This window comes from Platalea leucorodia (assembly GCF_965183815.1).
Source record: "Platalea leucorodia genome assembly, chromosome: 7".
In the NCBI taxonomy this organism is placed as follows: Eukaryota; Metazoa; Chordata; class Aves; order Pelecaniformes; family Threskiornithidae; genus Platalea; species Platalea leucorodia.
The window spans coordinates 16,713,484-16,785,572 of NC_138829.1; the positions used below are offsets into that span (position 1 = coordinate 16,713,484).

The 72,089-nt window shown below is 40.5% G+C and overlaps 1 protein-coding gene across 1 annotated transcript; it reads right to left on the bottom strand.

Moving 5' to 3' along the window:
* Positions 1-22,579: 22,579 nt before the first annotated feature.
* TUNAR (transmembrane neural differentiation associated intracellular calcium regulator) lies at positions 22,580-51,146 on the bottom strand (the record flags this gene model as incomplete). Its single annotated transcript, XM_082316648.1, has 2 exons — positions 22,580-22,765; positions 51,108-51,146. The coding sequence occupies 2 exons, from the start codon at positions 51,144-51,146 to the stop codon at positions 22,580-22,582; spliced, it is 225 nt and encodes a 74-aa protein (XP_082172774.1).
* Between the last annotated feature and the right edge of the window lie 20,943 nt (positions 51,147-72,089).

The following is a 72,089-nucleotide window of genomic DNA, read 5'->3' on the forward strand; positions in this document are numbered from 1 at the left end:
GAACAATACCAATACATCCATTGAGAATGCGAAGGACTCGCTACATGAAAGGGGCACAAGGGAATTTGAGGCACAAGGCACTCCACACTTGTTTCCTTTTATTTTTTATCTAGCAAAGAAGGACTAACTGTAGTTAATCAGGATTGTTCTGAGGTTTGCAAATGGCATTTTCCTATGTTAACACTATGTCATCCCCAAGAAATTTTTATCCACAGGTTTTTTTGAGAAATTTCTGCAGAGTGTAACTAAATTTCTCAAAGGTTTAGCATGTGGACAGCTCAGACATGCCAAAGGATAGAGGTGGATGGTTTATTTATAAATATGTAGGAGGATTCCCATCCTTTTTTTCTTCATATGTTCTTAATTTTTTCTTCCTGTGTTTGTAAATGATACGGGGAAATATCCACCACTGCTTGAATTAAATCCAACAAAAAAGTGCAATCACAACCATTCAGCATCCACTGATGCTGGACTGTTGTGTAAGACTACGTAGCTGACCTTAGTAGTGGGATCACCTGAGGATTAATGAAGGACTGCGTTGCCACACAGGAGGAGGGGAAGCTGGTTAGTATTTCGTGGAAATCAGTGCTTTCAGCCATTTTCTTACAACACAACAGCATAATCAATTTTATCTGTCATATATATATGCATAACCTGAGTCACCCGCAAGGTAGGTAGTTGGCGCAGGACTAACACAGGATATCATATCTGAGCTGGCCAGAGTCCTTTCCTAATAGTAGAAGTTTCTGTTGTAGATTTGATGAAGCATAGCGGTGACAACTGCAAGAACTGCAGCCATCCAAGGCTGACCGATGCCTCCTGGTAATTATTTGGTCATTGACTTCTGGACTTCATGGTGTTATCTAAGTCACAGAGGTTTTAGTGGATTAAGCAAGATAACAGCCAAAAGGGTAAGAGTCTCATACCTTCCCTTTTACTCACAATTCTGAAATCAGATCAGAAATCACAAAGGCAGAACTTTTCCATCATTACCTCTTTCCCAGAATTTAAATTTCTGTTTAAAGAACCTCACTGCATCATTTTCTTTATTCCATCTCAATAGAAAAGACAGCAGCTATGCATGACATGCTTACAAACTGGAACCATGCATTTGGTAGGGCACAGAGGTGAAACATATGCTAAGTTGAATTCATGCTGAAAGGCTATCTACCATGTTTACAGAACAGGCTGAACACTGCAAGCATCTCTATGACCTTCAAGGAAACAGTGAAATACATAGAAAGATGCCCAGTGATTTTCAGATGAAAGCCACTGAGAACAAATGGGTGCAGCAGAAGAGGTATCTGCATAGAGAGTTTGGTTTCTGGAAGCACCTAGCTTGGTGCGTTACTTGATATTCAGAAATGCAAACCATTGGAAAATTTGCTACAGTCTTTAAGTTTGTAACAGTCTGCTTAACATCCACAGAATAAAGATAGATCCTGAAGGTCTGCCTAAGCATTATGGCTCTTTAGTACCAACCATCTGTAAATTATCACCCACTATTTAGGTGAGGAAGATACTCATGTTCCTTTTAACCTCTGCCCCTAAAGCCCAGGTGTGCTCACTCCTTACTCCCCTCTTCCACATACTCTTTACACATCTGTATTTACTTCCCTCTGTATTAACCCATATTATTTAAGTACTATTTGTGGTACTCAGAGATTTGAAACACAATGATAGTAAATTATTTAGCAAACAATTAGAAGAAGGAGTGCAAACAAAACCACTAATTTCCAAAAGTATCTTTAATCACTTGGTGCAGGCTCAGAACCCCAAGCAAATATTAAGATAATTAATCACTGTCAACATGTCAGTCACATGAAAAGCACCTTCAGTCAATTATGCAAATGTGTCCCTCATACTTCAGAAGGTGTGAGCACAGCTACCTGCTGCTTCTGTCAAGGTCACACTTTGAATTCACAATGCTCTTCCCACAGTGTAGAAGTTCAAGTCTATTCTGATGGTTCCTTTAGGATTTTCAAGCCTTTGTTCAGCAACCATTATCAATGAATGAAATGCTCGCTTTATATCTCAAATGAGTACTTCAAATATAACCTTTGAATAACCTCCAGTAATTGGTTGACAGATGACGTACATGTGAGTTTGAATGTAAAAATTGTTCTAACTAAATCCAGACAAGCACAGAGATGTAGAAATTCATGATCAAAAAGGCAAACCAAGGCATCATTCCAGATGCCAGCTGTTCACATGCTTTGTTTTGCAGAAAAGATTTTAGCTTATAGAATTAAAGAGTACCTCATCATATGATGACAACATATTCATGCCTTCAAAAACTACTTAAAGTATTAAATATAACTGCAATATTCCTAGTGTTAGGGGTCTTTGGGATTCCTAACATCTATAGACAACCATAAGAGCTGTTGCTGGAGGTACGCCAACACTCCCACCAAGAGAGCACTCTCTGGGAGGAATGCAACTCCAAAGAGCCATCTTCATTTTGGTGCATCCTTATAAACCTCCCAGGAGGCAGCAAGTACTTAAACTTTCTTGTCCCTTTACTATCTGTCTTGCTAACTTAAAGCTATAACCTCACTTTCGTTCTTTTGCTGTTGAGCATTACCTATTTGTAGTTATCCATTGTTGCTTTTAAATACAGTACAATTGTGTTTTAATGCATAGTTATTCGTATGTGGAGTGCTGCATGTATTAGTCCTAAGTAAAAAGACAGGCAGAGAAAGCCTCACTAGCTTGTTAGAGGAAAGCACGTCCATGTGGCTGCTGCGTTACTCCTGTGACCCACAAAGGGAGTGTGCAAGGATTAGGTTTCCAAAGGAGTTAGGTACCCAAATGCTATTTAAGTGTTACTTCAGCTGTATTTATCACATGAAATCTTCAACACCTCCACTGCTCAGGCATTGCCTAGCATCCCAATGGCCAACTCTACGTTTTCAGACTCCTTGTCTTTGAGCAAGTCATTGCTACCTGTGACAGAAGGAATTTTAAAAAAAAAAAAAAAAAAGGCAAAAAGCTTAAAGCATCTAAGCTTACATAGCTCAGAGCTGCTTCACAGGGCTCTGAAATTACTCTTTTTGCTAACCCTGGAGGAGGAGGCACCGGGAAGCGCAGTATGGCCTCCCCTCACCGCCTGCCCATCAGGCTAGTGTGGAGCCAGCAGCACATCTGAGGGCTCCTGTGGCTCAGGCTCAGTTGCACAGTCCTCTGGCAATGCTTTGGCTTAAGTCTCTGTTTGCCCGGGGCTTCTGCACTGTGGTACATGGAAGCCTAGGCCTGGGAGTGCACTTTGGAGACTTGCTTGCAATGCATTTTCTTATTTTTATGAGTCTCACTAGAATGCTTTGCAGTTGCATCCTCAGAGTCTGGAGGCCACCCAAAGGAAACCAGCGTTTATCCTAAACACATTTTGGATTCTGGAGCTGATGCTGCGTTTCGGGACCTACCTCATGCCATATGCAATGAATGGCGATTTTATGCCCCAGAGCAGATTTACTGCAGGATCCCTTTCTCAGGGTGAAAAACAGCCATGGCTTTAAACAAGGCGACACAGCTTTTCAGCATCTGTATGCTTGTAACATCAAGAATGGTAAGGGCTCTCTAGAGACAAGTTTCACTGTACATTAACTTTTGTATTGTGTCAGCTTTCCAGTGTAGTTGGAGAAATCCCTATCAGTGCACAGGGTATAAGGACAAAGCACACCAATAAGACAATAAAATTCTCTGGACTAACTAATTTAAGCCAGAAATCTTTCTGGTTGGCTCTTCTCCGCTAAAGTCATCCTGTTTCTTTACAGATCACAACAACTTAAAAGGGGTTGGTGACCACTCACACAGGCATGAAAAGGCTCATTTGGCCCAGAGGCAAGTCCTGTAGAAGTTCACTGCTGGGCAGCAGCAGAGGCAGCAGCTGGTACAGATGGGAAGGCATGCTATGAGGTTAGCGCTGATCTGTGAGAAGTGGTTTTGTACACACTGCAGCATAATCAAATAGTTTTGAAACTTTGTAAAAGATTAGAGAAGAGTTCAAGACCGAAACTGAGTCTCCAATGCAGGGTATGCTGGCTTACGATGCTCAACAAAAAAGTTGTCTTCACACTCCTACGTGACCACCACATGCAGTTTCAGGCACAGTGCTTTTCCACACTGAAACTGCACATCTAGCCTACAAATTATTCAAAGAGAAGTAGGTAGCATTCTCGTCGCTGGCAGGGAAGGACTGACCAGGAACCTAGAGAGAGAAAGACACTGAGCAAAGTCCTGCTACTCAAAGAACAGATACCACGGGAAAGGATTTCAACTGCCTGAAAACCTGAAGTGGAAGCAGCATCTCTCCAATAATCACACAAAACAGGGGCAAAAAGGGTTTGAGGCTCCCTGTGACTGGTACAGTGAGAGGGTGATCTTTTTCTTTTAGTTCCTTAGAACTTTGAAGAAGAGAGAAGGCTGTTACCAGTGTAGGATTAGGCTACAGGCTTCAGGCTCTTAGATGCCTTCTCTATTCACTAAGAAAATTGCTGCAGTAGGGTGAGAACTCAAAAAAGTGGCTGTCTCTGTCTTTTTTCAGTGCCCATAGAAGTGGACATTTTTAAAACAAATGGAAGCCAAAAGGTATTTAATATAGACCATTAGTCTTCACTACTGCACATGCATCATTATGCAGTATTGAAGTGACTGCTTCCCACTCTTGTGTGCAGACTTCAACATTTATTTGTGTTTAGGTCTTGCACTTAAATTACATTTACACCATCCTTCTGAAGAGAAGGGATTTTGTAAGAAGACTAGACTCTGCTTGTACCTGCTCTTACTTCCTTAATGGAGCCAGAATGGTATAAGGAACATCAATGTACACTGTTTGATCTGTGTTAAGTTGTCCATCTCTCTCAGAGGGAAAGATAGATTACTCTAATATGCAAGGTTTTGTAATAACAAAATGTCTCACCTAAAATTGCAGCTTAGTTGGTAGATTGGGTAGAAAGAATTATTCCCATGTAGATTCTAACGTTGTATTTTAATAAATGTTTTAAATAAAGGGAAGGCTACTTCCCATGCAGTTTTGCTTTGTTCTAATGAAATATTTACCATGCTGTAATTGCAGTCCATCCCTCAGGCAGAAGGGTACTGCAAGCCATGTAATAAATATTCTACTATGCCTCGGATGGGCTTTTTGAAAAGGGAACTTCTCGTGGTAGGTAACAGTTGTTTGATAATGGCCTGTTCTGAGATGACCACTAAGGTTTTTGTTCACTAAATGGATTTTAGAAACAGCAGGGGGGTAAGATGCAGCACACATCATCACATTTTGCTAATCATTTATACATTCAAAAAACTTTACTAACTGTACCTCACAGAGGAGAAACAAGCCACATGAGTCAAATCACCGAGTTACTTCTCAACTGCAAAAGCACTTCATAAAACCACTTCCAAGAAAATACAAGAAACTCTCTTGAAAAAAAAACAGGAAAGCTAGAGAGGGCAGTGTGCAGAACTAGATCCTCCCCCCACTGCTGTAGCTCTGCTGCTCGACTTAAATCAACTGAGAGTGTAGATCTTCATTCAGTCGATGTCAGAGTACTTTTTTTTTCCTTTCAAAGGCACAAAATCTAATTTAATTATAACAAAGGACATCAAAGCAGGCCTGAATTTATTTCCACACTTGAAAGTCTGTAGTCAATGTCCAAAGACACCTATACCTACAGAAAGTAATCTTTCAATCACTTCCACAAGTTGTTCTCACCTCTTCTCCTACTGCTGCCCTTTTCCACTACTGCTGATATGGACCCAACATCTTCAGGTTCATGTCAGTTGTCAATCTCAGCTTCCATAAACCAGCTGTTAAGTATTCCTGTAAAACCAAATTACTTAGAATAGTGGAAGTTCATGTGATGCCACAGAGAAGGCAGAAAACCTCGCAGGAACTCCTGTACTGCTTCCTATCTCCATTACTTCTCTGTCATGGGAAAGAACATGGTGGGGATGGCAGGGAGAGAACAAGAAGCAGCAGCAAGACTGAAGCTATTCATTTTCTCAGTTCCCTCTCTCAGTCCCTGCCTTTCCTTACTGGACTTTGATCTAATACTTCCATTTGACAAATGAAAAAGAACAAAGGATAGCCAGGAGGTAGCAATAAATATGCAGCAGTACTTTTCTGCCTTTAGTTTCCACCTTCATTCATAGCAGCAAAATTGCCTCAACATATTCCTGCTTGCAGAATGGGGAGGAGGACACTTTATGGCAAACAGAGATGTATTTGTTTCCTCTTAAAAGAAAAGATCAGCCTCTCACTTCTGTATTCAGAACCGCATATTTACAGAGTTGTTACATTGCCTACAACCAGACTTTAAATATTTATTGCCTGTGTGGTTGAAAAATAATGCAATCAGATGACAAGCAATCCTCCACAGATTCTTCCCCTGACAATATTTCAAGCCATGGGGGAAAGCACGCTATGGCTGGCTGGCACCTTACTCTGCAAGCAGCTCTGCGGGGGCAGATCCTGCTTGGATGCTGGGTTCCTCCACGTTTGGGCAAGGGAACACAGGCCTAAGGAGTTCAGTGTTTCACATCTCACAGAAAGGACTGAAGGCTTCCAAACCAAAGCAGGGGGAGAGAAAGGAGCAACACGATAGTAATGTCCACTTTTGAATACTCTTGGTGGGCCCCCCAGAGGATTATGTTGTCTGGGTCTAAAAGGGCACTGACTGCAGAGCCTGTACCAGCCAGTCTGTCAGCCTAGGAGGAGGCCTCCCTCCTCCCCATGTCTCCATGAAGGAGACATCCTGACCAGCAACGAAGACAGAAGTCACAGAGAGGGAAACATTCAGCTGGCATGACTCATCCCACAACTTGACAAATATTTTTCTGTCCAGTAACAACCATCAGTGTCACTGGAATAGAAAGCAACATCACAGGAAACAGCAGAAGGTCTCAAAAGGGCCATACAACATTTTCAAATGGTTTGTGTGTCACCAGTGCTCACCACACCACCTCTGGGAAACCACTGATGTATTCATCTGAATTAGAAGAACCACTGCCAAAAAGAGGCTGAGCCTTAAGGAACACTCAAACCTTTCCTCATTAAACACACACTGGCTGTACAGTGTGGGCTACCTCCACGGTCAAGTACGTTCTGGGAACTGGAACAATTTCTGGTCATTTTCTTAAATATATGGAGGATGGAGTCAAATGCAAAATGCAATGCCCTAACTTTCCCCCCTGTTTGTGGTGATTCAGATACATGTCAAGCTCAGCTCTATAAGGGTATCCAGTCTCTATTGAATTGTCTACAGTGCATGACGCATTGTACAAGCATCTTTCAGAAACGGAAGCTCTGAAGCAGACTGTTAAACACGGGAAATTTATCTTTTTTCTAAAAAGATAAGAGGTACCTGCAGAAAAGTGCAGATGCATAAGTAACATCTTAATACATATGACAAGTCAGGAAGCTTTCCTGATACTAATTTGATCATTTGTCTTGTGGCTATAAGCAGGAAAAGATTTTTTTATTTTTTGTCTTATATCTTGGCAAGTTCAACACTGTATCCAGTTTTTCTTGTCTGGGTCCTGCAGTTATGAAACTCCTGATTTACTTTCATATAGAGTGAGAGTAAGGATCTTTTTGTGCAGAGGACGGGTTGCCAGAGGCTTGTTGGCTTCTTCCAGGAAAGATGAAGTCATTACCTGTGGTACTCTGTAAATACAAAGAGATGAGATCCAAGCACGCTATTCATCTCACAAATAGGTGGAGATGGGCCAGCTGAAGTCACTATGAAAAGAGTATAAATAGCTCTGTCAGCAGTGATGCAGCACCCAGGACTGAACTCCCTAGCCGTAAGTACAGGGATACTGAAATAAGTGACAGAACTGCTCCATGCTTCTCCTGCCCTATCACAGGACAGGAAAAATGAATTTTTCCAATGCATTTTCACTATTAGAAAATATGCAAGAATTCAGAAGTGTTATTTATGGCTTTTAAAAAGCTAGAACAAGCAAAATGTTAGCAAGGACTTTACACATAAAGGGTCAAACACATGTTATGAGATAGCCGTAGAGAATGGAAATAAAGGTGTCACGAGTAAAGGAAGGCACAATATCTAAACTCCTTAATTTCCCAAATATTGCAAAAGAAGAAACCATACAACAAAAAGTTGTATGCCCCAAAGCACATATGTTAAACACACACCAAAATCAAGAACACTCAACAGGACGGTAAATTTTCACATCTCTTGTAAATGAAAGGTTATACCAGCCAGCAAACAAAGGTTGAGAACAGCAAAGGAAACCTTAAAGTAATGCCAATGAGATGGCAGAGAGAGGACAAGGGGAGGTACCCAGCAATGAGTATCCTGTGCGGAGAAAATATGCTGGGGAAAATACCAGAAATGAGTGGCAGACAAGATTTTCCTTCTGCTTAAACTAGTTTCATTCCTTGAGACTCTACTGTGCTGAACTCGGTTATTTCAGTTTTACTCCTGAGAGTAGAGGCATTTTCAAAATCTTTTGTACATGTGACAGAAAGCTGTTATTACTTAATTAGCTCAGTTTTTTCAGATTAATGCCACTGGATTGAACTACATTATCCAGGTGAGATAAGGGGTTTCACAGGCTTGGCCAGAGGTGCCCTCATGCCCTTTGTTTCGGTGGTATCCCAACCTGGGCAGAGCAGACCCCCTCCCATTTGCCACCCACCATATGCTCACAGGCAGCAGTCACAGGAGACTCCAATGGCACAAGCTCATTTCAATGCGGAAAAGCCACAGATTTTCATGAGTTAAGCTGATATGCAACAGCAAATAAGTACATTGATACTGAAAGCAATGCTGTGGTTTACTGCAGGAAGATTTCCTCTCTCCCTCATGTCCCAGGCGCTACTACATAGGAGAGCCATGGGCTGCTCTCACCTTGCATGAGCAAACCATATCTTCAGGGAACAGCTTTAACAACTTACCTTTCCAGAAGAGTCAGAGCCCTCTTCTCAAAAAAATAAAAAAAAAAACTAAAAAATCCAATGCCCTAAGGTACAACTTTTCTCCTGGTGACAAAGGTAAATTCTATCATTTTTTTTCTTCTCTTTGGATAAAATACTTTGTTTTCTTCCTAACCCAAACAGCTCAATAGTCCTTTGTCTCAGATTTATCCCTGTGGAGATGAAGGAACAGGGAAGAAGAGGGAAATTGCCCTTGCCCCCTCCTCAGCTGCCTCCATAGACCTCCAGCTGCAAAGCCCACATCACACTCCCAACCCTCCTGCTCTGAGACCACTTCTCTGTGTTTGTGCATTGTAGAAGCTGGCTTTATAAATCTTTTTTTCCCCAGCACTCCTTGCTACCTCAGTGTACAGGTTTCAATAGCATCTCAGCTCTGCCCCAAATGTAACTGCCCTTCCCCAGGACGCCCTTTCCAGGCAGGGTGTTTATGGGGCAGGTTCCCATTTCAGCAGTTGTCTCTCTGCAGCCAGGAGACGGCCAGGGCCAGCACAAGCTGAAGCTCTGCCCTGACCAGGAGCTTTGGCCTCAGACACGGGTGCAGGAGGGCGTTGTGCTACGGGACATACAATTTTCATTGCAGAAAAGCTTCAGACTGCCATCTCCAACTCAGACCACTTTTCAGGGCAGCCTCATTCACTGCAGTGTTCTTCAAAGGCTTCCCACTGCCAAAACAGTCACTGACATTGTAACAGCGTGATGCAATACCCAGCAAGGAGAATGACAAACAAATGTAGTCTCAGATGAAATACAAAGAAAAATTAATTAAACGTGTGTATAAAAATAATTACATGCTGCATAAAGACACATACAAACTGACATTCTACTGATGACTCATACTTCCCTGCTTTTTTCCAGTGTTTCTTTGAAGCCTGCTCTTAGTCATGTGGAGGAGAGTGTATTTGCTCACAGAGCCACGCTGCCTTCATTAAGAGGGCTCACCCTGATCCCAAATCCCCTTCACCACCAGCGTGGCCACATCCGCTGTGGTGGAGCACATAACATCTCAGGACCATCTCACTAGACCTGCCTGTGTCTTCCAGAGCTTTTCCAATCCCCTGAAACAAAAAGCAGCTCAAAAAGCATACAGAATCACAAATAGGCAGATTTATTAGACAGCAGCTTCTTTACAGACCGCTGCAAATGTTCGATTAGATTAGCTGTGACCTTGTAAGCACGAAATCAGCTTGATCACCATCACTAGTTCTGTATGTAAAGACTAACACTGCAGGAAGAATGGGATTGTACCAGACAATAAACCAAAGTGATTTCTTTTTTCTAAGCATCTTTATCAAAAAAACCTCAAAGGCCTCATTATAAGAGATACTGACACTGCCAGCCCTCAGCTCTTTCTCTATTGACCAAAGCATGTAAGGAAAGAATTTCAGACAGTCCTTGCAATGCAGCACTCATTGCAGTCACAGATCAGCATGTGCTGCTCTTGCTTTGGGGCTCACAACATTTCACCCAGGGACTCTGATGGTTGTACTGCACTCCAAGAAGTCCTGGTAGCTTACACCACCCTGCAAAGAGCCCTCTCTATAGCTGTCCTGATACTAAGTGTCCCTCACTAGCCTTTTTGTTCCCAGCCAGAAAGGATCTGCTGATGGGTAACTATATTATCATTGCATGGCGTGGGTGTATTCCTGGTGAGCGTTAATAAAGGGAAGGAGCAGGGCTGCTAGAAAGGGCAAGGCACGCCAGGTGTGCAACAGAACCCCCCCCAGCTGCTTTGGCTGTGGGAAACGATGATGCTCAACAGCTGGTGCCATTGGGGATGGAAAAGGGACCAGAAGAGAAAATAGGGCCCTAGGCAAGGAAGAGGTTTTTAATTTAAATCTGAGACACATACAGCAGCGAGAGCTAACAATGTTAAGCAAGACTGTTTAGCTGTGATGTTTTGTAAGGAACTGACAGGGCTGATGTTATGAGCTAGGAAACCAGGAGAAGGGAGTTGCAGAAAGGAGGAAAGGGACTGAGAGGGAAATGAATGAGTGCTCTGGGACATTTGTTCCCTTCTTCTATTAGAGAGAAATACTTCTTTCAAGCAGTAATAACCTTCCTGCAAAGCAAATTGGACTGAATGCTTTAGTGCGTCTGCAGGATGCTGCCCTGCTCCAGTGAAGCACTTAAGCACATGCTTACTTTCAAGCTTATGAGGAGCCTAGAGAGCCAACAGGACCACACACTTTCTTGGAGAGAAACATGAATATAAATGCTCTGCTAGATTCAGACCTGAGAGCTAGAGTCTGCCTTCAGTTCCACTCATGCAACTTCAGCAGGGCTGGACTGACAGCTGGGAAATGCCACCCTGCATACATGTGAATATAATGAAAAAAATTCTTACCAAAGGAAAGCCACTGAGGTGAACTAATATATTTAACTTTTACATAATAAAGATATACTTTTCAAGGTAGTTTTCAAAGAGCCCCTGGATATATGTTGTACGTCCTTCTGTTTCTGCCACTCCTTAGGACATCATGGTTTCTAGAAAGTGCTTATTGCTTACAGGGATGTATACATTTTGTTCTGTGTAGCTTGAATTGATTGACACAAACTGACATATATTTTACTTTTGCATCTGGACTATTTCATTTCTTTTCTTAAAACTACTTCTCAGCAATGACATATCAACAACAATATTATCATTGATGAATAAAAAGACACACAGAAGGAAGAAACCATCTAGTTAAATGTAAGAATATCCATCTTCTGTACAGGGGACAAGGACTATAAATAAAAACTTACTGATCTGAAAGGGTATTGGAAAGTACCAGTCAGACTCTGTTTTACTGTTAGCCACACTTCAGTACATCCTCCTACAAACCCAGCATGGGCCAATGGAGAAACAGTCTGCATGCTTATTGATTTATTTATTTAGTTTCCAGGCAGTGGAATTACAGCACAAGGATCATTGTTTTCAGACCCTTTGCTATATTCTGGGAAGGGACCAAAAGGTATATGAAAATTTTGAGCTCATTTGGTAATTTCAGAGAAGTCTCAGGACCAGAACGATTAGCTGGATCCCCTCTTTTCAAAGCAAGCAAAATTATGGTATTTTAGTAATGTGGGATTTTGATCCTCTTCAGGTTTTGTGGCATCAAAGCAACACTACTTTTGCCATTGGTTATATTAGGACCCTTCGTTTTCAGTACAAGCAATGTTTGAATCAATTTAAATTACTAACCTCTTCTATTCTGATTATTCTTTTCATATTTCATTATGTGTCTGAGATGATGGGAGTATTCCAGCAATTACATGAAGAATTTGTGAGCACTCCAGGCACCGTGGATGAAACACGCTACTACAGTAATTTGTACAATACCATGTAATGAAAGTGCTCACAAGTCAAATAAAACTCATATAAGTGACTCTTAAAAGCTGAGCTGGACTTACAAATTATCCCCAAATGATGGTGAGAACTCAAAACCAAACAGAAACAAATTTTAGGGAAGCAAAGTCTCAGCTGGATTCCCAGGCCTTCATCCCATGCTCCTCGCACCCACACCGCCACATGGAGGTGGCAGGACTCCGGGGAACACAAGGATGCAGAAACCTGGTCCCTTTTTAAACTCTGCCAAGAAATGAGACAGCTCTTATGAGGAGCAACTAAAGACTTCGGATTTGTCTAGTTTGGAGAAAAGGAGGCTGAGGGGTGACCTCATTGCTCTCTACAGCTTCCTGAAGAGGGGAAGTGGAGAGGGAGGTGCTGAGCTCTTCTCCCTGGGATCCAGTGGTAGGACGTGTGTGCATCGTTCAAAACCGCACTAGGGGAGGTTCAGACTGGACATTAGGAAGCATTTCTTTACCAAGAGGGTTGTCAAACACTGGAACAGGCTTCCTAGAGAGGTGGTCAACGCTCCAAGCCTGTCAGTGTTTAAGAGGCATTTGGACAATGGCCTTAATAACATGCTCTAGCTTTCAGACCTCCCTGAAGTGGTCAGACTATTGGACTAGATGATTGTTGTAGGTCCCTTCAAACTGAAGTATTCTTTCTATTCTATTCTATTCTATTCTATTCTATTCTATTCTATTCTATTCTATTCTATTCTATTCTATTCTGTTCTGTTCTGTTCTGTTCTGTTCTATTCTGTTCTATTCTGTTCTGTTCTATGTATAGGAAAATACACATAAAGGAAAATATGGAGACTGGGGGATTGAGGCATCACACAACAACCTCAGAGGAGATGGCATGTTCCCGTTCAAGAAGATGCCATTTCAGCCCACTTGAGTGGGAGCAGTAGTGACTGCTGGGGATGAGGGTGACACCAGATGCTGCCAAGGGCCCTTCAACGCTACTGAGAGCCACTTCTCAAAAAAGATGTGTTTTGGGGAGGGACGTTCAGGGGCACCTTAAAAAAGTCTGACTGCTTTTCCATTTTATATTGGGCATTGGGGTTTTTTTGCTTCTTCAGTACAACATTTAAAAAACACTGACGAAAGATGTGACAAGTTTTCCCTCTGAAATTATAACCTGAGCAGCATGAAACAGGAAGCTCCGGTACCCATGGGTGATAGATAAGCTCCATGGAAGCATAAGGTGGCCACTGATCATGGCAGGACTTTGATGCTGAACAGAAGCCTTTCAAAGCCCAGAGACACCTCAGCCATGGTCCCCTGATGCCCTGGCCTTTGCCACAGTCACTCTTACCACAGCAAAGCCAGCCCAGCATGTAACTCAATTACGATGGGAAAAATGTGCATGCCTCCCTCACTCCCCCCCTGAGAGCACAAGGGACAACGTGGCCAACAGCCAGGCATAGGGAAGAGGCGGCTGTGTGCTCGCAGGCTGAATTTTGTACCTCTGAAGATTTGTTACAGGGTCATCAATGACAAGCAGACATCTCACGGCCTCTTCCTTTCCACCTCACTTTAGTGCTCCTGAACTCATGGGAGAAGCAGTCTGATGCACAAGAGTTATGTGGTGAGGGGTGGTCTCAGTTTATGAAATATTTATGAGTGGCAAAAAAAAAAAAAGTTGCATTCATTGCTGAATACACTGCTGATTCACATAGCAAGTTTTATAAGCCAAGTCTCAGCCTCCTGCAGCCGGTGCTCCCTGTTGCTGAGCAGTTCTGTTTGTCCGTGGGACGGCATCCCCAGGGTGGATCGGCGCTGCGGAGGGAGGCAGGGCTGAGGGCTCCGGCTGCCTGAACACAGGCTCTGGTTTGGACTCTGTATTTAGGGGACGGCCACCTCAGGGAGGAAACAGGTAAGCTGAGGTTAAAGCACAAGAGTTGTGGGGTTTGTGGCTGGCCCTGAGAGGTACCATCTATCTTTGTGAAAGTAAGTAAGTGGAGAAATGGGAAAACATAACTGAAGAAATCAAAGAGCATGATGAATCTATATTTGATAACTTCTACCACATACACAAGGACTACTGATGATTGAGAGAGTTGGTCTGAACATTGTAATCCAGGTAGTTTTCAGTGAGAAGGTGATAATTCAACAAAAAGTTTGAGTTTTTTTCTCCACAGAATTTCTTTGATGCCAATGAAAGTTCATTCAGGAAAAAGGTGGGCAGAGTATTATAGCTTTTTGGAATTGAGTTTTGATTTTAATCTGAAACAACTTTTCAGTTTGAAATTAATTTTCTATTAAGAAAAGGAAAATGGCCAAAACAAAACATGTTTAAAACATATAAAACCAAATTGCAACAAACACTTTTTTCTAAATGCCATTCTGTGACAATTTTCAGCTAAGGTCAAAAACCATTTCAAAAAATAACAAATACTCAGTAAGTAGAAAAAGCATTTTCTCAGCATCTCTGATGATGAGAGGTCAGAGCAGTGAGAGGAAAGCCCCAGGTTTGGGTGGTTTAACACTCAAACACAACAGCGAGGGTTCTGTATTGAGTCATGCTAGTGTTTGGCTACTGCTTTACTAACAAACAGCCCTGGCGTTATTTTCTGTCTTTGCACCAATGGAACCAGGCACATTAGTAATGGTGATGTTTCAGATTTTGGAAAGTTAACTGCCTGACTATTATTGTCTTTCCTTAAGTATAAAGGGCACCGGGCACTAGATCTGTCAGGGTGCACTGAGGGCTGCTGCGCCACAGGGGAAGGTCAGCCAGGAGCTGAGCACTGTCTATGGTCATCAGATTTTTTTTTTTGGCTTACTCTGTAAATTGCAAAGACGGTGCAATGCACTGCTTCAAGGAGTTTGACAGCTGAACTCTTTTTTCTAAAATCAAAAGAACCTAATCTTGTAGGACTGTCATACTCAGCACAGTATCAAGGTCACTTGGGGCTGGCCATATGAACAGGCTCGAGAAATAAGACCCCCTGTTTTGTGAAAAAGTCCATATACTTTCTACCTAAACTTGTAGTGAAGTTTGCGTAATTGTATGTTGCTCTAAGGATGTGGTTATATTTCTCTTCTTGACCTTTAAAACAGGAGATCAGTATGTACTAGAAAGAGGCTTATAAACCTTAAAAAGCAACAAAGAATGCAAAATGCATTTGCTAGTATTTGCACAGCTCAGTGAAACTGTACATAAATATTATTATACAATCAAACAGAAATATGATAAAGCCACTAATGAGTTAGTGTGTTGGCTGATATTGAATCATATAAAGGAAAATGTAAAACATTCAGCACTGAGATTTTTTTGAAACAGTTTAAGGAAATGCCTAGTTTCTGATGGAAGATGTAGATGATGATTGAATATTCCTCCCTTGTCTTGATTCTTTCATTGGTTATATTAGACAGGCTTTAGCGTCATTCTCATCAATCATACAGTCTCAAACAGATCGACAGAAAATAGGGTCAATGAGGCAAAGAGAAATAATTCATTGTACAGGGAATTTAGTATTTTGCATTGTTGCTATAGCTGAATTGTCAGCTAATTGTCAGCTAATGCCCCAAACCTGTAAATACATATTCATATGCATATTGACTGTAAAGGAACTTAGCCCCTTAGTCTCAGTTATGTACATGCATAGTCTTAGCAGAGTGAGCATCTAAATTATGGCCTGGTGTGTATTATGCAATGTCAGCAGGGGTGTCAGAATGATAGTCGTGTGGTCTCACTTTTGAGTTTGAATCTGCTAAAAATGTACATGTCTGACATTGTCTTCTTTTAGCTAATGCAAGCATTTCATATGTTTCTCTGTTTGCTGACATTTGTTTGAAAATGTACAGCTCTAAATGCTGAATCTTTGTCCCACAGAATTCCTTTAGGCTCCAGAAATAATGGTATCAAACCATTATAAAAATACTGCTAATAATGTGCACTGGATGCAAAGAGAACCACTATCTTTTCCCACCCACAATAACAAATTAATAAAACATTGACAATGTTGTCTTCATTCTTTCCTTATGGATCCAATACCAACACTTTTGCATTAGCCATCGTTATTAGAGAAAGAAGAATAGTATCTGCAAAACTAAAATTAAATTGATTGGTAAAGGAAAAAAGGCAGCACATTAAAATTTGAAAACATATGTAGTAAATTTTAATCCATATATTAAATTGACAAAGCCAGAATTATTTATAAAGCTTTTCCCATTAAGTTTGCAGGAACTAAAGGTGAGAAATCACTCCCCTGCTACACAAACATTTTATTACATTTACCCACCTCCAATATCAATCCACCATAATACTGTTGCTCCTCAACAATGTAAGTAAGTAAAAGCACTGTGGAAAGCAGCCAGCCTCCTCTGCACAAACTCTGGCTCAAGGTGGCTCCCATCTTGTGTCCCTTGCTAATGCTAGTCCATTAACACTTTGCTGCCAGAGACTGACAACGACTGAGGCTCTTGTTATGATGAGGTCTTCATGGTACCAAGGCCAGCTTAAGATATCAGGGCCTTTAATCTATTCCTGAAGACCTGGCTCCAGGAGGCATTTCAGTATAACAAAGTCTCAGCATCATAAAACAAGTCTGCCTGAGTCTAACTGGTGACTGAGCCTGCAGAGAACCCAGAGACCAGGTAATAAATTTGCATTTCGCAGGCTATGTAGGATGATGGGAGGGAAAAGTGTCTCCATCAGCACTCCATGCAAGTGACCTGGTTGTTGTCAGCAAGAAATGGATGCTCCTGCTGCTGTCTCTTGCAGAAGAGACTTTGCTCCCTATTCTAGGAGAAAGCTGTTTTCCTCACCCATGTGGAAGGAAACTCTGCCACTGCCAAGAAGCGGATCAGGAGCAGCACATGGATCATCTTAAGCTGAATTTGTACTGGTTGCAGAAAAGGGGATCCCAGTGCTGTGAACATAGCTAAGTACCTTCTACCTCAAGGCAGGATGTCCTTTCACTCTACAGAGCTCAACTTGGGATCCAGGCTTTGGTACAAAACCCTGCCATAGGGGCCAGTCACAGCCCAAACCCACCCCCCTTGCAATCATGGATAGATATTCTGTCAGTGAGAGACTACACATGGAGGATTGTGTGCCATGTGCATGGCACTGCACAGGCACATTTCAGGACGCACAGGCACCTTCCCAGGCAACGGCTACATTATGTAAAGTTGTGTCATTGGAAACAGTTGGGTGCTTTCAACCCTACAAATTGCCTTTCACCATCTGAGTCCCCAGGTGAAATGCAAATAAGCAAACTTAATGCTTAAGACAAGGAGAGGCTTATTGGATACCAGATGGTTCATATGTAGATAAATGCATATGGATGCATGTGGGATTTCAGCCTGGCGTGGAGATTTCCACGCTGAACAGGTTTTGTTTCTCTTGGATCAGTGGTGGGGAAGGAAAGCTACACTGAGTTCATAAGACCCTTTGGGAAGAGCCTCCAAAATACACAGCCAGGCACGGAAGCAGTGCAGGTTCTGCAGGGTGTCTGCAGGGTATCTGCTGCAAATAAAGGTGAACAGCATTCTTTTTTGTTGACTGCATAATTTACTATTCCTTATATTCATAAATCTTTGTAAATCTGTGCATTCTGCTCCAAAGAAGACAAAGCCTCTCAGTAAGCAAGAGTTGCTTACATATATGTGTAGTGTGTTCCTGGGTTGCCAAAAAGTCCTCTTGGGAAGCAAGCCAGAGTCACTCGAAGGCCTGGTCGGTGTTTTCTTTGGAAGGTTGCTGCTGGAAATTGCTGCTGAAACATTTTCAATGAGGTTCTTTCTTTCAATTAGACATATTTCTTCCAGAAACTTTCCAAGGAACAATAATATTTTTTCTCCAAAATACTGGCTAGCCAGAAACAAAGTACTCCAGCCAAACCTCAAACTATTTAATCAGCAAATTCTGCAGTGCTGCAGAAGTTTTAATTTAGTTACTTTTTATCCCTGTTCCCCTCTTTGGGCCATGTTCTCTGCTTATGCTACAATGCACTCTGGAATGTCAACTCTCACTCAGAAATGATGAGACCTCCTGACATGGATGAGACCTTGAGGCCTTTGGGGTGAGCTGCAGGGTATAGATTAAATGGAAATACAAAACACTTGGACTTAAGTAATGCTTCATACTAAAGCTTTATCATGATGTAACTGAATTTTTTTTTGTATTTGGATGTCTACTGAATCAAAATTTTACCTGTGGGCCAGGGGAGGGATGGGTCTGGGAATTCAACCAGCAAAGTATCACCTAGATTATCAGACAATAATGTGAAGATGATGACTGTCCTTAAAATAATAAAATCCTGCCCCACAGTAGACTTTTACACCACAATAAACCAAAACAGCAGCTTCCAGAGAATCCCAGGCTGGGTACATGTAAAAACTTTCCTGAGGTGTGATGAGCCACACACTGCCGCAGAGGTGCAAGCAAAAAGAGCAAAAGGTACATAATTGAAAAGACTGCCCTGTCAGCCAGCACGCAAGAAGATATATTCCCATATGAAGACACGATTCCTGAGAAGATGAATTTTCAGTGGCAGTTATAGGAACCAGAGATGAGAGCAGTAGCCTATCTTTCTTCTTTCTCCTCACTTTCTTGTGTGCATAATGTGATTTAAACAGTTTTATCTTCTTTCTTGAAAGTCTTCTGTACCCACCAGACAACACACCAGACACTAGCGGGGAGAATGTCACCTTCCTGTCACCTCAGGAAATGATTTTTCGTTCCCATAACACAAACCATCAAACTACACAGGATAATTTAAAAATACAATGGTATTCTTAGTTGACAGAAGCAAAACGTGATGTTTTCATATCTTATTAAGATATTGTATATTTATTTCCTTCTACTCAAATGCAAACATGAAAGTTCCTGTCACTAATGGAGTAATATTTTATTTTAAAAAATGTGCCTTGGAAACTATTTGCGTTACCTACAAGTCAAGGCAAAAATTAGACTATCATCAGCTTTTTCCTTGCCAAAGCAGATTTACCATTCAGCACCCGTAATGAGAAGTTTTATTCAACTATTTATACTGCAGTTACTGACTATAAGGTGTCCATGACATATGTTACCTAGTTGAATATTTCTTATAGGTGCATGCTGAAAACTGCTCACATAAAAAAGCGTGAGGGTAGTTTGGCTCCAGCTGGCATTCGGCCGAAAGCAGGCCTGCGTGCAGCTGCCTGGGCAGGCATACTTTCAGATCTTTGTACAAAACATTTCCCTTCCACAGTCATTCTTGAAAATATACTTTTCCCATATCAGTGTTCATGAATACCAAATAAAAGGTAAAGAAATTGCCCTCGAAGGAAACTCTTCATTTTTATTTAAATGAATACTTAATGAATCTACTTAAGAAGTACTTGCCCCAGGATATTTCTAGAACTATCTGTGAACAGGAACCTGTAAAATTAAAATATTAAGTGTTAAACTTTTTATGGAATGGGATAAACCTTTCTTCCTATTTCAGGGTGCAATAAAAGCCCCTTGGCAAAGCATACAGCACATGGCTGCTGATGGCGCAGGGTGGCAGGTACCTGGACACACTGCCTACGCTAACAGGCAAAGTACAGCACACCCACAGCTGGAAACTCTTCCCCGAACAGGGCTTCTGTTGGGAAAGGCAGAGTAAACACAGAGTCCTTAGGCTTTTTGATCCACCAGTTCAGCTTAAGCACGTTTGGGCTATTTGCAGAGCCTGTCCTGGCGAAGATGCTGGCCCATGTCTGAAGGAGTGCAACTGTGATGAGCAGCTAAAGTTGCTACTTTACTTTGGGGAGGAGGGGATTCTACGTTGTTTTACAATGCAGAGCTTTAATTTGTAATATTAATAGAAGTACTTAATGAAATTTCATTCATTAAGCATCGTCATGCCCCCAAGAAGATGACAGGTAGTATCATTCGAAGCAGAGAGAGGCAAAGAAATATCAGGCATCAGAGCTCATCTCTTGACTCGGACACTGCCTTTTCCCAGGCTCCCCTTCTAGAAGATGGGTACGAGCCTCAGGCAGATTGCTTTGGTGTTTGCTGGAGAAGGAGGAGGAGAGGTTCAAGAGAAACATCTGCAGAGACGGTCCTGCCAGCGCGAGGGGCAGGCAGGAGTCAGCCAGGTGCCTGGAGTATGTGCAGGTGTGCTCTGGGACAGGAGCGCCGATGCCGTTGCCACACGCTGCGATCAGCAGTAGTTTAACCCATAGAAAAAAGGCAGAGTGGAGGCAAATATATTTTAGCCATTTTTTTTTTCATTCAGAATGATCAAAAAGCAGAGTTTGCTAATTTCTTAGAATTACCAATAAATAGCTATAAATTAAAAACCAAGATCAGCCTCACTTGGCTCCACTGAACTGTGCCACTGACGTTTCTCACCCTCTCCAAGACCTGCAGCTCTACCAGCACCGTCCAAACACAAGTGTTTCCTCCACCACCCTGCTGTGCTTGGCACCCTCTTTCTGTGCCGTTCTTTGCTTGTTCAAATCTCCGCTCATTTTCTCACCTCTCTCAGCCTGTCATGTTTTTATTAACAGGAGATTATTTTTGCTCTTTCTTCCTTCAGTCTTCACATTGGATTTCATTTTAATTTATTTACTGACCTTTTCCCTTCTCCTGATGATTTTCTTATTGAATGTGCAATACCACAAGAGACTAAACACCTCTGTTTATGAGAGGTGCCACTCAGGGTTTTCCAGGCTTGCTTTTATATCCTGCAATGAAATTCTGTAATTTTTGAGACCAGTCCTAGCCCCTGGAAACCGGTGGAAAGCTCATTACTGATTCCAGAGGAACAGGACTGACCACTAAAATCAGTGAGACTCTAGGATCAAACTTTTTACAGCTCCAGCTGACTTCAGTAGCAATCCCTCTTGTGCATCTGAGGACACAATACAAACCACAAGTCAGTAAACAATTAATTGACCTATTTTTTAAGAGGATATGTCAGAGTTAATGGGCAATGTACTTAGGCAGCTTGAGGCAGAATTGAGGTCTCATATTTTTAATGCTTCATATATTTATAGGTACTGAACTCTGAAGAAAAATGGTGATCATCTTCATTGTACATTCCTGCCAAAAACACAAGTCAGAGAATTTCACTGCACCAACCTCAGTTAAAGCACATGTCAGAGAAGCGTAAAGGGTTAATCATCCTCACATTTGAAATATACTCTGTATTTACAGTCTGGATTTTGCTTAAGCCCCTCACTACAGGCTCTCTAAACTTCTCTTTTCAACTGCATAATCCTCTGCTTGCTTCTCTCAATATAAGTACTTAGAGAGCGTGACCAGATTCTGAAAGCCATAAATTCTGTGAATTTTGAAATATTGTGAGATGCCTCAATATTCCTTTCATTTGCTTTTTTTTTTTTTTTTTTAAACTATAAATAGAGTCTTCTTTCTCCAACCAGTCTCCAAAGGTCACCTTACAATGTTTTGCTATTTCCCGTATTAAGCAGCAATGCTTTTCAGCTGACATTCCAACTTCAAGTCATGCATATGAGCATGATGTGAGCTTGCTTCAGACTACAGTGAGAGGGCTGCAAACAAGACTGCTGTATAATTGCTGAGAAAAATAACATCCATTGTCAAAAAGGACACTTCATCAAACAAAATTTAGCTGCATGAATACAAGTGTCTCCAAATATTTGGTTCATGCTAAAAATATAGCACATTTATTAAAAATATATATTTATAAACATTGGTATGAACAGACACAGACGTTAAGCAAATGAGAAAGGAAAAATAACCATGTAATGTATTTCTCCCAACATTTTATCAGGTTTAGGCAGACCTTGCTCAATGGAATTGGTTTTTTCATGATTGCACCATATGTTCATTCTAAATAAAAAGCTTGTCAGATTCAATGTAAGTAAAAGCAAAAACCAAGAGGAAAAAATCATTTGACCTAACGGACATGTGATCTGTGCTATGATGCTATCTTTGAGTTCAATCTTTGCGAGTATACAGTATACATTTCTAATTGTATATAGTGTACAGTTGCTTTCTTTTTTTTTTTTTTTTTTTTTTAATTGTGTTAAAACAACATATCCCTGGTGGATTCCTTCAAAGCTACAGCTTACATAATTGCAGTCATTTTCCCCCAAACTGAAAGGAAGAGGGCAGGACAGAAGAGTTAAGCTTGTTACTGTGTGAAAAAGTCTTGTTAAATTAATTGTGCTTCAGCCTTCGCTGCCTGCAGGCAGTGCTTTTATGATGTGTTAATATAATACACAGTCAATTCTGATTAAACAACTTGTCAATAGTCAGCAATGTTTGTCGTCACTCTTAATGGCCGTTTTATCTGGTCTATTTGCATGCCTTCTAGTTTACAACGTTGTGTAAATATACACAAAAATGATCACAATGAGGTTCAGAATTGTCCCAATAATTCCAAGCATTGCCAAGATGGTTTCTTCTTTGCTTTCCTTTTCTTGACTGCCTTTATCTTCTTCATTTCCACTAGTGATTACCATCTTGGTGGCCAGTTTCTTTATCCTCCCCTTCAGGATAACCTAGATTTAGGAAGAAAAACATCAAAATGGATTGTTAGTTTGAGTTTCCAAGCCAATTGCAGAATTCTCGCCCCGTAACACTTCCTATTAAGAATTCACTTTAAAAGGATGAATGTTTTTACTAGCTATTTAGTAAATGCTTAATTAAAATGATAGTTCAGCTAGCCGGTAGATTAATTGTAACCCTCCATAACACTCTCTGCTTATGTGCCAGCAATCATTCGTAACACATATAACTCGTCGGCAATGTCGTTATAAAACTGATTAGAAATGTAGCAACGAGGTGTGACTCCACCAGCGTCAGTGGGGACTTTGCCCACATTAGGGCTGCAGGAGACCATCTGATCAACTTGCGGAGACCCTAGATTTACACTGCAGTACCAAGAAGGAAGAGGGTGAGGGAAATAAAACTGGTAAGACCTCGTTTGTTTTTAATAGGAAAAACCACCAAAGACAAAGGCATTTTGTCTCCTGATGAGAAGGAAGACAGCAGTGACTTCCCAATAAATAATTCAAAATAAAAGCAAAACCAAAATAACATCCATCTTGGCTTTTATTTTCCTCATTCTTAATGTACGCTGAAAAGTTACTTGCAGTGCAGTGAGCTGAAATGTATCGATCTGCCTCCAGGGAGGATACAGCCATTTCCCAAGCAGCAGCCCCAGCCCCTGAACTGCTTAAAAAAGAAGGTTCTTCAAGTGCAGGCCTAGCCCTGACTCCTGGCACTGCTGGAGCCACAAACAAAGAAGCTCCCTTGCTCTTCCACCAGGTGCTGAGACCTGGGTAAATATTTGATTGTTCAAATTAGAAATGGATAAATTCTATTTATCTGTGCTTATCTAACACTGCAAATTCTGATCTCACGGGCAAACCAAAGTGCCCTAGAAAACTGAAAAAGGCTGGCTGGTTTCCCAAAGAAAACTGATCTGCCAACAGCTGGGTTCAGGCAATGCCCTGCTGTTGTCTCCCAAGCTGCAAACCATATCCCGTGATGTTTCTGCTGCAGGAAGCAGTAGTAGGATGTAGTAAAAAATGCTCTCCAACATCTCCTGCCTATAGGAGGGGTTTGGTTGGAGGAGAAAGGGGACACAGGCACTTCCCTCATTCCTCCCTCCGCTAACCCACAGAGCAAAACCACTATACCCCACGCAGCATGGATGTTCAGGGTGGGAAGGGCTCCCCCAGAACTGGCCGCTGCCTGCAGAGGAACATGTCCCCCCCAGCAGGTATCACCAGAGGAGAGCCTTGACCTGCAGCTCCACTGAGCTCCTGGCCTGCACAGCAAAAGGATGGAGAGGAGTGGGAGAGGTGAGGAAATCCTGTGAGGGAGAGACTGAGAGGAAAAACAGAGGATCCAGACAAAACCACCTGTATGTTGTGGGATCTGCAAGTTGTTCATATATAGGACAAGCAACTGCTGGCAAGGCAGAGGCGGGGGTCTGCAGAGGTGCCACTGGCCTTTATACTTACACTTGCATTAGCATTTACGTGTTTTGCCTTAGTGTCACCAAGTGATTCAGCGGAAAACAAGAACAAGGCAGGCAGTAACCTGAGGGCACCCACAGCAGATGCAAGTCATCAGGAGCAGGGGGCACCAGGCAGAAGGATACTGCATCAGACATCAGAACGTGCTCATCCAGCAGGTTTTTGGGTAACCTCCCCCAGGAGAACAAAACTTCAGAGGCACCCAGGTACCTCCCAGGGCACGCTGGCTCCTGCTGCCCCCCTCCAGGTTCCCTTCCAGCCCTCAGAAACTCCCTGGTCCCCACTGTTCTTCCAGCCACAGTCACCTGCCGCTCCTCCCGCAGGACCCACCTCTTCTAGCAGGAGAAGGGCTTTGTCATTATTTGCCACTGGCTGATGTCCAAAGGAGGGCTTGGTTCAGCTTTGCATCTGGTGGGTGCCCTCCGTGCCTTATTAATTGCCGCCTTGCAATCAGTGATATCTTAACAAGGAAATTGGCTCTAGTAAGTCACAGGACAATTCCTACCAAAGCCATTTACATTAACATCACAACCCAAGCGCGTCCACTCCGTGTGCCATCAGACCACAAACCCACATCCCAAGCTATGACACGCAGTCATTACTTCACCCTCAAAGCCATGAGTCATTTAGATATTGTGTTCTTTTCCCCTTCAGTAACTGGGAGGTTTTGCCTCTGGCCAAGTGTTTTCTTCTTACTGTTTATTTGAAAAATCAAGAGGGATCACAAATACGACCTGATAAAGTCCCAGGCCTGGAAAACAAGGATTCAAGGGGAGGGTGAAGTCCCTGCTGGCTGGTTCCCACAAGAGCTGAGCGGTCTTGATTCAGCACCTCTGGCTCCCACAGAAACATGATCGTACCCAAACATCTTGTGGGCCAAGCCCTTCCGGCTCTGAAAAAAGCCAGAGAAGGTACAATGGGTCTGTCTGCATCCCATGGTTTAGGAAGAGTTTTCCATTCGCATCAACCTAAACCCCCACAGAGTAGTGCAGAGCCCCAGCTGGGATGGATTTGTACATGCACTACATCCACCGACACTCTTAACTTGAGCATGGTGACTCTGCACCACATGCACTAGACAATCCTGTTTCTAGGATGAATGTGAGCAGAGGCAGCATGGGGGCATCTGAACCCCTCTTATTAACATCCCCAGTCTTTTCTTAATAAATCCAGACTGTGCAGCATGAAGTTAAAGTGTCAAACTCCTTCCTGCAGGACCCTGTACATCCTAAAATTAACACAAATATAAAAAGTAGCTAAATAATTCACAAAAGAAAAAAACATATCAAAGGTCATTAGATATAAAGACAAAGCCTCTGGCTTAGGAAATCATTGGATTGTGAATTTTTTGGAAGCTAAGAAAGAATGCTGGGGAAGTACCACCACATCCTTGCCTTGTTATTAAGTCTTTCCCAGGCACCCATTACTAGGTACTGCATGAGAGGGGGTCCCTGAGCTGCACAATCTCTGACCTGATGTTGTACAATCACTTTTCTCCTCTTTGCGAGTTCTAATTATTAGCAAGGAGATACCAAGGGGTTTCAAGCCCAAACACTGCCAACGTGACTCAGACTGCCAGGTTATTTCTGTCTCACTAAGGGGCCTTAACTGAGGGAGAATGTCCTCAGTGTGATGCGGTGAAATATGCATGGAGAAGCTGGTGACCGGGGCCGTGATGAACATGAAGGAACAACAAGGAGGCAACAGCAGTTGCAAGTTTATACATGGGCTGATGCACAGTGTGATTTGTTGGAGGTCATCTCTGTTGCTCCAGTCATGCCTGTGTACTGGATTTGTCTCACGCTATGATGCAGCCTAGGACTGCATGAACTGCATCCTTTTTGGATGAAACTACACCCAAAGACGTGCTTCATGAGCTCTTCACGTGCTATAAAAACAATAAAGGAAATTTCAGTCAATGGGAGCAGGGGTCCAGACAAAAGCTGGTCTGAAGTAAAATCCCCAAAACACGTGTAGTGTGGACACTGGCACCATTAGTTTCCCTGGAGGGATTGTTCCAGCGGGTCCACACTGCTTGCTATTTTATACATCACCTAAACTATGAGAGAGAGAGAGCATAACGGACTTGGTATTAAGAGGCGTTTAACATTCAAACAGGACAAGACTGGGACCAAATACAATTATATTAGTACTTCGCCAAATATAGCACTGTTGAAATCAAGGTAAGCGTTGACTTTGAACTGAGGAGACCAGAACCAAAATTACTTCTCTACATTTAAGGACTGACCTTGGGAGAAGAGGAGCACTCTCCTAATGGCAGACTCAAGCCTTTAACCTTCACAGATCTCACGCTCAGAGCGATATTTTGGCTGGCTGGGGTTTGTGGGTGTTTTTTGCTACTGGGAAAATATTTGCTGTCAGTTTTAGTATAATTACCCCAATTAAGAAAATAGAAAAGTCTTCCGGCTTTCTGGGTACCTTTTTTCAGTCTTTATTATTCTCTTCTGGAAAGTGATTTCATTTATTTGACATTGTTTCATATTTTTAAGTTTCTTATGACACATAGCTCCTTTTATATTTTTCTGGTGGGACTTCACGCTTGTCAGAAACGCTCCTTTTCCTTACCCAGAACTGCTGCTAGAAGTGCTGAAATAGGAGGGATAGAGAACACTAGATTTACCAGTTCTTTAATAACTATCCTTCTTATTTAATTACTACTTCATCAGGAAAGCACTTTCCTGCCACATCAAAATTAATGTGCTTCCTATTTCATTTTGTAAGATTCATCATTAACCTAACATCAGCCTTTTGAAAAGAGATGTATTCCGAAAAGTTATCCATGAAAAGATAGGTATTCCATGTATTCTGCATTGCACAGGGGAGAAAAGGACAGTTCGGTGGTTAGGACACTCCTTGCACTATTCATCTCCTTGCACTACTGCTGATTTCTTACACATCTACGGGAAATCCACTTAGTCTCTCTCTCTCTGCCTCAGTGTCTTATCTGTGGGATTCTTTGAAGAACTGCCCAGCCTATGTCAGAAAATGATCCATAGCAAAAGTGAGGCCCCATAAATACTTCCAAAAGAGGGAGATGCCAACATGAAAAATTTCAAATGCACCAGTGCTATAAAATGCACCCACTACCACCTCCCCAAATCTGTGGGACCTGTTGCACACCACTGTCATTGCAAAGAGTCCAGTGAACTAGGCGAAGCATTTCTAGCAAAAGCAGATAATCCTTACTCTTCACCCTCAGCGTGAGCAGTGACTGAGCTAAAGGTGACGGCTTAGTGGCAGGGCTTTGGAAAAGGCAGCAGCAAGTGCGCGCTTGTAAATTTACTGCAGTATGTTTGTCACATCAAAGATACAAAGCACATCCCTCATGAAGTACCTGCCCCAACATATCTGTCAGCTTTTGAATATGCTGGCACCTTGACTTGCTCTTGAAAAAGTTTTGTAATCTTAAATCATTTTTCTTCTAAGTCATTATTTATGAGCTCCCCAAAGAGGCTGCGAGTGGAAGGCACAGCCAGCAGAAGCAGAGCTCCTGGGAAGTCAGAGGAGGGGAGGATGGCCTGGGCTCTGCCAGGGACCCTCAGTGCTCCTCCTGATCAGCCTGTGCTGTCACGTATTATCTGGCACTTTGAAAAACAAGAATGAAAACTTCTGAGAAGCTCCCAGGGTCAGATGCTTAGGCTGGCACAAAGCAGTCTCCCTCCCCTGCGTTCAGCTGAGCTACTTCTGTTTACACTGGCTGAGGATCTGGCTCCTTTTATTCAATCTAGTTTGAATATCAGCAAGCCTAAATTTTGTATTCTTAATCCATAATCACAGACAATCACCAGCCAAATTGTTTTGATATTTAAATTTGTTTACAGTCCCCAGGCTATTAGTTGTGATGACACATTAAGAGATAAGAGAGCTTTAATTTTCTGAGGACAGTTCCACCCTCTGGGGATAAGAAACACACGGCAGAAACTTGTTTTGATTAGCAAACTGAAGAGGGCACAGAAATCATACAAAGCGGAGTGTGAGTTCAGATGCTGTTGGAGCTGACACCTTCCCTTATCTCACAAAGAAGTGCTCGAATTACCAAGCAGGGAGGAGAGGCTTCTTCAGGACTTAACCCCACTTAAACATCATGGCCAAGCGGAGTTTTGTTCCTTTCCTCCTCACAAGTTCTTTTAACCTTGTTTTCCTCCAAGGGCAGGCTTGGGATAGCTGGGTGCTTGGCTCAAGTCCTGGACAGCCCCCAGGCAAGATGCTGAGCAGGGCAGTTAAGTGTATACCACACTCCTGCCAGTGGCCTGTGGGAGGAAGGCAAAGTTAGCACACACATTTGTGCTCATTAGCCGTCCTTTTTCTGAGGATTACATTGGCATATTCTCATTTCTGTGATCACTTTGTATCCACTCACGATCCTTGTGCCATTTGGGCTCGATAAGTCCTCTCCTAAACTCCGCTAACACAACATGCTGTCAGCTATCAGTCAAGATCCTGCTCAGAGAAGTACTGGTGGGTACAGGGACACATATTTGCATTTATTTTTCGAGTTGGATTTCACAGGATTGAAAAGCACCATATAAATGCGGGATAAAGCCAAGAGAAGCTCTGGGGCCATAAGAAACTTCACTAAAAGCTCATTCAGACACAGCAGTTTGCACAGGCAGTGCACAGTATGTATGAATAGCAGATGAATTGAAATGGAATGAGCAGAAACTAATACACGGTAGAAATCAGAATACCAGAGAAAAGCAAAGACCTGCCATAAAAGAAAAGAGAGGGGAGACAAGGAAAGGTGCCCAGGGAGAGGTCTTTCATTAGAGAAAAAAGATCAGAGAGAGCAGGAATGCGAGCCAGGTTCAATAACACTCCCCAGCAGTGAGCAGAGAGACCAGTGCCTAAAGCGAAGAGATGTCTCAGCGGAGAGAGGACACAAGCACTTATGTAGTCCTCAAGCAGGAAAATAAACCCACATCAGGCTGCTGCTATGCTGGCAAGTTTTAGTCAGTGGGAAATACATGCTATTTATAGCACTACAGCCAGGATATTTCCAAAGGTCTCAGCAATGTGAGACCTCATCTAGAATAAAACAGGCACTCAGCAGCAAAGAGATGGTTCTGAGAGGGCAGAATTCAAATAAGTAATGCATTACAGGGTTCATCCTGCTCCCCACCATGCGTCTGATCCAGTTTGTTCTGGCAGCCGTTTTTGTCCCCCAGGCAGCTCAGAACTCAGAGGAGGCAAAGGACTTGCAGCCAGTTTTACAGTTTTATCTTCCTTCTCTTCATTTATATCTCTGGGACCATGCACAACCCTGAAATGCTCAGGATGCCTAAGCTCTATTATAAAAAGATCAGATATTTTGAATACAAGTATCCCTATCTTAGAAACAAAGCTACGATCTGTAACAGAATAATGATCCTTAAATACCAGGCTATTACTGCAGACTCTCCTTTACCTGCCTCTGTGCAGACAGTGCTATCCATAGACTCACAAACAGCCTTTGGCTCCTCCACCTATAGCAAGGGCTCCCATACCAGGATTCATAAGGCTTCACGAGTCCTAGTTTGTGTAAGAAACCAACCTGACTGAAATGAGAGTAAGTCACCCTTTAACCCATAGCCCTCTCCTCTTTGATGCGAATTGCATGATGAAGAATGAATTGTTATTGATCAAAATTAACAATCTATTTAAAACACAACTGGAAGCATTTACAATTCAAACTCCAAATTTCATAAATCCAGAGATGATTAATTTTCTGGCTGGGCCCAAACAGTGGTGAAATTTCAGTATAATTCTTGTTGGTTTAGACTGGCCTATTTTCTGTTCACAATCTGTTTTCCTGATACGCAGCACTGTGCTTGGTTGCTTGGTGCTAATACTCAGAAGCAGAAACATTTGACTCTCGGTTGGTACTGCAGCACACACTTGCCATTTTGCTCCTTTTAAATACTCCATATTTCTTTTCAGACCCTTTGAGTCAAAAGAGTATTTCTTTCCTCCCACTCTTCCTGCGATTAACTCCTAATACCCTCTATCAGCAAGAAGAGAGGAAAAATTACATGGTCTGTGTTTATTTTGTTTGCATCTATCCCTCTGCAATGTGTGCAAACGCACTGGTTCTAAAAAAATAACTGATGATCTGTGTGCTCCATTTTCAGACAATTTACTGCTCTGCTGCAATGAACAGTTAGTGCTGAAAGATGAAAGTTGCATATTCTGGACACAATGACAAGGCACAGATCTCTTAGGCTCCCTCTTCATCTAGAGTCTGCTGAGCCCCATCCTGCAGAGCCCAAGGGGCTCCTGCCCCCGAAGCAGCAGCGGCAATGGGGAAGGAGAAGAAGAAGCAAACACCAGCCCTGAACGGGTATTTTGTGTCTCACCGCTGCTCCTTTCCCATCAGTGGCGAAAGGACAGACTGAGCTAGCCAAAGTCCAGATTTACCAGAATTGCCTTATAAGATGCCAGACACGCTGTGGCATTAATGGGCATAAAAGCAGCCAAATGGAGCCAGACCACAGTCCAGCTGATCAGGTGTCCCCTTGCCATTAGCTGATGCCAAAGATGCACAGTACAAGCCTATAGTAATGCTTACCCCACTGTACCTAACTGGAGTCCAGAAATCTGCAGGTCAAGGACTTGCTCCCCTAGAGGAAGCATCTTTAGGTTTAATGCCCCTTCATACATTTGTTTTCTCTAAATTTGTCTAATTGCTGCTTGAACTCATGTTATTATTTTTTTTTCTATACCGTGTCCTCTAGCAATGAGCTCACAAGATTATTAAGGGACATATGAAAAAGTATGTACTTGTTATTTGAACCTGTCACTTGATTCTTCACTATGTAATTTGAGAAACTGTGAGTAATTGGCTTTTATTCTGCAAGCCACCTAGAATGCTGTAGGTCTCTTACCATATCCCTGCAGTCATCTTTCTTCAAGACTGAAAAATTCTGGTCTGTCTAGTCATTCCTTGTACAGAAGCCATTCCATGCTTTTGGTTATCTTGCTTGCCTTTCTCTCTGCCTTTTCTAGTTATACTAGGGGGTTTTGGAGCAACAAAGTACAAAACCTTTCTGGACTTCTGGTATTAATGTGGAGCCTGTGTGCTACACCCTCTGAAGATGTATTGCCCTTACTCCAAAGATTTTATAATTTATACATACCAAGGTTGGTAGAAGGGACACTTTTCATGCAGAGAGAAAAAAAAAAAAGGCAAAAAAAAAGTTAACATCTATCTCTTCCACACCCCAGAAATTATGATTGAATAAAGATTTGAAGTTTGAAGGCAGAGTTAATCTCTCTTACTCCTTTGCCAGTCTTTCCTGAGCTTAAAAAAACAGAACAAAAAAACTCTACAGTAAGCACACCTGGATGCTGGCATATTCAAATTAAAAAAACCCCAACTGTTAAAAGCCTTATAATTTGCATTTTTGCCCAGATAAAAGTAGCATTAGCTGAAATAGCTATGTGGAGGAATGAGATGTTAAAGTATCTCTTTCCATCATTTCAGATCTCAGTACCTCGTTTTCTATTTCAAGGGCATCTTCAGGGTTCTCTTTTAGGAGTAAAAATACATTGAAGCCCTGTAAAGGAAAAAATACAGTACCCAAGTCTCAGTGAAAGGCAGGTCTCCATTATCTGCCAGAAGGCACATAACCTCTGTCATAAGCAATTTGAAGATCTGCCCTCACCACTGCATGTTGGAACAGAAACTGAGTTGCTTCACAAGACATTTAAGAAATATTAAGAGACAGAAAAGTGACACAAAATTGTATTAATTTTTTGCTATATAATATCTCAGCCAAGGCCAGAAGATAATTTTGCCTGTAATGGATCAAACTACCTTTACCTCAGAAATGACCTCTCCTTACAAAACAAATGTGCACCAGCAGAGCATCCAGAAGCTTGAGGAATATAATGCTTGAGCTTCCCTAGCAAAGGGCTGTTAGTTTGTGGGTACAACAACAATCTAGAAAGCCTAAAATCTCCTCTTTTACTTCCAGCTGTATCTTTATTCCAAAAATTAGTTACAGCTAGATTAAGGGACACTGCAAATAATTCTAGCCAACTGACACTTTCTGATTTAGGAAAGTTGTGTTCAGGATATTTTATAACTTTTAAAAATTGTAATCATTTGGTCTGAAATGATGCATGCCAGCTGTTTGTCTCAGGGAAAGTATTTTCTGGAAAAAATTCATCCAGTTTTGCTGTTTATAGGAATGATGCTTGGAAACCAATTGTTCTATCCATATAGAAACCTAGCAACTTTTTCTGTGAAATACTCAGGTATCTTCACTTTTGAAGCAAGGTCTGCATTCTCAATTTTATTGTACCTGAGATGGCCTGATATAAGTGCTGAAGAAGGTCTTGTGCATCTGAAAATGTGTTTATTTTCAAGTGATCAGTTTTATAAATTAAATTACCTCTATTGTAATTTTTTCCTGTTTAATTACTTTCTTAGGTCAAAGGATCTTTGCAGCACTTCAATAGGTTGAAATTATATTGACAGTTGTCAATACGAAAATTTGAATAGCAAAAAGTTTTCAGTTTGCTTTTAAAAAATAAATTCTTTGTTTGTTTGTTTGGGTTTTTTTGTAGTTAATTTGCAAAGACCAGCCAAAAAAGTCACAATTAAAGGTGATCCAGCATGAATTCAGCCTCCTTCCATTCATTTGTTATCAGGCAGGCTTTAGCTAAGCACTATTCTGTCCACCAAATTCCAGCTTCAGTCAGAGCACAGTGCATTTGCCATAGAAGAGGAGAGAAAAAAGCTTTTGCTTGTAGGATGCTTTTTTTTTTTTTTTGGCAGAATTTAAAAGGTGGCCGGAGAGCCTGAGAAGAGGAGCAGCAGTCTTTTTTCTGCAGGCACGAGATGTTGCCCTGAGGAATGGGACAACTCATTCCCATTCAACACGTTTTTCAAAGCTGCTCCCCTGTTCTGTGTACTTCATTTTCTGGGAGCCTGCCTTGGCCCTGGAGGCTTGAGTGTCTGAAAGTGGTGAGTACTGGCCACTGCAGTGGAAGCCAACGGGAGCTGCAGTATGTGCTGCCAGGTACAAAAAAAATTACATCGGGCACCCACAATTATGGATATTTGTAATCTTACTCTTTTTTTGTCTTAGGTTATCAGCTGTACTAAGGAGTAATGATACCCAGAATTGCTATTAAGATGCTGTAAATGGAAGTAAGTCAGTGTTTGCACGTGGCAAGGACCTGCACGGTGGAACACCCTGGAATGCCCCAGCGGGAAATAATTTTGCCTTCACAGCAGAGTCTGAGCTATGCATTGAACAGTGAAAGAAAATCAAGTATTGAACTCGCAAACTGTGTCATCTATTATGCGCACCAAGCGAGACTCAGATCCTGGGCAAAAATAGTCTGTGACTGATGCACCTGTGCAAGGTGGCAAATTAATGGAGTAGAGACAATTTTACTTGCAGCATTTCTTAGCTTCAAGTGCTGAGCTGTGCAACCTTGATAATGTTCTTTTCACATACTGTTTTGTGTGTAATTATTACCTATATCAGCCCAAATTTAAAAATAGAGCATTTGCCTATTGAATGCCTCTTTTAGGACACAGTTGCAGCTGACTCTTATAGGTGCCAATAACCTGCAACTCACACTGAAGGCTACTGGCACCATGACAGCAACACCATCCAAACTCTGAAAATTTCAAAGCCTCTTTCAAAGTCCTGGGATGAGATTTCAAAAACAGAGGCATTCCTTGCCGCTTTTAAAATATTAGACCTAATAAGATAAAATAACAGATAATTTGAGGGAAGAAGCTAGTTTCTAAAACAAAGTTATCAAAGTAGGATAACACCCCAGGCAACCAACTCCCACACCTTTTATCATCATCATTAGTCATTTATATTGCAGCAGCATGCAGCAACCCCTGCTGATGTCTGGGCTAGAAACCAGACACAGATAGCAAGAACGATACCTAGCCCAAGCAGCTTACAAAATTACAACAGTACGAAGTATGGGAAGGCGGGGGAAAGAACAGAAGGTTGAAGCAAGTTGCTGAAGGTCGATTTGCACAAACCCAGCACAGCCAGGAGAGCCAGGCCCTCCATCCACAGGAGCATCTGCCCCTCTGGCTTGTGCTCAGAGCAAGCACAGTGTGCGGGAGAGGCAGCAGCTCCATGTGCACAGGTCCCACGCTCCCGGGGAAAAAAGCTGGCTGTGCAGGGAGTAGCACATTTGGGAAAACACGAGTGAGGTGACGCCTCTCCTCTTTAGGGCTCAGGGTGGAGTTCTGTGACACAGCAGAAAAGTGGGACTCAGGAGTGAAAAGGTCACAATTAACTCATCAAATGCTCTGGCAAGGCCATAAGGATGGGCAGTGTAGAAAGGAGTATGGGAAGAGCTGGATTTCCTAACCCCTGGGCACAGCTGCATTGCTATAACAAGCGCTCGCTGTTGCGAGCTGTGGATGTCACAGAGTCACAGAAGGTTGAGGCTGGAAGGGACCTCTGGATGTTGCCTCATCTAAGCCCCTTGCTCTAGCAAGACCACTTACGGCCAGTTGCTGAGGACCATGCCCAGACAGCTTTTCAATATCTCCAAGGGTGGAGACTTCACAACATCTCTGGGCAACCTGTGCCAGTGCTCAGTCACCCTCACAGTATCATGCTTCCTGATGGTCAGAGGTTTCCATTGTGCAGCAAAGGATGTCACCCGGCATATGGAGCAAAGCCATTTGGATTAATTTTCTTCCTATAGCTTATTCCTATTCTCTTTAAAGACACAAATGATGTGGCTATAGATCTGGAGAGATTATTTGCATATGTCTTCCAACTCTATACGGTATGCTTAACAACCCACGTTCTTTCTCTGTCTACAGTGGGTACTGAACTATATAAGGAACATATTTTGATAGCTAATGTAATGCAACATACACATCACGTTGCCTCAAGGTCATGGTAAATTGTATATGTTTATATGATGCATCTTGACATACTCTAATGTAGTGCCAGCAATTTAAAACAATGCTCATATAAAATGTGAATAAGACCAAGAGCATAGCCACAAAATGGAAAATATTTCACTGCTTTCTTATATTAAGAGTATTCAGTAGCATATTGATAATTCTTCTTAAGAATTTAGGGAGAGGAATGTATATTTTGCTACATTTTTCTTCAATGGACACCAAGCCAAATTCCGTTCACAAAACCTTGAGTAAAATTACTGTTAAAAGGAAAGCTAATCTGGATTTATTCCCCCAGAACAGAGCACCAAATTTAACCTTGATTTTTTTTAACATAATGGATTCTTTAAAAATATTGCTTGCAATAAAGAGGCTGATAATAATAAATAAAATATTCATAGTATCTGAACTATGTAAAATTTGTCATAGGAAATGATTGCGTGTAAGTCCCAGAGTCCTTATAACACACTGAGTCCCACTGAACTGGTGTGACAGGTAAATGAATAGCAACATGCCTAGAAAGAGTAGGTTGGTAATGTTTCTTTCAACTTAATTTTCAAAACAAAAAGTGTTTATCTGTTATGAATTTTTACCCAAGATATTCTGCATGTTCACACAGACCTGTTTTCTATTCTAGCAGCTGTCGCACCATCCCTGTAGGACTGATGCTTTCCCAGCTGAGATACTTTGCTCACATTTGTAAAGTATCCATTTGGCTCTACTCGTATTTTTAAAGCCAAATGGTCCTCTAGGGAGATGTTTATCCATTTCTTCCCCTTTCATGCTGTAAGGCAGCATCAAGGAATGCTGGGATGAGGTGACTGGGAGAAATGAGCATACCTGTAAAAAAAAAGCTTGTGTTCACGGACCATCTAAAACCCACAGAAGATGGCAGCCCTGCAGTGCAACAATGTTCTTCAGGCTCTGGTGAGAGAAAAGACTTTCCTCACAAAGCAAAATTGGGAAATGAGCACTAATCATAGAAGAGATATTCAGGTATTGCCAGTTCATGACATTTAAGGAAATTCTAATAGGTAGATTAAAAAAAAAAATAAAAGACACTTGAGCCAAACTTCTCCAAAGGCCATTTGAGGGCTAATTTAAAAGACTGAACTAAATATTAGTTCAGGTTAACCCGGACACTCTGATAGGAATCATTCATACTCTGAGAAAATTTCTGGATTTGCTTTATTACATATGAAAGAAATGGAAGGCTGCTTGATGGGCAAAACTCAGTGCTGGTTCAATTCTGAACTGAGAAATGATACCTTCTAGTGAATACTCACAGACACTAGTAAACACAATTAACCTATTCAATGATACCTTAGCATTCCTAGGCATTATGATTTCAGAACCTGTCTGTAATGTAAATTAAGCACGTAGTTGTACTGATTAATGTTAGATGTGAAAGGAATAAGACTATGTGATTGAAAAATTGAGTGTGCAAAGTGCTTCAAAATACAGTGTCGCTCTACCACTCATCCAGAAAACCTGAGGCAGAGCAAGATGAAAAACTTTATCTAAATTCATGAAGCTGCCCATTGAAGCTCCAGAGAACTGAACTCTCTTTCTTGGTTTCCAGATCAGTACCCCGTTCTTCAGACCGCATTGTCTCCCTGGACCATCTGGTTTAAACTGATGCAGCTCAGCTTCAGTTTATACCGGTTGAAGTCTTGCAGCATAAGCTTTTTAACAAGTCACTTTGCAGCACCAACAATTTAATTCAGCTTAACAGAAACATAGAAATAGAAACAGTAAAATATCTTTTGACCTTTGCTGTTGGCTACAATCAAAACCATACAACAAAAAGGGCAGAGAGGAAATGTAGGACATACGCTCAAGATGAGGAAAAAAATGTTTGGGCATGTCACAGAGTACACTGAAGAAAACATTCAAGAACAATTCATCCTGCTGAAAATATTATTCCCATAAGGCTGCAAGGGTCAGTGTCATCTTAGATTATGCACTGTACAAGTGCCAGCCATAGAAGAAGACCCCCCCACAGGCCCTACACTCTTGGGCAGGAGGTCACTAAACACCAGCAATTGATCTATGGCTCTAGAGACTCCAAGGAGGGGCACAAAAAAACCCAAATAAAATGTGCAGGTTTCCTTTTTTTTTGTTTTGCTATTATACATACTATTTTGCTAAAGAAGAAGATGCATAAAGCACTAATAATGGCACTGTCCTGTCAACTCAGTATTAATTAATGCCAATGATGAATGAAAATAAATTAACACAACTCAGAAAGACATCCTTAAACTAAATTTCTCTCCATTTCCTCCTGATACAGAAGCAACCTTCCAAAGATTTCCCTTTCTTTGAAGTCCTTTTTTTCCAAAGACTTCCCAGCTGGTTAATTGCATTCACACAAGCCTGTCTAACTTAAGAACAGAACCTAAGTCCTATTTTGCTTATCCTATCCGTCCTTAGCTTCTCCCAAACATCACTGACACAGGTAACATATCCGACCCTTGATCTCCTCACAGGGTTGCAACTTTATGTCACCCTCTAAACCACTCTTTTTTTAGGCTGAAGCTGGAAGCCAGGTTGCTCATGCCAGGGGACATCCTTTTGTCATCCAGAGACTTTTTCTGTTGAGTTTGGCATAGGCATTGCCTCAGTCAGACCACAGACCTGGCTCTGCATCACTGGAAGCCTTTCAAGTGGCACTCTGACATTTGAACCATACTTTTCAATTTCTTAGATCTCCAGATGACAAGCACAATCCAATAATTCACATAGAAACTCTGCACAGTGATCGGTGACTGAAATGCAGCCAGCTCTCAAGGGAAGCACAGGCAGTTACAAACCAAAGAGCCATGCCAAACAGTCCGGAGGAGAGGAAGGGATGAAGATTTTTTCTGGAAGAGAAAGCGTATGGCAAATTTATATAGGGAAATGCCTTATTCCATGAATCAAAAGACATAACCTTTCTTTGCCAAAAACTGGAGAGCCTAAAAGCTCATAACTCTACATTAGTACAGCAATTATATTAGCTTTCCTGTGTTTTTAAAAGCCAAGACAAAAGTTTAATGCTTCTGACTTTGCTTTTTAAATAGAAAGTGAGAGTTACACTAGACAAACTCCAATTTAAAATCTCAGCGGGGCTGACAGCTGTGTTGAAGAAGAAAGCTTTTCCATGGTACAAGCTTGTGGGTTGATTTTAATAATGGACATTTTCTTTCTATAGATCCATTATTTATATTCTTTTTGTTATTTGAAAACCTGTCTGGGGACACATAAATCTGCCTGCATCATAATTACACTTGCCTGCATTTCATTCCTATAATCAGACTAGGACCTATGGCAGCAGCCATAGGAAAAGTGGACAATCTATTCCACATGGGTTAGTAAGAGAGACTCTAATTATTTTTCCAAAAGGTTAATCTATGTTATGAAGAAAAAATTAATTCTGTCAAATTTTCAGGAAGCTAAGGTTTGGCCAGGAGCATTTTTTGGCTTATTTCTGAAAGAAAACTTTCAGAGAACTCCTAAGTCTATCTTCCCAAGGTCATGACTCTCTCTCTTCCAGTTGTTCCCAATTCCTTCTTCCTTTCTCCAATCCTTTCTTCACTGGAGCTTGCTTGGAGGGTGCAAGCCAAAGCAGGAGCTGCTCACTGACAGGGGGTGGCTGCAGGTATCTTGCAGAACAAAGCAGTGTTGCTGCGGCGCGCTGTGCTCAGGGGGGAAAGGAAGATGGATGTAGGCTGGTGGAGACCTTCCAAGAGAAATCTTAGGGTTGTACAACTCATAGCTACATTCAAACCCCCACAAATAATCCAAGAATCAGGCTTTTTATGGAAACCCACTGGCAGTGTTTTACTTTGAATACCGCTGCTTCTTGGACTACAAATGTCAAAAGCATATCTGTAGTGATGCACTGCTGCAGGCTGGCTTTGAGAAACCCTTCATAAAAATCTGTCAGTGAGGCCGGGTAACTTCCCTCCTCTGACGAAATCATCCGCTCTGGTCACGGCTACGCTGTCTGCACTCTCCCTGGGGCTAAAGTAAACATTACTGAGAAGAAAATGTGCATGACTTACAAATGCACAGCACTTCACCACATGCAGGTATTTGCAAATAATTAAGGAGAGAATAGCTTTCACATAGATACCTGCATGTACACCACGCTCTACCAGCCTGATGACTGTGCCACCCTCCACACGATTCACAACCAGTTAAGAACAAACTCTTCCACACCACACTTGCAATAACATTTTTGCTGTATGCCGTTGCCTGTCACAGGAAGGATGGCTGAGTGGCCAAAGCACCAGGTGGGGACTGGGGAGTTAGGGCCTCTGGGGTCCTGCGGGCACCTCTGTGAGCACAGGGATACCCTTTGCAGTTGGGAAGTTGGTCAGCATGAACAACCCTGGCTCTGAGAAACTACACCTCTGTCCTCCCTGCTCATTAGCACTCTTTCCAGGTATGTGCTGCCAGGAGGGTGCTGCGCAGAGCTACCAAACATTTCATTAAAGCGGATGATTTCCACCTTGTCAAAGCACTGTATGGACTGCTTCTTCCTCACTGTTGCCAGGTAGTAATTGCTAACCAGGAAAACAAGGATTTGCAAAAATGTCTGCTCTTTATAGATGGCACATTGCCCTCTCTCAAGAGCCATAATCCCTCTGTTAGCACAAGTCTCTGTTGCCTTCCTTCTGTTTTCTCATTCCTGACTTCTAAATGTTAATTTTGTTTTTTTTTTTTTCTGTGTCATTTTGCTGTCAAAACTGTAGACATTAAGATATTACTAGACATCTCATCAAAGGAAGATTTACAGATGTTTGGTCCTCATTATTTTGTTATAATCTTACACATTTTTTTAACAGCACAGTAAACAATGTATTTAAAATCTCCCAAACATGGCTTATAAATTCCTCCTGTTCCAACTTGCAGTCATTTATAACTGACATCAGCTATATCTCTGCTGCAGTTACAGGACTGCTGCACACATAACTGTGCCCAAGGTAGCTCCAACGTAGCCCGGTGGGAGCAGGAGTCTCCTAGAAAGTACAAGGGCCCGCACCCTCCATGAGAAGCAGCTACCTGAAACCACAGTCACAGTCCTGCTACATCCATTAGATGCACCCCGAAGCCCACACCCTACCATCTTTCCTCTGGCTGTTACTTAATCCAGCTAGATCAATGCCAGCTGGGTACATCTATACAAGTTCTTTAGTACAAGTATAAATAAACACCCTAAATTGAAATATGCTGTCATTTTACAAGGAGGAAGAAGAAATCGGTTCCTTTCATTGTCAATCATTTTCACAGAGTTTTGTGGCTGATGAACAGGCTGTTTGAGTGAAACTAAACAAGACGTGTGCTAAATGTCAAGAGATACCCTGTTGCGGAGCAGCTCTGCTAATACCAGTGGAGATCTGCATGCAAAGGCATTGTGAACATTTGCTGAAGCCCTAAGTATGTCGCAGATAAATGTCTGAAGCAGGAAAAGAATGGAAAGAAAGTTTCAGGTAAAGAAACAAAGTGCAAAGCCACAGTCTGTTCATATTTTCTACCACAGCAACTTGTACCTGTGGTGATGACAAAACCAGCCTGTGGTGTGATCCAGCTGTGAAAGAAATCAGTGGTATGATTCTTGTTGACTCCACCAGGTACTGGATTAGGCTTTGAAAGCACAAGTTGCCCAGATAAGCAACAGTGGCAGAAACAAAAAATACTTTTTTCATAACTTATGCAAATTGCTAGTATATGTATTGGCCCCATAGCCCTGTATTAGTCCCTGAAAATGACCCACATAGTAAGTTATCAGCTCCAGTAGCCTCAAAAAAGAGGACCATGTGACAATGAAGATTCGCAGAAAATGCCTTTCTTTTGGCTGTCCTACTCTTATTTAGTAACAGCTTGTACTGAGAACAGTCCCTGCCTCATGCTGCAGCATTGCTTTCTAGCTTAGGTATTTAAGGAAAAGTATAGAGACAGCCACAGAGACATCAGCAAAGATCAGCGGCAAATGATTTTCACTGCAGAAAGCATTAAAGATAATGAAAGTATTAATCATTCATACCAAAAATCAACATAAAAATCCACATGTAGAGCTGATAACTGGGACCAGGTACAGGGTAAAGCAGCCAGTGAAACTAGTTACTCACCTTTTGGCCACCTTTTGTTGTTCTGTGTGCTTGCAGAGTTAGTTATGGAAGTTGCATTCACATAGAATTTAATTCTCTAAAGGTGCTGTTTCTCTTACTGTTTGTACAGTATCTACCACTGTCAGGCCCTGATCTCAATAACTGATAATAACTGCAATCTATGTGATAAGCACAGGACAAAAAGGCTCCCAAATTTCAAGCACATCTTCTTGGGTAGGGTTCACATTCTTAGAGTGGCTTGTGCTGAGCCTCACAGCCCTTCTGAGCACCTACAGCTCCTGTGGGTGCAGCAGGGCCAAATCCTGCCAGTAGCTGCAGAAGCAGCTTCTGCTGCTGCCTCTTGCCCACAGCCAAGCAGAGCACCGAGCTCTGCTCAGCCTCGTTGCTTTCCATGTGTCCTTCAGGACCTGAATTGCACATGTGCTGTAATAGATCCAAGAGGTTTCCTTTGAGTTCATAGTCCCGCACAAGCATAAATCCATGTATTTATTGTATTCTAGGTTATGTGAAAAAGCATCAGCCTTGCATATTTGTGCTGTATCACCCAATCAGTAAGTTAGAAGAAGTAGGGTCAAATCCTGAGAGGGTTAAGATAGTCAAGGTACATCACCGAACACCGTCTGAAAGCATAGACATTGTTTGGCATATATCTTAAACCGTCAGGAGGAGCAGCCAGTGAGGAATGCAGTACTTGACCTGTCGGCACGATACAGATCATTTACATAGCTTTTTACAAACATTAACAGATTAATCCTCACCTTGGGACACACAAGCAAGGTTCAGTAGCCCTGATGAACGGATCTGGAAGCTGACTTACACAGTGGTTGTAACCTGATTTCCAGGAGAACCCAACATCTTCACGTCTTATAAAAGCACAGGAGGGGATGGGCCTTCATACCTCCAGACCAGGAGAAAAAGAAATGTGAAGCAAATAGCAGCTTTGGCCCAGCCATTTGTGTCTGTGGGGAACTGAGGCTATGGGGACTTTAAGGGCAGATTTCCTGGCTCCTCTTCAATTCACACCAGCTGTGACAGTCTCAAGCAGGATGGTAGCTCTCACCCCAGCACAGAGGACACAGGCGCATTCATGTGCAAAGCACTGCATTTCACACCCAAAGTGTAAAGTAAATCCAGCAGCTGAAGTGGAACAGTCCTACCTGGTTTCCTTACCCAAACAGCTATCCAAAGCATTTCAACTCATTGCATTTCAGTGGGATCTATTTCTAAAAGCAGTAGCAGTCATCTAACACATGGGTGTTAGTTGAGTCCTGTGCACAAGGTTTTGCATTGAGGAGCGGTAAGGATCTGTGATGAATATGGCCCACAGGATCATACTGACAGAGCTCAGACCAAGAGAGAAAGCGGAACATGTATGCACCAAAGGAGTGAGAGGCTCCGTTCATACATGCATGCAATGGATGGATGTACCCAGCTACACTGTCATGGGGGTTAGCAACGTGTGTCCACATGGACTGGGATACACACAAAAAGCATCAAGGGAAGATGCATCTGTACAGGCATCTGCTAGAGATATGTGGGCAAGGAGGACATACCACTGGATTCTTAAGATATGTAGTAATTCATGTGTTGAAACTTGGTAAAAATGTTTGGGATTTATCCCTAAAGAACAGATGTCAGGAAGGTCTCCGTTTTATGAAGGAAATTGCTTATTGATCCTGTCTGTTTGCATCATATTCACACTGTACTACTCCTGTGCTTAACCTGCAGGGATCCAGAAAGGTTGTTTCTCTTTTCACGCACGACCTGACTTCTGCAGGGAGATGCTGCACCTCCATGTGAGGCTCCAGAGAAGGGCCGTGGATAGGAACAACTAGTGTTTCTGATGTTAAAATCCCTGTGATGCCCATTTGGTGTGCCTTCTTCACGTAGTCATAAATCTACTGAAAGCCAAATGAGAGATCACAAATGAATCTGGAGACAGATTCAGCAGAGCTATTGTAGGATTCTCTCTGTAACATTAGGCATGGTCTACTTACTTTTTTTTTTTTTTTCCAAAGGAATATAAGGCTTTAGTGATGTTTTTGATCTATCTCCTCTTCTGAAACATTGCAGATGTGACTTGTGGTCTTTTACTAGCTTACTCAAACTCAGTGAGGAGGACTGGAATTATTTTGTGGGGAGCATGAATGGATGGAGCAGGTGCTCTGTGGGCCCTTCCTCATTAAACATCCATTGCATGGTTTTCAGGGTGGGGACAACGACTAGACCCAAAAGTACCAGTGATACCTTACAATTCCATTAGAAAGCACATGAACAGATGCAGAACTTGAGGGGTAACAAGTAGGAGTAGAAGTAGCAGACCAACCCTTCCTCAGCCAGCTCTGATATGCGAGGGATATTAAAACCATATTACAAGGTACCTCACATTGCACACTCAGGATGCTCCCGGTGACATGACACACTGAAACACTCTGAGCATTACACAAAGTCATGTCAAAGATGCTGTTCCCTTTATACTGCACTAACAATATCTCAGAGTGGCTCCAAAGAAGCAGGTACAATGTAGATCGCCACACATTTCCATAGCAGTGTTTTGAGAATGCATCCAGCTGTTCCAAGCTCCAGAGTATTTTGATGGAACGTAAAGCATTTGCTATGGCACAAAAACACAGGAACCCAAAACAAATGGATATGACATCAGTGAAACAGATGACTCTTCCTAAAGAAAGCTTTGTTTTCTAGCTTTGATTAATACAGATAGAGAACAAGTACTATGTTCAGCAGCACAGAAACAATACTATCCTAAGGGTCATTGTGGTCATCCATCAGGAGCCACTTTCACGAATGCTTTAAAAGATTTTCCAAAATCCTGCCTTCTCCTGCTAAGTATTTTGTCCTGCTTCTATACTCAGTGAAAAGATACATAACCTGACCAAAAATCTTTCAACCAGTTTTTGGTTTAGGCACAAAGTAAAAAAGAAGTTCCAAGAACACACAGGTCAAAGGTCTTAATAAACAGTCTTGCGACCTGCTTTCTCATCCAAAAAATTAAACGGTTTTGTTTTCAAGCATCAGACTTGCCTTCCTTAAAGGAAAGTTTCTGGTACTCTTAACATAGTTCAGTAACATCTCACTTTACAGACAGTATTGCTAGGTTTTGGGATGTGTCAAAGTAAACTAGCTTTTCTTATCAAATATATCACAGTTTCACATGGAAGAGAAAATGATGCTTTTCAATATCTAAAGACATATGCATAAAATGGTGAGTCCCAAATTTTCAGAAGTTAAGAATATGCACTTCATTAATATCCTTATTAAACGGGTAAGAAACTATTAAGGCATGATTTATATTCACAAACATCACATTGTTTTCTACTCGCACCACTCTTTTCTGTCTATCTTGGTTGAAAACTGGAACAGGCATTCCTTCACTCTGTTTTCTCATAAAGACATGTACCTGACATCCTTTACCCTTTTTGCAATCTCTTATTTCATCAAAGCTTACTGATCTCTTTGGCTCACCAACTTTTCTTCAGGCCTTTTTTTTCTGAGGGTCTTACCATGAATGAAATTCTTCACTTGTGCTCATGGACTTCAGTGGTTCTCCAATGTTTCTTAGCCAACTAAAAGCCACCTTACCTGTCAAAGTTCAATAATTACCCTACTATAATCATTAGATTTACTTTCCTGATCTATTAATGTTGTAGAAAATATACAAATATTATAAACCCCATGCTCAGATCCTCAAAGGTATTTGGATCCCTTAGCCCCCCTGCTTTAAAAAAGAACTAGGGGCCATATCACATGTTAAGTTCTTAAACACCAGCATGCGTTTGAACCTAAACACTTTTATGTATTCTAATATCCAAGGTTCCATGGAAAAACTGCCAGCTTAACTGGAAAAGCCTTTCAAAAGCTCTTTTATGATATTTACAGATAACATTAGGTATAGTTTAGTATGGAGGGCTGAGGTAGGCTGGGGGTGACCCTGTGCACCATCACTGCTGATGAAAGTAGAGCGCAGGTGATTCTCCTGGCTACCCTGAGCTTGGTGTGTTGGAGAACAGTATTTTGAAGTAAGTTATGTAATTGCTCACTGTAATGGAGTATTGTCCTGATTTCAGCTGGGATAGAGTTAATTTTCTTTTTAGTAGCTGGTATAGTGCTATGTTTTGGATTTAGGATGAGAATAATGTTGATAACAGAGGGACGTTTTAGTTATTGCTGAGCAGTGCTTACACAGAGTCAAGGCCTTTTCTGCTTCTCACCCCACCCCACCACTGAGCAGGCTGGGGGTGCACAAGAAGCTGGGAGGGGACACAGCCGGGACAGCTGACCCCAGCTGACCAAAGGGATATTCCATACCATATGACGTCATGCTCAGTATATAAACTAGAGGAAAAGCTGGCCAGGGTTCTGCTGCTCAGGAACTGGCTGGGCATCGGTCAGCAGGTGGTGAGCAATTGCATTGGGCATCACTTGTTTTATATATTCCTTTATGATTATTATTATTTTCCCTTTCTTTTCTGACCCATTAAATTGTCTTTATCTCAACCCATGAGTTTTACCTTTTTTTTTTTTTTTTTTATTCTCTCACCCATCCCACCGGGGGGAGTGAGCAAATGGCTGTGTGATGTGTAGCTGCCTGCTGGGTTAAACCACAACAAGTATGTATTGACTAAGGCATTCCTTTCTAACTCTTTTCCATTGTAAGCCAGTAAAAAGTTCATGTCAGAAAAAAAAAAGAGTGCACTTGATGCAGTAGGGTGCATTTTGAGTTCCCTTCTTAACATTTCTCAGGAATAAAACACAACTGAGATGAGGTTTCCAGTGGAAGTATTGCTTTTAATCAGACTTCCATATTCTTCTATGTTAATACGTCATTGGGTAATTGGGTAAGTACAGTACCTGTCAGCATCCAGAGGTGTGTCACACTCAGAGCTGTATAAGTAGACCAGAGTGAGGCAGATAGCCCTTAAGCTTCTGGGATATTCTGCTGCAGAACTCATTCCAAAACTCTGGCACATTTGCAAAAAGCTTTTTTTCCTTCTCGACATGTACAAAATTTTCCTAGGTTTATATTAAGATGCTAAGGCAGATTTTTTTCTTCAACTTTAGATGTAATTTTAGCAGCTAAGTACTTTTTGTAGAAACCATCTTTTCCTTTTTCATAAAGAGGATAAAAAGCTGAAAGATTACCTTGGACAGAGGAGGCATACCAAGGTTAATAAGAACCACTCTTAAGTACCATATTCTCTGTGTCATGTTTTTACGCACAAGTGCTGGATTCATAATGACCTGTGTGAATTCTAGATAGCAAACCATGAGTCTTTTTATGTTTTAACTGGATTTTTTCTGTGTTGAAATTTGGTTCGTTTACCAAGAGCCCTCAAAACCGTTACATACCCCAACAGCTATCCCTAAACCCTGACGGCATAAACAGATACAAATGTACATCCCCCAGAACCTGCATGGCATGTTTAGGATATTTCTATTTAGTAATTTTTTGTTTAATCTAGGATATACTTCCCCTGTGTAGTAAAGCAATTACATAATTAATGGTTACATTCAAACAGAGTGGCTTGGGAGAGGAAAAAAGAATTTTCAGTACAACTGTGTCAGACTGGGAAGGAAGTACGCATCAATAATTCCTTTTCACATTTGATCCTTCAACTAGTATTAACTTAAAAGTCCAAATGCAAGTCATTAAACAAAAAAATGAACAAAATGAAGAGCAACCTTGCAGGGACAGTGATGAACTGAGAATAAGGACATTTGGGTTCAATTCCGAACTCTTCCCTTGCCAGTATAGCTTTGAGCAGTTTCTTTGTTCCTCAGTTCCTTATCTATTTAATAAGGATATTAATACTAGATTAATTCTACTCCTTGCCTGCATGACTTTTGAAGGCCTCTTGAAGGTTTTTGTAGTAGAAACTACTTCTTCCGTTATCTGTAAAACTCTCAGCAAAATGGAGGCCTGCTTTTTGTTGAATACACAAGAATTAAAGGAGGGAATCACAATCAGAGCTTACGTCTACCACAGACCTGGTAAAAACTGCTGTTCAGTATCAGTAATATGGGGCTATACAATATGTAGTGCTAAAGATGGCCCTTCAGAAAGCTTCTAATGAAAAAGCTGACCTGTGAGAGCCAATAAATATTGGGACAGCTATAACAGATCTAGTCAAAAATATGTAAAAAAACATTTCCCTGTCAAAAAAAAAAAAAAAAATTAAGTGTTGCAGATTTTCACTGAGAAAAACAGATACACAGGTGTCAGTACAATTTCTTGTAACAAATGAAAGTCTGATTAAAAATGTTAAGATGAAATGTTGTGTCGTTTTGAAATCAGTATTTCCATACATATGGATTTTTAGACTTTTTCATTTTTTAAAAATATTATGCCTTTTCAGTTTTTATCCTGGTTTATGAAAAACACAGATGCTGATCTACTGAAATTTCTTGTCGGATAAATATTCTTTCTGTGGCTATTTATGTTTAAACAACAAAAATTTAAGACTCATTTGGTTTTGTTTTTGCGGGCCTTTCAAAAATCAGGTCTTTGCTGGATCCTGAATCAAGATAGCTCAAGGCATTTCAAGTACAGGAACTGCTTGTGCGTTGTATTATTAAAGTACATTTTTCTTTACTAGAAATAGTGCTGCAAGTGTGGAAAGTGTTTCCACTGTTCAGTATAACTTCCCTGATAATACACATGGTTCAAGCTAATTCACATAGTTTGTCTAAAGAAACAGTTCAATGGACTGAAATGAAATACATGTGTTTTCAGCATCAGATCTTTATTGAATAGTATCTTAAAAGAAAAGGAAATTACTAATTTTACTTGCTTTAGAATTGACAGAGAAAGCCAAATACAGCTGTTGTGCAAATGTTTAAAGTAAATGATTAAAAATGTGACTAAAGAAAGAGTTCTAAGTCACAGTAAATCATTGACAGAAATGTCTGCTAAAGACAACGAACATCCTGTATTGTGCAAAACCTTCTCAAAGTCACACTCTCTTTAGAAAATAATCCACTATTCTTGCTATGTATATGTTCCTATTATAAGGATAAAAGAAACAAATGAACCTATTGCTGCATTAGTGTACTGGATACATTTTAAAGCTTGCTATGTTTGCTTTTTCTAATACTTTTCTTTCTTCCATAATGCACAATCTAGCACAAAAAAATTCCTAAGCATTGTATTCTGAAAAGAAACTGTTCTATACAAATTACAATGAAGGAAATATTACTTGTTATGTAATATATATCCTAATAATATAGAGATTTATAATACGCAACATTGCACAAAGAAAGAAAATCCAGATGATTTTATGCTTCCTATTTCAATATATATCTATATTCTGTAGGAAGTTTACTATAACTATGATTTTATAATTGTGTTTCTATACCCTAAAGATAAATATGTTCCTGGATCAACTAAAGAGCTAAACATCACATATTAGCTAAAAAATGAATATATTTAATGTAGTAGAAAGCTTGGTAAGTATCCTTGAACCTAATAATAATGAGTACTTTTATAAGATCAGTGATATTTTAAAGGAATTTTTTTTTTTTTTTGACGAGTTGCCGGAAGAATTGACAATACCTAGTAGCAATGTTAGTACTGTCACAAAAATAAATAAGGCAATGAATTATTCCAATAAGAATACACTTCTCTCGGATTTGGAGACTACTAATAAAAGTAAACTTTTGTATACTCTGATAATTCTTCGCTAACAATGTATCTGTACAGTTGCATGATCTTTAAGAATGTAATTAACCTATTTTTCTTGTCCTAATTACAAGGCAAAAGGATGCACATGGGTAAAAGGAAAAATGATTTTATTTAGAAGGGAGATACAAATTATGCCCGAAGCCTAATAAATCTGTTGCCATGACAATCAAAGAGCCTGGTCTTATAAAACCTTTCATAATTAATTCACATGAGTAGTTCTTACTCATACGAGTTGTCCCATTGATTGAAATAGAACTGCTGATGTGAGGAGAGATTTGCAATGAGAAACATGAATTTAGGATGCAGTCTTTGTTCACATAAAGAGCTGAGAGGACTACTTCCACAAGTAAGAGGTTGTTTTAACAGTGAAGACTGGAAGATGACATTTATGGGTTGTGTTGTCTTTCCTCAGTTTTTCTTACTGGTTCTTACACTAGTCACAGTTTTAGATGGTAAAATACACAAAAAATCTAATTCTATGCACATGTACACATATTTTGAACCTTTACTCCTAAAATCAAGGCTGGTTCCTCGGAACCCTAGTGAAAAATTGTCACACTACAGGAATGTGTTTGTATTGTCTCTGTTTCCTCCTACTGCAGTGATTTGAAAAAGCTGCATTACCATTCTCTCTCTAGAAACTGTCTTACGGAGTCCTTTATCATACAAGGAGGAGATGTATTGGGAACTAGCACAAAATTCCATCTTTTGAGTAGGATTTAAGCTCTGATTCTTGTTCATGAGTCCTGGTGTGGCCTGGCCTGGCCTGGCCTTTTTGCTTTGGCTCTTTGCATCCATCCCGCTCACCCTCAAAACCTGCTGCTAGAAACCTGTCACCTCCATACCCAGCTGGACAGCCTGTGACAACCACCACACAAACCCGCTCCTGGTCTCTTTCTAACCCCATCAAAAACAGTGGGATTTGTGAGGGATTACCCTCAGAGCAGGGGCAGGCCCTTACCACAGTTTGCTCCTCAAGAGGCACTCAACTGTCCCTCTTCCAAACTCAGTGATCAACCAGAATGCATAAGAAAATATATATATTTCACACCACCACTCTTTCATCTTTTAGTTCCACCCTGATTTCTGAAACAGAGATCCAAGTAAACCAGGCTTTCTGGAAAACTCTCTTGTTCTTCCGTCTCAGTACACTCACTATATGATTTCTGACGTGCTTAGCAATTTCCTGATAATGACCCTAAATTTTGGTAAGTCGGGTAGTTAGTTAATAACATCACCTTGCACTCCCCTAGCACTTTTCATCCAGGAAGATGAAAGCACGTTACAGCTGATAATGAAGAATAACTTGCAACATCCACTGAAGTAATTTATAATAATTCGTAATACCCCGCTAATACATGACAAAAATTACTTGATATGAGACCATCTTGTACTGTGTTTGCTTATTTTATGACTTGGGTCATCAAGAGTAACATTATCATAATTCACAGTGGTCATTTTTTGGCTTTCTGACATGTGTAAAAGGATCTGCCTCCCACTGTATCCAGCATCCAAGTCTGCATTTGATATTTGTTTCCAATGAGAAACAAAATAAAGTAAATCTTTTTGTACCTGCAGATCTTGCAGACATTCAAAACCCTTCTGTAGCTTTTATTTACTCCTATAATACTTATTCAGAACTATTCTTACATTGATACAGGATTTTTTTTACCTTCTATTTTTGCCTTCTAGTGGTCAGTGTATGACTGAGGTGCAGGGAAGGTATAGCACCATGACCCCAGAGAGACAGACAGAGCGAGAGAAAGAGGAGGCAGGAGGAGGGGAATGGAGGGAGGGAAAAAGAGAGAGAAATGTCAAAGCAAATTCTTAAACATCTTCTTTAGCATGGAAATATGTACAATACAGCTACTGATGTTCCAAGTCCAAGTGCAAGTGCCAGCAGAGGTGTGCACAAACACACACACGCACATACACACTGTCACAAAGAAAGGGAGAAAGACAGAAATGATCTTACAAAGCTGCTGCAGTAATCAGGACACTTGCTCCTGGAAACAACCATACAAACAAACAGTCTTTTGTTAGCTTTCTACATTTTTTCAATTTTCATTTGATTATTGCTATTATTTTTACCTCTCACCGTAACAGAAATATGGTTATTAAAAGGAAGGAAAAAGGCCTTACCATGCAGTGCATCAGGAAGAGATGAGAAGCACAGAGCATGCTGCAGAGATTAAGCTCAGCATGGCATTCAGATATCCTTTGGAATTGAAGAAAATTGTCCAACCCATTCTTCCTAACAAAGCGGACAAGTTTTCTCTAGGCTTGAATTTTTCACCAGAAGTCAGATCCTTACAGTGCATTATATTTTCTTCGTCAGGAGATATATTTCCTCCAGTTAAGTTTCAGCTCCGCAATGCCATTTCCAATCAGCTCTAAGAAGTTCTTCATTCCCAGATTCGTGGTGTCATCAGAGGGACTCCAAAGAAAATCAAAGAAAGAAAGAAAAAAAAGAAAATAATACCTTACCGAAGCCCTGAAATTACTATGCAGAAACAGAGAAGGGAAAAAAAAAAAACAACCACCCCTCATTTATTCTGTTATCTATGTGTTTCACAACAACCAGTACTACCTCTTTGGTCTCATATATGCAGTGCTGATTACCTGTAATAAAGGAAGAGGCAAAAACTTTCCCAGTTCACACATGATGCATTTTCATTACTGCTGCTCAACTGTGCGCTACCAAACAACCCTTCTCATCCTGAGGAATCTTTAAACCACCTGACAAAAACATCAGCTCTCCCTTTCCCTTCCCAAAGAACATGAATATTAGAATTTCTAGAAAAGTGCTGAAGAAAGCTTGACAAATAACCCAAAAATACGAACTAGATCTTAAAGCAAAACCCTCAAAGCAGGAGAGTTCTTGAGCAAGGAGATACCTTGCCTGAAGGATTTGGGGACACACACACTAAGTATCATAGGGAAGAAGAAAGGGATAACGAACAGTGGCTAATGGGGGGTCTGGAGAGGATGGGGTGGGACCGACTGGGTGTCAGGAGGGAGTGGGATCCTGAGTCACCCTCAGCCTCCTGCCTTCTTGCTGACAGCAGCGCGGGCTTCCCCTGCACTTTCTGCAAAGCATATTAATTGATTCTGGTTGCTGAGCAACTAACTCTGGGGAGCCACATCGACGGCTCCGGCACAGCTTCAGCAACAGCAGCAGAGAGAGGGGATGGTCTCCCCCGACTCCCTCCAACTCCCGGGGCTCGCTCACCCTCCCCAGGATGCCCTCAGCTGCCCTGCAGGGCAAGGGAAAGGGAAAAGCCCCCATTAGCGCAGCAGGGAGAGGAGGTGGGTTCCTCCCCCCAGCCTGTGCGGCACTGGCAGGACTCAGGCAAGCAGCCCTGCTTCGCACTGACAGCACTGCTGCAGCCCCAAAGGGCATCCTCCGCCCGCCGCCACCCCGAGTGGGGTGCCCGGGCCAGGGGGGCTGGCGCAGCTGTGGGAAACCCACCCAGGCATGGCCGAGAGGTGGGCAAACCAGGGTGGTGCAGTTCCCTTCTGAAAAGCGAAGCTGTGTTAACCCTCTGGTTCTCCAGGCGTGCTGCAAAGACATCATTAAAATGACAAGGAACTCCCATGGTTATGCCAACTCATGGGTTCAAAATGAGTTTCTAGTTGAAGCTCTGTCCCTGTAATAACGGGGTAAATGTATTACTTACTTCTGACCTCTTTATCATGTTGCACTTTAGACAGAGCAGACACTTCTCTGGCTGAAGGGGCACACAGTAAGCCAAAACCACCAGAGGAATTGCCTGGATGTCTTTGTCAGAGACTGCAAAATGGAGCTCTCTGACATAACCTTGTCATTGTTTAACCAATGTTGTGTTTAAATTCCTCACAGGAGATGAGGCAATTTAGTTTTGGCCCATAAAAGGAGTGGGATAACTGGATAACTGGAGCTGGCTCTGAGGGGCTCCTCCTAGAGCGCCTCAACCGATGGCCCCATAGGAATGACATGGAGGATTTTTGCAAGGTTGATGCCAAGAGGATAGACCCTGAATAGGGCCTGACCACTGCAGTTTGTGGCAGGGCTTCCACTGACTTCTGTGACTCTAGAGCCTGAAAAACCTCTCCAAACCAACACAGTGTCAGAAACAAGACATTTCTCTTATGCTCTCGTTTTGGATAAATCTTTAGTCAGATCGTGGCGTTTGTTCAGCACTGACTAAGCTGTCTTTCTGTTGCACAGGTAAGACATAAGAAACTAAAAGACCTCAAGATTTTTCTCCCTGTGACCTGGCATTAAGTGCAATATTAGATCCTGGCCAAACTGCTCACGCGCGATTACTGTCAAAGACCTGAGCTAGATCAGCTCTTTATTTCTGTTATAGTGATAGGACAAGTTAAAAGGCAAGGCCTTGAGAACTGCCTTAGCTTGCAGTCACATAAATAAACAGAATTATCTAATCCTCCCCTTGAAAAACTCCAGCCAATTAGATAGTTTGTATGTGCTATCTAATGGCAAACACAGGGTCTTTGTGAAAAGGGGACAGGTTATCTTAAGCAAAAGAGTAACTTTTCTGACAATAGCTTAGACCCATCACACTCTGCTTTCATGCCTTATAAACAAAGTTCTACAGTTTAGCCTCATTTTCTTGGCAAAGCCAGATGCTTCACATATATTCAAAGCTCAGGAAGGACCATTAGATCAGGTTAGCACAGCTGCTGTATGAAAAGATAGCAGAACATATTCAGTTCATCCAACATGTCTATTGATATGAGCATATAGCGGGTATTCCTAATCCCCCAAGTACAGCATACAGAGAAATATGGGAACTTCAGTATTGATTTAGTACATGAAAGTCATTTAGCCTCCTACCAACAACAGAATACAGCAGGATATTTCTAAGGAAGAGATCCTGTAGTTCACCTGCTCCATGAAAATGTGTATCCTGAGGTCTTCTAACATACTAAACATAGGTTAAGCACACTAAAACCACACAAAATGGACAGATTGTTCTTGATTTATATGGTCACTGATTTATGTAAATAATTTGGTATCACTGATTCTCCCTTTATCTCTTCTTCTGACTCTTTGGACATTTCTTTCGACTCTCTCTCATAGTAGCTCATCTTTGTTCTTGTATAGGAATAAATTCAACAAGGTTTCCTCCAGCAGTGGTTGATGCAAATAGTCTATTTTGTTGTGTATCACTGCTCATATATGACATTGCTTCCTTTAGCCCACAAGTTTATTTTCTTGCAACAAAGTGCGGAAGAATGGCAAAAAACAGGGTTGAAAGGGAGCTAACCCACCTCTGTCTCACAACAGGATCAATCACACACATGCTAGTCCTGGGAAATGGCTTTCTAACCAGTGCTTACAAGTCTCCTTTCTGGAGACTCCATGCTTTTAAAAGGCAATTTATTCCAGTGCCTCACTACTGTAACTACAAAACGGGTTTTTCTAAGCTCCATTGCTGCAAAGTTAAACATACTATTTCTTGTCCTATTCACAACAATCAAGGAAAAGATCTCCTCCATTCCTTGTTGCAACTACCTTTTACGTATATAAAATTCATTATATCTCTTCTCAGTATCTTCCCTTTCTAGATTAAAAACTTGTCTGAGCCTTTACTCCTCTGTCACTTTTCAGGGAATGGTTTGTCACACACTGACCTCTGGATCATAAGAGTACAGAAAACTGAGTGTGAAATTACATGTGTATGGGGATGCACATTAATGCATGCAAAAGTAAAAGGTACCAAAGAGACAGTGTCTGGCTTAGGAAGTGAGTCACGTAAGATAGGAACAGGGAAGCAGGGGGCACTGCTTCATCTAGCTGTGATAACAAGGTTAAATAGTGTTTCAATATTCCTTTTTTCTTTTCTGAATGAAATGGGGTGACAGAAAGGAGATTAAATACAGCTAGGTTGTGTGTGCCTGTCAATGAGTCCTTCCAACCTGTGGAAGAAGATGGTTCAATTTAAGGGCATAAAGGAAAAAAGACTACTTTTTCCTTTGAATTTGTAAAATTATTTATGAAATACTAAATAGAAGAGGGAAGCTAGCACAAGATGTCAGGTAGATAGTACAAGAAAAATATAGAAACAGATAGAGAAAAGATTAGGGGGGAGTAAGTGCTTGAGAGTGATGAAAGGCTGGAAAACCTATGAATGTTTAGACTAAGGAAACAAAGAGATGTGGAGAGATTTCTAAAATTCTTACAAAGAAATTATTAAGTCTCTATGAGCATATTTCACCATACACATAGAAAAGAAAGATTTGTTTCAACGTGATAGGCTGTAGTTGTTTTATCTTTTCCACTTTTACCCCTTTACATTCATGTCGGTGCCTGTTTTTATCCTCAACAGTACAATCCTTAAAAAGTGTGACAACAAATTCTTAATATTTTAATGTGCCTTGTTTTGTACTTTATTTTTACAAGGAAGAATACCAACAGTGTTGAAGCTCTCTGTATTGAAGCAAATATCATAAAAAGTGCTAGGGAAGGGCAGTTGAAAGGCAAAGCAATAAAACAAAACAACCATAGAAAGGAAGCAAGTCAACGACTGGTGATTTCAAAATGAAAGCAAACTGTTTGGTGTGTAAGAAGGAGCCATCAGATTATTAAAAGAAATTGTAGGAGAGGTAGGTTTGGAGATGTCAACATTTGTGCATTTTTTTTTTTTTTTTTTAGAAAATGCAAAGCTGCTTAGATAAAATTCAGAAAGCAAGCACAGTGTCTCTCTTTCACTTACACAAGGCTTGAATTTAATCTCGTATAAATGCTTTTTATTATGCATTGAAAAGGCTGACTAATGCATGTGTTCTGTTTCTATTCCATTTTCTATTTATCTTTTCTCTTCCCACCTTTCTATCTTTTCAATAGTAGCATTATCCTCTTTCAGAAACTGAGTGTCCTGTGAGCCTAAGGACCAGAGAAAGCTAGGACCCCGTCAGCTCATCCCCCAGGGCAATGGTACAACTGGCGTCCCACCAAAACCAGGTTGATTACTGCAGCCGAATCAGACTGGCAGCACCCCTCCCTGTTCAAGCCCTGTAGCCAGACAGGACCCATAATGAAAGACCTTGGGCATCAAAACAATAAGGAGATGCAACAAGCCATGGCAACAGGTTGGGCAGAAGCCCATTTCAGATCTCAGACTGGTCCCTCTGTGTTGCTGAGACCTGATAACAAGAGAAAGTCCCCAGGAAAACAAATGGGAAGAAAAAAGACCCTTCTGTCAATATGTTCTACTCCAGGGTGTAGGAAAGGACCAAGTTGAAGGATGACATTTGAAGAAATTGAGTGAGGGCTGCAGCAAGTGCAAAGTGGTGGCCCAGGCTAGGGAAAGGGTGCCTTTCTCTGGCTGGGTGTGGATGCCTGTGCTGCAGGGAGGGAGGGCAGTGAGGGCGGATGGGCTCCTTACTGTGCTGGGCAATTACTGTCCCCTACCTAGCCTGAAGCAAAGCAGAGGCCCCTGGGGACTTGGAAGATGTGGGCACAGGCCACCAGGTTTTAAGAAGTTGAAGCAGAAAAATCTCCCAGGAATCTCCCTGCAAGTGTCAGGAGCAGGGAAGATAAGGGAGCTGGAAGCAGAGGTGTGTCGGCATTGCTCCTTGGGTGCTCAGAGTGCCTCAGCAGCCGCTGTCACCAGGAGATGCCTTCCCACCGGGCAGTGCAGAGGGCCACCCGTGTGGGCTCTGAACTGAGTGGCAGGGGAAACCTTCTCCCCAGTTCACCCAGCTGCCTGCCACAGTATCGCCTGGCCACTGGAAGCAAATGAAATAGCTTGTTTACCAAAACATTGGTCTTCATCCCAGTTGTAGTTTAATACTTGATAGAGACCATCACTTTATTCCTTGCAAGCTGCACCTTTTCCGATAGCTGCCGTTTGAGAACTAAATTAGATATTTAAAAGCAGTATTGTATGTAAAGGATACAGTAATTTTAACATAAATGCAAAGATATGCACAGATCATGGAAATTATTTAAAGCATGAAATAAAAGATATAATTCAACTATGAACCAAATTTTAATTAAAAACCTGTGAAAATAATTTGCAAAGAAGTTTTCTGGATATGTTTCTCATTTTGACCTTTCAATATCCTATGTCTCAATTACTATTCAGTCAATTGCAGCACAAACAACTGAATTGATTTCTTGCCTTTTTAGTTTAAATACCATAATACATGCATGAGAGTCTGAGCTTCAGTGAGTGCATTTCCAGATCATTATCATCAATTAATTGGAAAATCTAACCATAAGAAATAGACCTTCATTCAAAAAAAAAAAAAAATCTAAAGGCATGACAGAGGATGTACACAGTTCCATTTATCTGCAGTATACTTATCATGCCTAAAAACTATTTCTAACATACTTTAATATTACTGTAATAATTATTTTCAATATTCTATATGGCAACTGGTCTCATTCTTTTCTAGTTTCCAACAGTGCAAATCAGACTAGGATATAGACTAGGATCACAGCTGTCAAAAACTTGAAAGAGTAAGACAATAATACAACCACTGGTAAGTAAAGCCAGTAAAATGCAAAACATTTTAAATTTGTTGCCCTCTTTCTTTTTAAATAAATGCTGCCTTACTACAACTTAACCACTAACTGACTAAGGAATGATAAAAGGTTACAGCTTGCCGTTACTAATTGTTGGGCTTGCTCATATTTTTACAAGTTAGTCTGAAATAAATTTTAATGGATCTGATTCAAATTTCATTTATAGAAAAGTAAACCTCCTACATTCACTCATTTCAATGAAATCGTCCTTAATTTACATCAGTGTAGCTAGTAACAATAGTTACACAGTAATAACTGTCCATTGCAGAGTTAGCTTTAGTTTAAATTCACTCTGTACCGGTAACATAGCACTGATTCCCTTACATCACCCTAACACTAAAAATAGCATTTCAATATAGCTGTATCAAAAATGTATGCATAAAAATGTGACTACCTGGCTAGCAGCACAGCCATATTCACTGCAGAAAATACACACACTAAGTAATTTTTTTCTTTAGAAAAAGAAGACTTGGTTTGAAATGAACTTCTTAGCACACAGATGGAACATAAAGAAATAACCTCAGCTTATTTTAAAAAGGGATATCTTGGCCTAAAATGTCACTTTGTATAAGCAAGATGCAGTGGCAGCTGCATTTTTTGGGGGGTCATCAGTACTGAACACAAGTTACATGCCAAAACAAGTGGTCTGATCCTACTCTTCTGACCTAGGTAGCAAAACACTCCCTGATTTCCATGGGAAGAAGACTGGGCTCTGTTCTTCGGAGACTAGCACAGTCTCAGGTAGAAACTGCTTAGCCTATTGCACCAAATCGAGAGAGACTTGCATCTCTAATGCTGCTTAAATAAACTAGTTCCATGTGTACATTAAACCACTCGGGAAGACAGGTACTGTTTTCTGAGAGGCTGTGATGTGTTTGCAGTTAAAACTGGAATCTCATTAGAAAAACAGTAATCTTGCTGTACAGCCATGTAGTAAGATAGGACATGCAACGCATGAATTCATTGAATCCCAAGGGTGATCATCTGCCTGAAATCCTTTTCTAGAATAGCATGTTCACACACGGTAAAAAAAGCTCTCAAGCAGCAACAGTTATTACTGCTGAATAAATATTCACATTATTTCTCAACAGGCAATATACCCACCGGGAAAAAAAATAATAGTATGCTAATGAAGGATTAGACAGGCACTGGCTAAATTAGTGCTACTACAGTCTTGTTAAGCTCTTGGGTGTGTATTACATGACATTACTATTTAATACCATAGAACAAAAATCTTTCTCTCTCCCTTCCTTTTCTTCTTTCTTTCTTCTTGTTTTTTCTTTAATAGAAGAGGAGGAGATTTCCTTTCCTGGGTTAACTTCCAAGCATTAAGAAAAGTAACAACCTGAATAGTTGTATGATTCACACCTAGAGCTCTTAATTACTGCACTACACACAGGACACTGCTAGAACGAATACTGCACAGCGGCCAAAGTAGTCCTAAACATTATTAAATGCTCTGAAATGCAGACTATGAGTGTTGGCATGCTACGGCACAGTATTTGAATAAATGCACTTTGAGGAATTTGACGGAAGCCAGATTTAAGTAACTGCTGGCATTTCTATTCTGAATGCCATCGTTCTCCAGAATCCCAGTACTTTGACTAGCAAAGCCTTTCAAAACATGCATGCTTATTCTTTGCTTCACGAAAGACTTATCAGCCCGTTTGGTTTGGTTTTCTGTTTGCCACTAGCAGAGGTATCTTTGTAAGCAGCTTTCTGGTGAAAGTCACTAGGAACAGCTCAGCAAGTCCCTGAAGTTCAACAGAGAATGCCCCTTAGCTGGGGGGAAAGCAACCTCCATCAGCCATCCTCTGTCAGGGTCTTTTAAATCCTTCCTAAGTAATTACTCACTCCATTGATTAATAGTTTGAAAACTTTACAGATGAATAATGCACAGGTATTCAGAAGGATTCCTCAGAGACAAAAGATAAAAGCAATATATATGAATATAGATCCACAAGGTATTCTGAGATATCCCTTTTTTAAACAAAAAACAACAACAAAAAATTGGCCCAAACATGTTAACCTTTTACGATATATCTATTTCTTAAATATTTCATTTGTTTTTAGGCTTTTCCTTGGTGCTAGTCTCTGTTTAATTAATTAATCACAGTGTTTGCACATCTTGAATGCTTTGTTTTAATGTCTCACTCCCTTTTGTGGATTGATCTGCTGTGAGATTTTAATGAGAGCCATTTCTCATGTTTTTATGCAGAATTATTATATGGAGGAGAAAGTGATAATAACTCAGTCTTCTGTTAATTACACATCTAATTATTCTTAGAAATTTATATATAATTATGTCTGCCAGCAGGCTTTGTTTCAATTATCATAGCCAGATTAGAAATGGAGCTTAAATTAAATGCTTTCTGTAAACAGCCATATTTTAAAACAAAAAATAAATAAGAATATTTATATTTTAGTCCAAAATACTCTCTTCTCTGATAGTCATTCTTGTAAAAAAAAATCTTAGAGAACCATGTAAAATCTTTGCCCTTCAATAACAATAATAATAATAATAATAATAATACTCAAAGCTAGCAAATGTTCTCAGAGGACAACAAAAAAACTTCATTAAGACAAAAATTATTTATGGTCAAAGGGTCTTTTTTTTTCCTAAATGGTAATCAGGGCTTTTATGTTAGAAGTCTTCAAATAGGAAGCCTCACCTCTAGAGGCACAGCAGTGCCATTACTCAAAGAGAATAAGTGTTCTTTCAAGGGTGAAAAGGAAAGAAATATCTATTTTTGATGCTGTTAGATTCCCACTTGCAAGCTAGGAAACCCCTTGTTTACCACAGGATTTCTACAATGATGCAGAACTCATCCGAAACATAAGCTGCCTAAGGATCTCAGTTCAGGAAATCATGTTTTCAGGAAAAATCTGTTTGACAAAAATCATCTTTAGAAAGTACAATCCTATACATATTATTGTATTTATCATATAGAATAACATTGTTTTAACCAGATTAATGAATCCAGAAGTAATAATAGGATGACAGAAAGAGACTTAGACACAGATATTTGTACAGATGACTGATGTACAGATTCTCTTCCAATAGTATATAAATGTGTACAATAGTTGGATATGTTAGGGATTAATTTGGAATGAGATTCAGGTCTTGGCTATGGAAAGCAATAATATTTCACAGAAATATTTCAGCTTATAGGCAGTAGATTTGTAACCTGACAGACAACGTGCAATACTGCACGTTTAAATATTAAGAAATACAGTTTGCCTTCATATTGAACACATTTCCCTTCAACACCAGTCTCCTGCAAGCCCTTCTCCCTTACTAAAATGAACACTGGAAGAGAAGCCCGTGAGACTTACCTGTTTGCCTTACAGGAGATGAAGAAGTTTAAAGCATCGAAGTTCTCATGACAATCAGCCACTAGCATTTAGCTTACGTGGAAATAATTACATTCTTCCATCTTTTAGCTTTCTCAGTAAGTGAAAGCTGGTGATGGATGCCAGCAGCCTTGTTAAAATATCACTGTAATCCGTTCAAGCTCTGGAGATCGCTTAGAAAACCAAGTCATAAACATGCAGTGTCTATAGCTTCACAAGCAGCTCAGCATTTTCCAAGCGTGTACACGTCTTCCTTTTCCAATACTGTACTTTACAGAGCACTCTACCTATCTTGATTTGAGTAGAAAAAATACAGTTGAAAGTAAATTTTAAGGGAAGAAAAGTGTTTTACATGTTTAAGCTTTTTCACATCAAATAGTTATGATTTTAGGAAAGGAGACAGCCTTTAGGTTTTTTGTTTGTTGCTCTTTCCTCTTAAAAAAAAGAAGCAGCTTCAAATAGAGAAGCAAGAAGCAAAGAAGAGGATATAGCAGTTCAAGGAGCAGCAGGCAAGGATGGGTGTCTTGTGATTGCTTTGAGTTAATACTCCTCAGGGGGAGATGAAAAAAGCACAAATACAGCAAAATCTGTCTTACAGAGTAAAAATCTGTTGTATAAGCCTGTCTCTGGCAAAGTAAGTGCATTTACTCCATTAATTTCTAGCATGCCAGAGTGCAAAGGAAATTAGAAGCTTTCTGTTTATTAGAGGCAAACAGGTAGGAAGAGGGAAAGAATATTCAGTATATGTAACTACTGTAATTCTTTCTGCCCCCCTAAGAAATGTTATCAGAAAGCTCCAAAATCTATCAGAGATGTGCATGCGAAAGCAGCATTTATCAGTACCACAGAACATTTTATGATTACCAATACTGTCTGGAGCATATGTGGAAAATGAACACTTAATAATGCTGTATCCCCTAGGATACAAATAAACACATTTGTGACTGCTCTTTCTATAACCTAAACCCACCAGGTCTTTGGACTCTCTGGAAAATACGACTATGAAGGCTGCTACAAGAATCGTAAGTGCTGAACACTTTGGAATAACTGACCCAATTACTGGCACCAAGCAATGGGAACGTCAGCCTAAAAATCCTAATTCAAATCCCACTGAAGCCCGTGAAAATAGATTTTGAGAGGCTGTGGATGAGAAACTTTGCCAGCTGGCTCTTGTGTCCCTGGGCATCACTACACAGCTAGTTCACAAAGTCACCAAAAACATCTTGGAAGGAGTCGGTTGAAACTCTGCTCCGGCCTGAAGCTCTCCTGGATGTAACAGTGCGATGTTGGGTCTGAATTTGCTCAGATAATGTATGCAGCACAAACACATGCCTGTTCCCTTCAGGGCCAAAAAGAAAACATTCCATTTATTTGTATGATGAGTCCAGTCACAGACCAAAATACCACTGAGCCAAATGCTATTCAAGCATAAAACAAAGAAACTCCCCAGCTGCATGAATTTACAGCCCAGCTGCCACCTTTCGTACTTTCCACAAACACTGCCCACCTGCAGTGCCACCAAATCCTGCAGAACAGAGGGTTCTTGAATTTAAACTCTTCTAATTATTAACACTGCCATACCTTGGGTTGTTTTTTTTTTCCCCGTAGCAGAGCTTGATCTAGCCCTTTCCAATCAGTGAAAACATCACATTTTGAAAAACTAAAATTAAAATTAACCCCTATTTCCATTATCGCAGAGGATGGAGAGGCTGGAGCCAATGTGCATCTATGTGATACACTGAAAATATGAAAAATGGGAAAAAAAATCATCATGTTTCATATTTGAGCTCTGAGGAGCTGCACACACCAGATACAGCAAATCCCACATCCTTGGCACAGAAGAAATCATTGATAACTCAGGGCTTTGCCTGAAAAAGGTGCAGCACAAAGTTTAGTTTTCATATTCCTTTCTATGCCATATTCACAATTCTGTATTTTGCTTCAATCCAAGTATCCTAAGCTTACATGTGCATGGAAAACTGCCTGCCCTTTGATAATGCTTTGGCTACTGATCTTCTTATAGAGGAAGCATTTGCTCATATTTCCCTAGGTATTAGATATTCTAGCAACTCCCTCTCTACATCTGATGCCCAGGTGGAAGGCAAATACTCTTCCTGGATGCTCAGCAACCCCACTGCCTCTGGAAAAGCCACAGGTAGGAAGGTGGGAACACAGTTTTTTAAACTTTTAAGAGGAAACCCCAGCCTACCACTCAGTCCAGCAACTTTCAGTGACATCTTAAGTTGGATCAACTCCACTCAGACCCTTCTGGGTCCTTAAGACAATTTCCCTCTTCCTTGTCAACTCTGCAGTTTGTCTGGGTGTTTGCTCCTTTCAGGAGTCTGCCCACTAGCACAGGGCTGCTCTCCAGCCAAGCCTTTGACAGAGCATCACATGCAGTATGCCTGCAATAAAAAGCAGTAAAACCGTTGCACCATCTATCACAGCACAAGCAGCGCTTCCACCCCAAAAGAAACCGCTGCTGCCACTGATGCAGCATGCAGTGCTTTCTGCACACTAACACCTATTTCCCACTATGGTAGATTGTTATCACAGCTGAAGGCTTATCCCCAGCACTGTCACTGCAACAAATCTCTGGTGTTATATGGCACAAATCTCAATGCCCATCCTGTTTTCAACTCACATTTGACTTCTAAATGCACTTATCATGCATTCTGTCTTTTTAGCATGCCCAGATATTTTGGGTTCCCAGCCTGAGAAATCTTTGAAGAGGTCTGATGTCAAATGGACTTTTGAAAGGCTGGACCATTTTAACATTGGGCAGTAGGAGAAAAAATTAGAAAAAGAGATACAAGCTATCAGTAGCTTCTTTCAGAAACAGAGGCCAATGGCCATGAAATTTGTCACTATCTTGTTAGACATCAAGAACTTAAATGTTTTGACACTACAAAGTGCACCTGCCTCTAGAAATTATTTTGAATGTCTGCATTACCCCTCTTCCATCAGGTTCAATAATCCTTGCGTAAAAACGCTTGCCTTATATTTTGTACAAAATACTTCTAGCACTCAAAGATACATTTTAGGAATAGAGGTCAATGTGTGTATGTCCCAAAGCTAGGATATTAATAACACTAGAGGATCTATAGTCTTCCATGAGACATGGCATTTCAGCTACTGACTGTAAAAAATTGAATTTGTTCCAAGGGTTGTTTTTGCACAGGAAGGTGACACTACCCTTGCAGAGGGCTTATGGGTATCCCGCTCTCATCCTGGGAGAGTCTGAGTGTCCCAGGAAGGACTCTGAGCATCTTCAGCTCCTTTTGAAAGTCAGCAGGAACTAAATGAGGGTATACAGCCCCTCAAGGAGGCAGGATCCTAGCAAGCATGATCTAATGATGTATTGTGTCATTTGGATTTTCCCACATACTATTCTAGCATGAAAAAAGCCTTTAACAGACTGAGATCAATTCATTTTAGATAACATATGCATCTCCCTGAGCACCAAAGACCTCCAAATATACTTTTTCCTTGTATCCTGCTCAGACATTCCTTGCCAAAGCAATTCTCTCTATGCATCTTGGCAAGTTATTTTAACTAAATAATATATCCTGCACAATTTCCTTGGTGAAATGTAATCAAATGGCAAAATAGTCCCAAGTCCCTAAAAGAAAATGCTAAAACAAATAACAGCTACCAAAAGTTAGCACTGTACAGGGTGCAGAGTCTTGTAAGAAGAAACAATAAACAAGGAACACAGAGTTGAACAGAGGTGGAAACTGGTGTCTTTAATGATTACGTTATTTTTGTTTCTAACCAGAAACATAAATCCTGATGCACTCTGTGCGTATCCATATTCATATCTGGAATAAATTTATTTGTGCTTAAAGAACATGTCTCTATACATAAGAATGAGGAAGTTGAGTCAGCACGCTTAAGATTCAGTTTTGGCTTAAGTTCAGCCATATTTTAAAATAACAGTTTGTGATCACTTCTAGTAGTAGCAACAGCAGCAAGAAATTCAAGAACTGTGTTTGGTTTTGATTAAGCTTGACTGCTTGCTAAAACATTTCCTTTATGTCAGATACAAAATCAGTTCTAACACTGCAGAGCTGAACAGGTTGTCATTGGGCTACCTTGAGATAGTCCCCTAGAGATCAAAGTATATTATGTTCCCTGCAAAAGAGTAGAACATGTATGTAAACACATCTAGATCATGCCAACGCATCTGTCAACATGAATCTAAACTGACAAAAAACTTTCCTATGCTAGCGTTCAAGTGCCCAAATATCTAAGCCACGCTTGAGAAAGAGGCAGCATTTTTTCATCGTCCAGAAACAGACAGAAACTCCTTCATCAAAGGAAAATGACTCTGATCTTTCAGCTGCTTTAACAGAAGTTTGCAACACATTTGTTGCAGACATCATGCATGTGATGAATGGGGGAATACTGTGATAAGCTGTCAGGATACATGGATATAATGCCAGGGTTTTTCCTCAGATTTTTATGACCTATCTAGGGTCCAAGAGTGCATTGCACTCTGAAGTGAGCTAGGTTTATCAGCTCTTGAAAAAAAAAATTCTCAAGTCCTCAATTACCCTTCAGTCCCCTAAAGATAAAAGATAAATTACAAAAATGGAGATGGAACAGAAAAAAGGAAGATGATTGAAGGCCAACTCAAGGATAAAAGTAGTGGTGGAAAGGCTTAGGGCAAAGAAGAAATAGAAATGCCAGGGGGAAAAGAAGCTGAAGGAAGAGGGTTAGAGAGATCAGAGGTATAGACTGAGGGGGGCAATGTGTGATAGCACTGAAACATCCAAAAGGACAAAGGTGTGAAGCAAACAGCCTGGAATCCTGGCAGAAACTACCTGGAAGCAGGTAAGAAGGAAGAAGATTCCCCAAATTGCAGTTGCATCATGTCATGGAATTAACTACCTGGATTAAATTCTCTTCTGATTTACTCTCCAGGAACCAATCACTGGCAATAATTGAAAAAAGAAGGTGGACATTATCCTAATTTGGTCTTTCATCTTTTTAAACAGTTCTAGGCAATCTTTCAGGACTAAGATTTTACTGAAGAGTTTATATGAAAGCAGTTCTTTCAGTTCTTTAGTGTTTGCTACACGACATATGGAATCTGGATACTTAGAAGCAAATTACTTTCTCACTGAGGACCCAGGCAAACTGAGCGGGAGCAATTTCAGAAACTATTGCCCCATCCTTTCAATACCATTCTTAAGTTAAAAGTCACCACCAACAAGCTGCCAAAGGAGCAGTTTAAGCTATGGAGTTTTGCACTGCATTGATATGTATTAGGTATGCTCTTATGGATGGTTACTGTGTCTCAGCTGGCCAGAATGGCAATTTCCAGCTCATAGCTTGTAAACAAAAGTTGAGAGTAGTAGCTTTTTAACTTCTTTTGACCCACAAAAACATACCAATTTTTATTTTTCCTTGCTTCAGTTTTAATATCACACATTGTTTCCCACCAAGTGCTACTCATTCAAGGCCTAGTGAGTGTCAGTGCTGCACAACTGGAATCCCAAAGGGATCACAACCCTGGATGTAATGGCAACAAAGTACGGGACAAAAAGAGTGTTTTAAAAAACATAGGCTTATAGGATAATTCAGGTTGGAAGGGACCTCAGGAGATCATCTAGTCAACCTTTGACTTTGACCCAGTTTTGCCTGCTTGCCAGAAGCATCCACCTTTCTCCTAAGCATAGCTGTAGGAACAGGCTTTTATTAGTGTATGTGTCTTGAACAGATGTGACAGATTTTGTTCTTTCTTTTCAATTTCTCTCTAATTTAATACCTTCAAGAAAAGACTGCTTAAATATTATGATTGCATTATAATCATTCTCACTCTATGCTAGTCTGTAAGCTTGATAAACCACAGATAAAAAAACCCACAGATAAATGAAACTGCAAATATTTTGTATCAGTTGCTGTTTTGATACGTCCATTGCATGGGAAAGATTTTTGGGTTTCTGAAAAAAAGATCACGTATGAAAGATTCAGCCCAGTCATCCATTCATGACAACATTCGCAATACAGAGAGCCTGTGAGCACAGTCCTTTCCTGAGCGCTTTGAACAGTACGTGCGGCAACATTTTTTAAACTCCATTTGAACAAAAAAGAAAGTATGTTTGCATCTCACATGACTCATTAACTCAACAGAACCATCATATATCAATCAAGCTACATATAAAGAGGAATATGATATCGCAATGAGTCTGTAGGCCTGTTTCTAATTAACATGGCTTAACCAGACACAAAGAACAGTCTCACTGTGTAAGCACACTCCTGTGACTGTCATATAAAAAATAATCTGGAAAGGTTAAAAGGATTTCAGTCCAAAAACCTTTTTATTTTTCATTATGACAGCTCAATTTCATTTCAACTTGCAGCTTTTGAAGGGAACAGTTTAGAGCAGTATTTGAAGACCAAGAGCTAGTATCATCATTACCCATATGCAAAACAGACATAATACATACTTCCCACAAAAAGACATTGAAATGCTTTCATTATAGTCAGTAAAATTCTTTGCAAGCCACAGATGGAAAACACTGTCTAAAGTCAAACAATTCTTATTCATAAGAAAGTTTTTGCTTTTCAATCCACTTCTAGACTGCCATTCACATGTTTTGCTCTTTCTTATTCCTACAGAATCTTCTGCTGTTTGATCTTTAGTTTGTATTTTTATCCTCATCCTTGAAAGCAGATTACACTGGGTTCTGGCATAAAGCTTTGCAGATTTACCCTACTGAATATCAAAAAGCCCCACCATTTTACAAAGTCATTAGGAAACAAAATTTCAATTTTGTAAATGCTAATATCATTCACATTACAAAATAGTGTTTTGCAATCTTAGCTCTGCATTCCTTAACTAACAATCCTCACTGAAGAGTAACACTGCTTGACTTTAGTGTGCCAGATTTCTTGTATAGTTCTATTTTTTTGAGAATCACTCTTTTGTTTATCCAAGAACAACAAAATACAGAAACTTAAGACAGGCAAGGAATAAATAAATAGCATTGTTACCCATACCTGTACTGTACCAGCACTTTGTCAAGAGAAACTATCCTTGATCTTCTGTCCTGAGGCATTAATGCAAAGGTCACAATAACTTGTGCTCATGAAAGATCCTGTGGCTTTTCCCATAAGCTTCAGGTGACAACTGCAGAACCTTGGACAAAATCCAGCTCAGGAAATTGCCTTCTAACTACATCAAATAATTTCTACAGATTCAACTGAGTAATGTATTTTTCTCCACTCTCTCTCTTAAGCTCCTGTTGCTGGGCAGCCTTCAGTAACCTAAACATTTTACCCAAGAGTTGTTTCGAATTCCAAACACTCCTAAATAGTTAAATTTCACGAAGTATTTTAGCAACCGGGTTCAAAGGAGTCATAAAAGATCAAGTTTTCTATTTGCCATCTTATATCAAAGAAATGACTTCTTGTGCTAACACGGTATTTTTCTACACTCTGTATCTAACTTCACGATTGGTAATTTCTTATTCCTTTTTATTGATTTTTCTCCTACAAATGATGAAAAATAATTTCTTCTTTAAGCTATCTTGTTAGAGTCTGATTGTGAATTCTTAGCATGAGGAAAGAAAAGACCTGTTTCTTTGTTTTTAACACAGCAGATCTAATGGAGAATATGTTTTTAGTTGATTATTGTAAACCTGAATTATTTAGAGAAGGACAATGGTCAGAGGCTAGATACTTTCAGCTGCTTAAAAATGCAAGTAGAGCCCCTGAATTATCTTGTAATGCCATTGCGAGCCTGAAATTTATGGGAAACATTAGGACCAAGGTTCTATGAGTATTATGGCTGAAGGTTTTGGAAAAACTTCACTCAGGAAAGCCACCAGAGAGCACCATCCAGGTCTGCCGTCCCACAGCAATTCCATAGCTGAACATTGCCTGCCTCTCTCCAGCAGCATCCCCTGGGCAGTGACCGCTTCTGAGGAGGACCCTTGTCTCATGCAGCTCCATTCTGGTAGCTTGAACAGGGTGAGGCTTATTGTCAATGAAGGGGGGGTTGGCCATCTTTCTTGGTGCACAAGGAGTGTCACACTAAATCAATTTTAATAGATTTGTTTTGCAGACACATGCCTAGACCTGTTGGAAATCTCAAACAGTTCCATAAACACTCAATGACTTTAGCCTAGAAGATATATTTTTTAAAGCTACACCATTTTAAAAAGCAACGTTTCCACATTTCACTTGTGAGTTTTCCTCTGTCTTATAATACTTAATACTGGATGAAAAAGATCATTACATTCTGTGAAGAAAATATCATCTCCTGTGAAGACAAAGCCATTAAGATTCTTTTGGTCTGCATAGGCTTATTTCCTTCTAACTGTGTACATTTTTGTCGACAGTTAGTTTTAGATAATAACATTATTCTCTGTGAAGTATTTCAAATGATATATCGAGTACTTATTCTATCAAACAGCTGCCATAAAATAGTCTTAAAATGGAAGATTAAGATCCCAAAAGTCAGTCAGTGACAGTATTATAATTGCATATACGATCTTAATACAGCCATGGGCATATGCAGTTTTGAATACCATTTTCATATACTATTTTCTCAGTATAGCATCTCCTTATGATCTTAAAAGTACACGTGAAACTCAGCATGAATTAAGGACCATGTAATATTTTCACAGATAAACTACAGGGAAGAGAATAAAGTTTGTCTATGCATTTTGAAATTCCAGGTATTTAATAAATTACAGCTTCTAATATGTGCAGGTGATTTGGGGGTTTGGGGAGGGAGGGAGAACTGGAGGCGTGTTTTTTTTGTTTAAATGGGAAAATGATTATATTTTAGAGGAGTTATACACTATGAGGAAGGTGGCATTTACTAGGAAGCATTAGCCCCTAAATGCAACCCTAATATGATACGCAGTAAGTTGCACACTAAACAGTCCTCTTTGAGGTTATCAGGAACTGTAGCATACTAGGTGATAATGCATGTTCTTTCATTAATCTTCAATATTCAAGTTTCTGGTTTTTTTCTTTGCAACTTTAATGTTCTTCTAACACTTTTTTTTTTTAATGTAATATATTATACACATGCTCATGAAGATGAAGAGAACCAACTAGCAATATTTTCACAAAAATATATTTTGTTTCATAGACTGTGGAATAATTTAACAAGTATGCATACATACCAGGAACAATTACCTAGTTCTGCAATATATTTCATCTACTACATTGTATTTCTCTTTCTACACACCTACTGTACAAACTTCTCCCAACTGATTCTCATAAAATACAATAGCTTTGCCTGGGTGATCATTACAAAGAGTTATATTTCTGATTTAAACTGTTTCAAGCTGAATAAAATAAGGCAAATTCTGTTCTCATTTATACTTTGATGCAAAATTTGCTTAATAAATTATTTAGTGGAATTCCACAAAACTTTTGCAATGAAATCCAGAACAAGAAGAGAGCCCTCAGTCATATTGAATTTACAGAAAGGATTTCTCTAATGTGCCCATTTCTTAGAATGCTGTTCATCTCACAATCTTTACACTTTCAAGTATGTATATATCATAAACTACAGTGGTATTCATAACTAAAACTAAGAAAAGAGATTTTTTTCCCCTTTTTCTTTTGTTATTAGTTCTTTCAGTTTTTCCTTCAGCAAGATATTTAAAACTTCAACTTCTTCTTCTCTCAGAACTTATTTATTCTTGTCTCTCCTCAGTGAAGTTATAGGGCTAATTTATATGCAGCAAACACATAAAAATTCCACAAGAATCTGCATAAATATTTCTCTATCCTGTTATACAATGTCTCATTGTTACACTACTTGATTTCTCTACAGTTTTAACAAAATACATGTTCTATGCTTCTTAATAAATCATGAGAGAATACCTGTTATATAAGAAGTAAGAAAAGGTATGAAAAGTTAAAAATGCTGGTATGGCTTTCCTAAGCAAAAAAAAAAAAAAAAAGAAAAATTCTTCAAAAAAAGAATCCCTTCTATCCATCTAACAATCTTAGAGACCATATTATGCATAGTCCAACTCAACACACAACACAGATGCTTTGCTCATCAAAAATTTGAAAGCTGCATGGTTTTCCACCAGAAAGACATGCTATAAAGAATAAGGCAACAAGCAAATTTCATTTTAGCTGTTTCGTTGGCCTATGCTGGAGAAAGTTATAACCAATACATCATGTTTTCTCCTCAAGTCTGATATTTCCCATGCCCTCAAAAACGAATGTATCTGGGCTTTTGCATAAAAAGAAAAAAAAAAAAGGATAAAAAAAAAGGAGAAGAAATATTAATTGCTTAAGTTAAGGAAATATAAAAACTTCCAAATTATTATAAAGTAGGGCAGGTACACCAAAAGCACTTTTGGGATATTTTTCTGTCTCATCTGGGAATTGACGTTTAGTTTTCCAGTTTCAATGTTAAAAACTAGGGATGAAATTCTGTTGTATTTCTCTCTAGTGACCACTTTCACTGAAATAGGAATTAATTCAGATTTATTGTGAAGTAGCAGAACAGGAGATGACCCCTTAAGGCAGCCACTCATTCTTCTTGTAGCCAATTATGTAAGTCCTGAATTTGATTTTCAGTGCACATGAGGCAGAAGATGTGCTTTAGGTAAAAAGAACAGGGACAAAGATTAAACACAGAGTAGGGCTGCATTCAAATGTTCTACAATGAAATTTCCAAAGATGTTTTCAGTTTTGGTATCTGCTGCTCTGTGAACATGCTTTTTGAGATCAACGTCTGTGAATGCAAGTGAGACTTATCATTTTCATCCTGTTAGGATGGGTTTTAAACAACATGAACCAATTACTTGCACAAAAAAAGGTGAATGCCTATTTGAAAGCCACTTCTGTCTGTCTGAGGTGATGCTTTTTCAGGCATTGGAAAGTTTGCTTCGGTTGTATGACCGTTGAGAATGTTCCCCTATTTTTTCATTCTTTGGTGTTGGGAGTATCTCAGAGTAGAAGAATAAAAAAAACAATTCTAAGCAAAACATTGCCAGAATTTTTTGCCAGTCTCTTTTTCTTCCTGTTATAGACCCAAATTCCATAAAAAAACCCCAAACAAAACAAAACAAAACAAAAAACAAACCAGGCTTTTACAAGAAAACAAATGTATTTTTTCTCTTTTCACAGCAAGAAGATACATTTAGCAATTGCCATATGGAATAAGGGAATACAAATGATTGTGTGTTCAGGCCTACCATCATTACTAAAGCTAAACTCTGTTTGGATTTGGTGGGAAATAA